The sequence below is a fragment of the Pinus tabuliformis genome, chromosome 8, assembly GCF_031772625.1.
Source record: "Pinus tabuliformis cultivar Carrire ecotype Pingquan chromosome 8, CPIR1, whole genome shotgun sequence".
Lineage (NCBI taxonomy): Eukaryota > Viridiplantae > Streptophyta > Pinopsida > Pinales > Pinaceae > Pinus > Pinus tabuliformis.
In genome coordinates, this window is record NC_142294.1 from 1,306,670,061 (window position 1) to 1,306,731,008 (window position 60,948).

General features: G+C 36.2%; 4 long non-coding RNA genes across 4 annotated transcripts; all 4 read right to left on the minus strand.

Annotated features, from left to right (window-relative positions):
- Positions 1-27,828: 27,828 nt before the first annotated feature.
- On the minus strand, positions 27,829-33,379 carry LOC149240277 (uncharacterized). Its single transcript, XR_016245518.1, has 6 exons — positions 33,247-33,379; positions 30,337-30,782; positions 29,942-30,234; positions 29,550-29,829; positions 28,571-28,883; positions 27,829-28,368 (listed from the first exon to the last, which is right to left on the minus strand). It is a non-coding gene; the product is annotated as an uncharacterized LOC149240277 (long non-coding RNA).
- A 217-nt stretch (positions 33,380-33,596) lies between these two features.
- On the minus strand, positions 33,597-37,757 carry LOC149240278 (uncharacterized). The gene is made up of 9 exons (XR_016245519.1): positions 37,582-37,757; positions 37,362-37,447; positions 36,862-37,238; positions 35,098-35,197; positions 34,843-34,964; positions 34,532-34,646; positions 34,211-34,382; positions 33,984-34,069; positions 33,597-33,857 (listed from the first exon to the last, which is right to left on the minus strand). It is a non-coding gene; the product is annotated as an uncharacterized LOC149240278 (long non-coding RNA).
- An 872-nt stretch (positions 37,758-38,629) lies between these two features.
- On the minus strand, positions 38,630-40,500 carry LOC149240279 (uncharacterized). The gene is made up of 2 exons (XR_016245520.1): positions 40,381-40,500; positions 38,630-38,936 (listed from the first exon to the last, which is right to left on the minus strand). It is a non-coding gene; the product is annotated as an uncharacterized LOC149240279 (long non-coding RNA).
- Positions 40,501-54,514: 14,014 nt separating this feature from the next.
- LOC149240280 (uncharacterized) lies at positions 54,515-56,247 on the minus strand. Its single transcript, XR_016245521.1, has 5 exons — positions 56,130-56,247; positions 55,885-55,956; positions 55,372-55,454; positions 55,177-55,283; positions 54,515-54,941 (listed from the first exon to the last, which is right to left on the minus strand). It is a non-coding gene; the product is annotated as an uncharacterized LOC149240280 (long non-coding RNA).
- Positions 56,248-60,948: the final 4,701 nt, after the last annotated feature.

Genomic DNA, 60,948 nt, shown 5'->3' on the forward strand with positions numbered 1-60,948 from the left:
TAAAATCATTGTTACAGTCATACACAGTACTTAGGTTCATGGTTTGATTTGATAGATGCATCTCATAACAAGCACTGTAATCAAGCATATCAGTAGGGTAATCTAGGTGTGTGAATGATAGGCTACATATTCCGGTCTTCCGTAAAGAAGCCTTGTAACCTACATCATAATCACTTGGCTAGAGATTCTTTATGTCTATATATTTTAGACCACGCCTCTAAGCTTACGCACCTCGATCGATATTAAATATAGAGTCTAGTCTAGTACCCTAGCTGGAACCACTACATTTTGGCGCTGTTGCCGGGGAGGCGTACATAAAGGATTCAAAAAAAAAAAAAAATCAATACACAAAAACAAACAAAAACACAGTTAGAAATCATGTTCATTTATGCCTAGACTTAGGGACAATCAAGGGAGATTTGTAAGAACCCCCCACCATCTCAAAACTAACCTATCATCATCAGGAGCAGACTCTCCAGGGAATACAACCCCACCTGAGGAGGATATTCAAACATTGGCAGAAAGATTTTATTCAGGACAACACATTACTCTTACTGAGAGGGAAACTCTATTTGCACATAAATCACAGCAGCAACCCTTTCCTAAATCTTCTACACAAGGGAAAAGTAGTACCATTACCAAGCAATCTTCCTTTCTCTCTTTTCCACCAAGAGACACCAAGAGACCAATTAGAATGGCTGAGGAGGGATCTAGATGAGTTCCCCATCAAGAGGAGGAGGAATCAACTTTTAAATTCCCTATACAAGAACCACAGGAGGATGAGGAGATCAAAATGAAAAATATACCCCCATCCGTGCTACCCAATTTCTATGGTATGGCTTCAGAGGATCCAGACTCATTCTTATTCGAGTTTGACATTGTATGTCGAAATTATGGCTATACGGATGATGCTCATAGACTCAGATTGTTTCCAGCCACATTAAAGGCAGCAGCCTTGAAATGGTTTATGGGGCTAGGTGAGCATGCCATAGTAGATTGGGATGGCATGAGGAGAATATTTCTGAGGAAATATCAGCCTTATTGCAGATCCAAAGACTCTAAAGATGACATCTTTAGAATGAGTCAGCAGGAGGATGAAACCTTAGAAGAATATCTAGAACGGTTTGTCTATAACTTGCAAAAATCTAAACACCGAACAATGCCTCCTGATCTAGTCCGCACAATATTCTTGAAAGGTATCCGGGAAGAATACATGGATGATCTCAACTTAATGGGAAAAGGTGACATCTCTGCCTTACCCTTTGAAGAAATAGCTGAACTGTGTGAAAAATATTCAAGAAGTAAAGCCAAAATGGGAAAGAGAACCTTGTCATCTAGGGTCACAAAAACTGCCTCTGCTAGTGTCACCCGAGCTGAAATTGGTAATATTTTAGAAGAGTTCAAAACAGATTTGTTGAGCACTCTAGGAAACCAAATTGATACCTTAAAAGCCAAAAAGAAACAGGAGGAAGAAGGCAATATCATGGCTATTTTTGCCCCAAGTGTCGCAAGAAACATGCATTAAAAGACTGCCCTCTAGAGAATATCCAAGTATGTGCTTTCTGTACTGAGCATCATGATATGTTTAACTGTCCTAAAGTTAAAATTTTGCAGAACTGTAACATGGCAACCAGCACAGAGATGGAGAACGTGTACTACATGGGTGCAAAGCGACCATGGCAGCCAAGGCAAGCACCCCAAGGTATGTTTCCTAATCAAAATATGCAATTTCCTATGAATGATCAGATGTATGCACAAAACTCATGGAATATACCTATGCCATGGCAGCATGGAAACCAACAACAAAATCAATGGAGACCGTCTCAACAGTATTCCCAATCCTACCATCCATATCCTCAATCATACCCACCTTACTCACAGTCATATCAGCAGTACCAACAGCCATATCCATCACATTCATAGCCATATCAGCAGCACCCTCAGCAAGTTGTTTATCAGCCCCAACCTGCTCAACAAACACTGCCTGCTCCTCCACAAATAAATGTACCACAACTTCAATTTCCAACTAAACCACAACCTCCCAGACCCACACAAATACCTGCTCAAACTGTCCCAAATCCGAACAATAGAGCAGAGAGGCCAGCCTATAATGTAGAGGAAGGAACCTCCTACTCCACACTGCCTTTGCAAAACATTAATCTGAGGTCTGGTAGGGTGCTTCAAAAGGATTCTCCAATAACAGATCAGCAAGAAGAAAACTTAGAAAAAGAAAATGAAATGACAACTCAAACAAAACCAAGCAGTGAAACCAAGGACAAACAGATGCAATCACTGCACCCACCTTTTCCAGACCGTTTGGTCCAAGTAAAACCACCACTGCCTCCACCAAAATTTGATGTCTTGGATGAACTTAAAAATGTCTACATAAAAATCCCTTTGCTGCAAGCTATAAAGGACATTCCTATCTACACCAAAGCCATCAAAGACATGTGTCTCAATAAACCTGCTAGAAAGAGGATTGATCCTCAGACCATTCATGTTTTAGGAAATTTAGCAGGCCTTATGACCAATACCATCTCCATGGAGAAGTATGTTGATCCGGGCATTCCAAAAGTGACCACCATCATTAACAACATACTGATTCCAAACACTTTGATAGATCTAGGATCCGCAATCAATGTCATGACCCTTTAAACCATGAGAACACTCCAGCTTATGAATTTGCAACATACCACGATTGTTCTTGAACTAGATGATAGGTCCAAAGTCATTCCTGAGGGGATTTTGGAAGATATAATTGTCTCACTAGACTCTTGGGAGTATCCAGTGGATTTCCTAGTCCTTCAACCCAAATCCAATCTAGGAGGACATCCTATCATTCTAGGTAGACCATGGTTAGCGACTGCTGATACATTTATTGGATGCCGATCATGTAACATGATTATCTCTAGAGGGACCGAAAGGAAACAACTCACCCTCTATCCATCGGCACAATCACCTGCAGTAACACATAACTTGTGGCTTGATGATAAATTTAATGACAAAGAGGAAGTACAATCTGTTTTTAGCATTGACCAGATCTATGATTTCCACGAAGACAATAATGATTTGGTAGAACTATTTCTTTCTCAACCTGATGTATCTGAAAATTTGAGAAATGAACAATATAATGCTGCAGATGTACTTCTGGCTCAAAACTTTCAAGAAACATGCACTATCCACTCCTTGCAATCTACATTTCATGACATCTTTCCAGTTCAATCCATCACCAATACACAGAGTCAAGTCATAGAGATCAGTCCAGGGAAAACTTTGAACATAGGCAACCACCTAGACTCATCTCAACAAGAGAAATTGATTAGACTCTTGATGAAGTACCAAAAAGCCTTCGCTTGGGATTACACTGACATGCATGGGATTCACCCCGACACATGCACTCACCACATCTACACATATAGCACCATTAAACCGGTGAGGCAACCACAAAGAAGAATGAACCCCATGCTCCAAGACATTGTCAGAGAGGAGTTGCAAAAACTTTTGAGAGTCAACTTTATATATCCTATTTTTGACAGTCAGTGGGTATCCCCATTGGTTATTGTGCCCAAGAAAAATGGCAAGTGGCACATCTGTGTTGATTACAGACAGCTGAACAAAGCAACGCTCAAAGACTACTTCCCACTGCCATTCATTAATCAAGTGTTAGACACCCTAGCCGGCAAATCATCATTTTCCTTTCTTGACGGTTTCAGTGGCTACAACCAGATCCGGATTGCCTCTGAAGACTAGGACAAAACCACCTTCACCTGTCCTTGGGGCACCTATGCCTACAATGTTTTACCATTTGGACTTTGTAACGCTCCAGCTACATTTCAGCGAGCTGTGTTAGCTATTTTTGCTGATTTGATTCATGATTGTGTTGAAGTGTATATGGATGATTTTTCAGTATATGGCAATTCTTTTGAACATGCATTATAAAATCTAGAGAGAGTTTTGAAAAGGTGTATTGAAGCTAACCTGTCCCTCAGCAACGGAAAGTGATTCATGATGTTAAATGAAGGGATAGTGTTGGGCCATTATATCTCTTTTCAAGGCATCCAGGTTGACCCAGCCAAGATCCAGATTATTGCCGATTTGCCTATTCCACAGAATCAGAGAGAGGTAAGAAGTTTTCTTGGGTGTGCTAGTTATTACCGCAGATTCATTGAACATTTTAGCAAGATAGCCTTACCTTTGTTTAAACTTCTAGCCAAAGACGTACTTTTCAATTGGACTGAGAACTGCCAACATGCATTTGAACAACTCAAAAAGAAACTATCTACCGCACCAGTCCTGAGAGGGCCTAATTGAAGTTTACCATTTCATATTTTTACCGATGCATCTGACACTGCAATAGGTGCATCCTTAGGCCAAAAAGAAGAATCTTGTACATATGTAATTTATTTCATTAGTAAAAATCTCACACCTGCCGAGCTAAACTATACAGTTACAGAAAAGGAAACACTTGCCATCATTTATGCTGTGAATAAATTCCGCCATTACATAACTGGTTATGAAGTCTTTGTACATACTGATCATTCTGCCATTCGACATCTCATGAATAAACCAATAACTAGTGGCAGAGTTACCAGATGGTTACTATTGTTACAGGAATTTAACATCACAGTGTTAGATAGACCAGGCAAAGAAAACCAGGTGGCAGATTTTCTGTCTAGACTGCAAAATCCAGGTGAGATTGTTCCTGTTGAGGATTCTTTTCCGGATGAGCACTTATTTGCAATTTCCATAGTAACTCCTTGGTTTGCTGATTTAGCTAATTACTTGTCTACAGGTAGAACACCTCCACATTTCACTGCAAAGGAAAGGAAAAGACCGATCAAACAAAGTGCTAGATATTCATGGCTTAATGGCGATCTCTTTTACACTGGTTTTGATATGATCATTAGGAGACGTGAACGAAATGATGAGGTAATTGACATTTTAAAATCTTGCCATGATGAACCATGTGGTGGGCATTTTGCAGCGAAGCGGACAGCCTTCAAAGTTCTTACTCTTGGATACTACTGGCCATCCATTTTCAAGGATGCCAAGAAGTATGTAAAGAGTTGTGACAGCTGCCAAAGAATGGGCAGACCAACAGCTACCGATCAGATGCCCCTTCAGCCCCAAGTTCACTTAGAACCATTTGATAAGTGGGCTCTGGACTTCATAGGACCTATCAACCCAGCCTCTAATGGTAAGAAGTACATCCTAGTATGTACTGATTATGTCACAAAGTGGGCAGAAGCAAAAGCACTGGTAAGAGCAACCGAACACACAGTAGTCAATTTCCTTTTTGAGGAGATCTTTGTGAGGTATGGCGTGCCAAGAGAAATTGTCATTGATCAAGGTACTCAATTCACCTCAAAGCTCATGAAGGACATCACAGACAAGTACCAAATAAAGCATAGGAAAAGTACCCCCTACCATCCACAGGCCAATGGGCAGGTGGAATCAACCAACAAGACTTTGGAGGGGATCATTACCAAAACTGTTGCAATGAACCGGAAAAACTGGGAAGAAAAGCTCAAAGAGGCACTCTGGGCTTACCGGATTACTTGGAAAGATACCACTGGATTTACACCATACCAATTGGTGTACGGTAAGGATGTCATGCTTCCTATTGAATTCCAAATTCACACTTTTAAATTAGTTGCAGATTTACTAATTGATTTGGATCAAGCACAAAAAGAGAGAATCCAGCAGTTGAACCAACTGGATGAGATGAGGCAGCAAGCAAAACAAATCACCATCCTCATGCAAAAGCACAGGAAGCAATGGCATGATTCACACATTAAGAAGAAGCACTTCAAGGAAGGTGACTGGGCTCTGCTTTTTGATTCAAAATTCAAGGATCATAAAGCTAAGTTCACCACCCATAAGATGGGCCCCTATGAAATTGTTCAGGCTTATGACAATGGTTCAGTAAAGCTCCAAACTATTGATGGCGAAGGTCATTCCTTCACAGTCAACGGTCATCGCCTGAAGCTGTACAACAAGCCCATCAACAAGCAAGATTTTCTCCATACACTATCTCAGCAAGAAGAGGTTGAGATACTGCAGCCCTCAGCTGCAGTATCACTGCCTTAGTTTCATTTCCTTTCAATTTCAAAATCAAAAAGAAAAATAAAAAGAAAAAAAAGAAAAAAAAAAAAAAAAAAAAAAAAAATAAAACTAAAACTAAAAAATAATAATAATGGGTTAGATGTGAAAACCAGTATCTGGCACAATCTAACCCCGAATTCCTACCTGAAAACCAATTTATTGGCGGGTATGAATTCTCTTTCTTTTGTTCATTGTTTCATTTCTCAGTTGAATCATGACTTGAGGACAAGTCAAACTTTAAGTCGGGGAGAGAGGCATCTGTTCTGTTACTTTTATCTCTCCCTTGTAAATTCTTCAGATTTCTTATTCTATATTTCACTGTAAATTTCCAACAGCAGCTTGTTACCAGCAGTAATTCCAGACTTTAACAAATAAGTTGTTCTGTCATGATTTTATTTCAGAGGGACCTGGTTATAAATATTTTGCAGGGGGACCTGTTATGTTCAGACATCTATGTTACCAACACCAGTAGTCCAACACCAGCAGTCATGGGACCTGTTTAAGATTTTCAGAAGGGACCTGTTAAAGCAATTGACACCTGTTAAGACATTCCAACCAGCAGTAATGGGACCTGTTTAAAACATTCAGTTGGGACCTGTTAAAAAAAAAGTTTTTGACACCAAAGGCTACTTCAACAGACTTCCACCAAGCTTTTACAAGGATTTGGGCACCAACACTTCAGCAAATGGCAAGCTCAGTGAACCTGTAACAATACAAAGAGCTGCATGAACATCTTCAGTTTTCTCATAGGACCTGTTACATTCAGTTTTCTCAAGGGACCTGTACATTCAAATTTTCTTAAGGGACCTATTACATCTTCAGTTCTCTAAGGGACCTGTACATTCAAATTTTTCAAAGGGACCTGTTACATCTTCAAAATTTTTTCTCAAAAGACCTGTGCATTCAATCTCCCTCAGAGGACCTGTCAAAAAGAACAGTCAAAAAGGATTAGCAACTCAGCATGTCAAATGATCAACAAAGGAGTAATGTATTTCTGTTCTTAAACATTTAATTTCCTAGATTGGTTTTTAATGTAACTTTGGTGACTATAAGCTGTTGTAATTGATTTCAAGGACACCTATATACATCAATCTATCACCCTTATCCCACCAATTCTCATCATTCCCCTACATTAACCTATTCATATCCCTAAAACCCATTACCAACACATCCACCTTGTCATATACCCTACAGGCATACCAACATTCTCTATACGACCGAATACTAATTGAAAAGGGCACGTGGTGAGCTGTGTATTTTTAAATACAAAGGATGAGATAGATGTGGAAGCAGCCTATATATATATTTCACTCCATACAGTCAAATCATAATAAGCGGCCTATATATATTTTACTCCACACACAGCCGAATCATAACTTCGCCACCCAGCATTATAGCCCAGCACTATGGGTACGTTCTCAGCGTTCTTGTGGTAACATGCATGCAAGCGTACAACACTCTGTTTTTTTAAATGAATGATTACATTGTGAAGTGAGTACAGGGTTATTTCACCATCCTTTCCACCCTCGATTCCCATAACTTCCAAGGTGAGAATTAGAAGCAAGGAGCGTGAGGAGATTATTATCATTTGGGTGGAGTTATAAAGTGAAAATCTGAAGCAAGGAGCGCCGAGGAGAGTATCACCGTTTGGGGTCGGTTTACACAGTGAAACCAGTGAACGCCGAAAAGGGAAAGCATCACCATTCTATTTCTAACTCCCATCACAGTCATATCGACCGGCCAAGCACCATATTGAAGACTAAAGGAAGCGATATATACCAAGTAACCAACTCGACATTTCTGTGTTTAAATTTTAAAGAGTATAGACAGAGAAGGGTTAGAGGCACAACCCTCTGCCATCACCATGACTAATAGGGTCGAACCCAGTATATTCGACAGCTCACAATACCATGAGGATTGCATTGAGATTCTTAGAGAAACACAGTGGTTACCTTTTCTGGAAAAATTCCATGGGAGTAATGAGGAAATCACCAAGCAATTTGCCTTCACCTTTAATGGAGAAAAGGCCCTAATAGGCAACTTCTCCTTCAGAATCTAAGAGGATACTATAGCTCAGGCAATTGGAATTAGTCCTGAAGGAGAGAAGTACTTTAAAACCAAACAATTTAAGGAGAAATCATGGACACAGTTCATGTCCAGATCTAGAGTTTCCTCAGTAAACTGGAAGAAGGGTGTTCCAAGAAGCTGGTTAGTTCATCCTTGGGATGAAATGGTTTACATTCTTCAAAAGTTCATAACCTGTGAAGGTAGGTATAGTATTGTTTATCTATACCACATCAAGCTACTCCTCCATTTAAAGAAACAATGTGTAATCAGTGTGCCATATTTTCTGCTGCAAAGTTTAACAAAGATGGCCAAAACTGTCCAGAAGCAAAAAGGGAATGAAGACAAAAGCCTGTACCATTTTGGCCTAATTAAAATCCTCATTGAACATGAGTTGCAGAAGCGAGGGAAGCCATGGAAAGAATTCTTAGCTGTCAATCAAATCAGAGATGAGGAGGAAAAAGAGGAAGTGCAAGAAGATTCAGGGTTTATGAAGGACATTGATGAGGAAATTCCAGTGTCCAAAGCCAGCAGAGCACCTCTACCTGTGGTCAACATAAGGACTAGGAACATGCAAAAAGAGGATGCCAAGAGGGCTGAGAAAGACTACCACCTACTCACGAAGAACAAGGAGGACACCAAAAACTCAGTTGCAAGAAGACCAGTTTGAATCTCATGCACCTGCACAAATGGATGTTGAGAGTGGTGACCATTCACTACCAGCACCAGAAGTTGACATGGAGGTAGAGAGCCGTAACAAACAGGAAAAATGTTCACCACCTCCCACCAAAAGACAGAAGAAATTAGAAAAACAAATTGAAGAATTGAAGGAATAGCTCATGGAAGCTAACATGTTGGAAAAAGTTATTAAAAGGGAAAATGAAATGCTCAGGGCGCAAAGCAAAGAAACACAGAAAACAAATGAAAAGCTAAAGGAAAGAATCAGTGAGTTGGATACTGAGCAAACTGAGATTTCCAACTGGGCCACTAAGTGGTACAATCAGAAGAAGGCTCTTAAAGAAAAATATAAAAAGTTAAAGCAGGAGCTCAAGGGACAAAAAGATCACCAGGTGAAGAAGAATGTAGATACCTTGCTCAAGGCAACAGAGATCCATGCAGGGACAGAGTTCAAGGGGAGTACTTCTGGGGTAGCATGAGGACATGCTAAGTCCTTAAGTCGGGGAGAGATGTTGGTATCATCCCAAGACCCTTTTTCCTTCCCAAAAACATATCATTTATCCATACATTTTCATCATATATCCCTCAAAATCCTTGAATATTGATTATTAATCGTTTTATAGTTATTAAATTGCATAGAAATTAATTTAGGGGTTTTATGTTCAAGAATTGGAAGTTTTTGATGACATGGTTACAGGAAGTACCCACATCCTGTAATGAGCTTATCGTTTGACATGTGGCGCAGCAGATGAGCTAGAACGAAAGGCATGGGCGAAAAGCAGAATGTCCAAGCATGGACAAACACCTATCTCCCAGCCAAATCGAACCTCCTATGTATGCGGTCAACTCAAGTCAAAGCAGGGCACTCTGGCAGATAAAAGCAGCAACAACATCGTTCCATTTTCATTTTAGTTTTTGTTCTTTTTGAAACACTTAGCATGGAAACATTTTGAAAATGCTTATGTAATAAAAGCGGCAACAACCGAATGTACATTCATTGTATCGATGACATGGCTGTGCGTACGCATATGTAAATACAGTCAGGTTAATGTTTGAAGGGTTAATCGTTGAATCGTTTTCTCATAACAGAGTTTTAAGTTAATACAAAGACCTATTCACAGTCACGACGTGTGTATACCTCTTGCATTGTTTTGATAGCTGATTGGTTATAGCCAGTGTACCCTTAGGACACGGACGAGCCCTGCGTTTTTCGATTGGTATACTGTTCATTTGTTTTGTTACATTTTGGTTATCACATGTTCGCACAGTATTTATATTGGATTCGATTTATATAGCATATGGTTTGCATCACAGTTACGATTACATAGCTTTCGATTTACACAGCCTATGGTTTACATAGCAGTTACATAGCTTTCGATTTCCATAGCCTTTGATTTTCATTGCATGTATATGGTGTGCGCTTATGAATGGTTTATGGTTATGTTGAATGGTCAGCACTAGGATCTGGAAGGGAGTCTTGTAAGGGATTCGATCCCTGTGTGACTTATAGAGACATTATCATAAACTCTGTTTTGTTTCACAGTTCATTTATGTTCTCTTTATATAGTTTGATAGTGTAAATATCTTTGCATGCTGTGTGTGTTTACCAAACAAGGGTTTTCATGGTTATGTTGAATGGTCAGCACTAGGATCTGGAAGGGAGTCTTGTAAGGGATTCGATCCCTGTGTGACTTATAGAGACATTATCATAAACTCTGTTTTGTTTCACAGTTCATTTATGTTCTCTTTATATAGTTTGATAGTGTAAATATCTTTGCACGCTGTGTGTGTTTACCAAACAAGGATTTTCTGGGTGATATCTCTGTAAGGAGGTTAAAATCATTGTTACAGTCATACACAGTACTTAGGTTCATGGTTTGATTTGATAGATGCATCTCATAACAAGCACTGTAATCAAGCATATCAGTAGGGTAATCTAGGTGTGTGAATGATAGGCTACATATTCCGGTCTTCCGTAAAGAAGCCTTGTAACCTACATCATAATCACTTGGCCAGAGATTCTTTATGTCTATATATTTTAGACCACGCCTCTAAGCTTACGCACCTCGGTCGATATTAAATATAGAGTCTAGTCTAGTACCCTAGCTGGAACCACTACAATGTTAAATCTATAAAAAGAAAGAATCACAATTTACAACTAACATCTTTAATTTATCTACCAACCAAATTAGAAATCATTAATTTACCAACCCATCAATCAATGTCAACATTTCAAAATTGAAAAATCATTTTAATTACACAAATCTAAACTCATCTACTAGCCCTCTAATTACACATTGCTCCAATTATGAAATTATGAGAACATATTATTCATTTCCACATCCCAATTTCTTGCATCATATTGCATGAATACAATATATATGAACATAGTGTCATATAACCAAAAAAAACCACCTTTGTTAGCTTTTGTGTTTTGCTGGAGACCTTTGTTAGCTTAGCTTTTGTGTTTTGCTGGAGGCTTTGTTCTTTCTTTAACTTGAACCACCATCCATACTTTCATCATTTTCACTCCTGAAAGGGGAACCACCTTCCATACTTTTCACTCCATATTATCCATTTCTTATCCATTTCTTACGGGGATTCCAGTACAGATCAAATTTGACTGGCCAAACCCAAAATTTATTGGTCAATGGCTTCCCTATGTGCCACTAGTTGATCTTGCAATAATTTGACTCGCCAAACCCAAAATTTATTGGTCAATAGCTGCCCTGTGTGCCGCCCTTCGATCTTGCAATAATTGGATTCTTTGTGCTGCTAGTTGATATTTCAATAGCCAGATTGTCCCTGCATTTGTTTTACCTTTGTTCCTGCACTGCCACTATTCGGTTTTCATATATCATTGCCTTCTTGCTGGTCACATAGGAAATAACATGTGACCTTGAATTTACGCAGCAATTATGACAAATATCATGTTGGATTCTTTCTGCCGCTAGTTGATCTTTCAACAAGGAAATGGCATGTGACCTTGAATTTACATAGCAATTATGAAAAATATCGTGTTGGATTCTTTGTGCCGCTAGTTGATCTTTCAACAGTCAGATTGTCCTGCATTTATTTTACCTCTGTTCCTTCACTGCCACTATTCGGTTTTCATATAACATTGCCTTCTTGCTGGTCACATAGGAAATGACATGTGACCTTGAATTTACACAGCAATTATGAGAAATATCATGCCCCAACAAGGATGGTTTCTCACTATTCTATATATTAATCTAGTTCTTCACAAGTAGGCTTTATCCTGAAAACCAATATAATAATTAAATTACACTAAGAAAAGTGTTGGTGCATATTGCAAGTAATTGCAAGCATTGGTCCTTGGTTTACAAGGAATTTCAAGTAGACTTTCTTTAACACCGATTTACGCTTTTCCAATTTATATTTTTCTTTTAACCTTGATTTCCTCTAGAAAGGAAGCCTAAACCTACCTGATGGCTCATGAGAAAAGCTGGCACTATTATACAACATCAATTAACACTAGCTTGCCGAGATAGCATTAAAATGTCCACAAGGGCAAAATGCAGGTTATTACAAACTTCGTTCGTTTTCCCACCTTCATCGACGACTACTCATCAGGTGGTGTCCTGCAAGTTCGCTCAGCATATCCATCTGGAGCTGGACAACCATAAAAAAACAAAGAATAAGTGATTTAAGATAACTCGAAGAGGTCATTAAGAGCTCTATAGTTGACTCCCATTTCCTTTTCAGAAGCACCTGTTGGACCGCTGTGAATTTTAAGAAGTCGAAGTCCAAATGTTAGGCCAGGTTACCTGACTCCCTTTCCTTTTCAGAAGCACCTGTTGGACCTCTGAATTTTAAGAAGTCGATGTCCAAAATGTCAGGCCAGGTTACCTGACTCCCATTTCCTTTTCAGAAGCACATGTTGGACCGCTCCGAATTTTAAGAAGTCGAAGTCCAAAATGTCAGGCTAGGTTACCTGACTCCCATTTCCTTTTCAGAAGCACATGTTGGACCGCTCTGAATTTTAAGTCGAAGTCCAAAATGTCAGGCTAGGTTACCTGACTCCCATTTCCTTTCTAGAAGCACCTGTTGGACCGCTCCGAATTTTAAGAAATCGAAGTCCAAAATGAATTTTAAGAAGTCGAAGTCCAAAATGTCAGGCCAGGTTACCTGACTCCCATTTCCTTTCTAGAATCACCTGTTGGACCGCTCTAAATTTTAAAAAGTCAAAGTCCAAAATGTCAGGCCAGGTTACCTTGAGAAAGATCTAAAAATTAATCTATTAGTTAAGAGCCAAAAGGTGGCTTCTCATCTGAGCCATTTTAGATATATATTATTTAGAAATATCTAAAAATTATTAATTAAGAACCAAAAGTTGATTTCTCATCTAAGAAATTTTAGATATATATTTTTGGTAACCGCCTAATTTTTAGAACAAAATCCTTAGAAGAAATATATTGACCATGGTGTGGGTCTTTCCAGATCCTGTTTGACCATGTGCAAAAATGCAGACATTGTAACCAGTCATTACAGATCGGATCAATGGCTGTGTATCCATGTAAATCTCCTCTGCCATTTCATGGAAAAAAACAAGTTAGTAATATTATACAAACTATGTTAGAAAACTAGGTCAAAATACTCTTTAATCAGTATCTTGTGTAGAAGATGGCCCAATAACCTTACTAAAATTGGATATTCTCTTCACATATTTGCCTATTTTGGATTGCAGGTCGGATGAATGGCTGTATCCATGTAAATTTCGTCTGCCATTTCATGGACAAAAAATATTTAGTAATTGTATGCAAATTATGTCAGAAGACGAGGTCGAAAAACTCTTTAATCAATACCTTGTGTTGCAGATGGCCCAAAAACATTATTAAAATTGAGTATCCTCTGTTCATCTTTGCCCATTTTGGATGTATTGAGAAGGAGGGATCCATCTTCCCCAATAAATTCCACTGCACTGTGGACATCAGATTGACCTCCAAAATGGGATTTGATTCTTCAGTACACCCTTACGCTTCTTGAGACCCAAGAAAACAGTAAATATAAAACCTATAGTGGGACTATTATAAAGGATCTTGTTTTCTTCCAGAACTCTGTGATACCCATTAACAGCATTAGAAATTCTTGTGACCAGGTTATCTGTAAAAATAATGTTTTAGAGAGAAAGAAGTCAGTGTCATTCCTTATAATAGGTTACTCAGTTAGCAATACACAACAACAAAACAAATGTAAAGCTTACAAACTTCGAACATTAAAGAAAAATAATAATCCCCCATTAAATGTCAAGGTGTAGAAGTGTTTGGCTTTAACTTACCAAGCAATTCAAAATCCCTTCGCCACTCTGGTTGTACCACGTGTACATCTTCCCGTGCTCTAAGTATGTCTCTTATGTCCTGAAAATCATATCCATTGTTTAATAAAATGAGTATTGTGAAGTTTCTAAGAGATGGTAATCAATAATGAGACAGTCGTGGATCACAAAACGATTAACGAGTTTTCTTTAGTACAACAAAAGCAATATTCATTTGATTTAGTTTCATTATTTCAAACAGAATCAGAAAAAATTGTGATCTGACTGCATATTTAGGAAAACCGGTGCTCCCTGATTGCATACTCTGACTGCACATGTAAGTTATAAGTCTTTAACATGTTTCCTACTAGCCTACTCTAGGGCAGCAGGGACATTTTGGGATGAAGCTCACATGGGATACTAGTAATCAGCTTGAAACTATGCTGGTTATCTCATCATCATGGAAACAGAGGCAATGCAATCATGGTAGGATAATCTTCCTACATTGGCAAATAAATGTTCTACAAATCACATATGCAATTCTTCATCAAACAATATTCCTCATTATACTGAATCAAATGGCGACAGAATTTATTTCGTGCTGCAGTACATTTTGTTTACATTTCTGATTTGCCTCCACAACATGTTTAGTGAAAAGTTAAAATATTACTCACCTTGACTTCTTTTCTTTGTGCTTCCAAACACATTTGATGTTCCTGACTGATATGCAAAGGTTTTGGATCCTGACTTTGACAGTCACCATTTTTCTTGTCTGGAGAATCCGAAAGGAAATAATTGTATTGATCCTGGCTTTTTTGAATCTTCAAAGCAAATTAGAGTTAACATAAGATGAAAATTGCCGATGGAATCTCTATAGCATGTATTTATTGTTGATACTTTTTTACTTTAGGCAATGTGTTAAGTCATTTCCCTATGAGGGATCTAGATAATAGATATTACTCATGAAACCTATGGATATTGTGCAATTAGATAATTTGTATTTCATTTTGCATCAAGGGAAATTGATGCTCACCGGGGAAAATTTATCTTGTCTATTCTCTGCAGAAATTGCAATGGTAAGATTCATGAATGCTTGCATCCAGCCCTGCTGCACAACAACAAAGAGTTAAAAGCATGAACTCTTGAGGACCTAGTGTTCAATATGTTTAGAGAAATTCTTCATATCTAATATGTATGACTGAACAAAACTAGGGTTCTGAAGCAAATTTTGCATTTAGAATGTTTTGTTCTTAATCGAGAAGGATTACTACAAAAGAATAGGCATACCGGTGCAGCAGTTTGTATGGCTTCAACAAGGTTCCGATCAATATTTTCCTTTTCATTTTCCATTTCTTCAGCAAACCGCTTTAATAAAGCTCCCATTACGTCTGTCAACCATAGCATGTGGTTAAGGATGTGTAAAGCAAAGAATTTTTAATTTTCAAGCATGAATAGTTTCTAGAGCTTTGGAGCAGGATATCAACTCAATAAACACACATTAATTGAACCTTTAGATTGAAATATGTCGACGAGTCATTTTTCTCCCTCATCCATGTTTCTAACTGATAAAGATATTTATCTCAATATATCTTTTCGAATGCCTTTATATTTTAGATCTGAGAAATTCGTGATATTACCAATGCAAAAGCAACGACTCATGATAGAATACTTAACTGAAAAAGCCAGGATATTACAAATGCAAAAAAAAAATGCAAGCAAGAAATTGAGTAGTCAATGGCTAGGGCTTGAATTCCTCTCTTCCGGGATCGTTGTGGTAGCATGGGCCCTGAATTCCTCTCTTCCAGGATTGGTGTGGTAGTAGGATTTCAATCACTCGGCTCGTTCATTATCTCTCCATTCTCTATGCGCACAACATTATAAGAAGTTTACAAGAAGTTGAGGGTGAGGGTGGGGGTGGGAAGAAAGAATAGAGAAAGAATTGTGAGCCAAGGATGTTGATGGCTGATGGGTGTGGGGGTGAAATATTAGAGAAAACATAATATTGTGAGCCAAGGATGTTGATGGGCTTTGATGTTTTTAGATCAGTATGTTAAATGGATCAATGCGCTTGTCACTAAGGTTTTCCTCTCTATGCATGGTTTCCCCATATCGGGAATCATATTATCATTATATGTGAAGGGATATCAAGTTCAAACATAGTTCAGGTGCTAGCTAGGAAAATAGAAGAATATGCATGTAGGGAGTGCCTTGCGGTACAACTTGATAACATCATACATGGGAAATGGTAAATCAAGTTCACAAGAACTAGAAGAAAACTTTTCCATAGCTATTTCTCCAAGGGATTAAAACATGTGTTGCAAATTTGTATATCATCTAAAGGATATGAATGTGGCAAAATAAGCATAGGAAGCAAGGCTCGTAAATTAAGTTCACAAGAACTAGAAGAAAAATTTCCCATAGTTATTTCTCCAAGGGATTAAGACATGAGTTGCAAATTTTTATATCATCCAAAGGATATGAAGGTGGAAAAATAAGCACATGAAGCAAATCTAGCAAGCCCAGAAGGCATTCTACAATTGTGGGATCAGAGGAGAATTATAGTATCTCGTAAGAATCAAAAGCCAATTGGCGTTGGGGTGCTACCAATAATTTTGTTGAAATGGCTGGTCCAATACCACATCTCAAGTTATTATTATTATTATTATTATCCAATTTTTAAGGTTGCGGCCAAGCCAGACACCAAATTGGTGTATGAGAACCCCTTGTTTGTGGGACAAGGGACCCACCTCCACGCAGTGATTTGACTGCTAAGTCTATGAAGGCACACATACTCTACCCCGCTCTGGTTTTGAACCTGTGACCTCTTAGGAGGGGAAACGCATGCTCTTAACCATTAGGCCCACTCAAGTTGTATAAGGACATTCATATAAAAAAAAAAGGAAGATCATCTGAGAATTTATAGTAGTGAATTAAGGAGAACAAAACCTCTAAACTTATCTATTTCTCAGAGAGTGAAATATCCTGTTGAAGATGGAAGTAGAGTTATGAAAGGCTATTATTTGCAATTAGATAAGACAACAAAACAAATTCAAATACCCAATTGACCATGAGAGTTCTTATGATGAATCCCAATTCATAACAACAACTATAGAGATATACGAACGATAAAATACTTTTTTGAGATTGTTTTCCAGATTAATCACATAGTCACTTTTTTGGTCGATGTTTTGAACCAACTACTGTGGTTCATCCTCAATACAAAGAAGAAAAATCTGACCTATACAAATTTAAATAGTTGAGATGCATCATGTTCCACATGTGAACATGATGAACCATAGTAGTTGGTTCGAACTGTTGACCAAAAAAGTGACTATGTGATTAATCCAGAAAACAATCTCAAAAAAATCAGAATGAATCACAAAAGCCTAAAATCTGAGAATAAAATACTTATGTTTAACAATATGACCAAATCATAGGGTGATGATCTATCACATACTAGACAAGTAAGAAGTTGAGAAACCCAATCTAACCAATGAACATTTGGAAAAGCAAGCATTGAGTTAAATTTCTTGCCCTTCTACTGAAGATTCAAAAAATGACAAAAAGACAAAAAATGCATTGGCCTAACAAAACTCGAAACTAAAGAAGGCTATAGTTTGAAATTGATGGTTGCACACAATCAAGAGCAATTACAAATATCCCTCAAATGCAACATGACTATGTACAACATAAACTAACCTCGGAACTAGCCTAAGAGGATCGGCACAAATTCTCAACAGCTACCTAGCTTTCCCAATACCAACAACTTTTATAGCTATTTTTTTTGTTTTTCTATTAAGAAAGGTCCAAGGTCTCTTCATAAATAACTTGACCCTTGTCTCTCCTCGACAAGTTAAATAAGTAATCAATTTTGAGTCTTTCTATAAAGAAAGGTCCAATGCCTCTTCATAGATAGAAAGGTCCAATGCCTGCAACTACCTTAGGTGTTGGTAGTTATGTAGCTAATGATCCTTATATCACCATTGTTGCTAGTGTTGTTCCTTATGGGTAAACTAGAACTACTCCTAGGTTTGCAACTACTCAGTATGGTACTGTTCATGCTATAACTACCTCTACTTTCCATACTGGCGGATTAGAAAACCTATGAGGAGAAGCTATAATAGAATTCACTATCATCACCATCCTCATTGAAAGCATTGTTTTGGGCCTCCCTTTGCACCCTCCAAGGCTCATATTGCATAGCGATTATGGCTTGACCATGAGCAAGTTGGAGTTGGTGCTCGATACACAAAGATGAAAGCATTCCCGATATGTAAATCATTATAGTATTAAAATAAGGTCAGGAAATGACTAAATCAATCAAGAAAGGAAGTACTTTGTTAAAGACCCAAAGAGGAAAGCATACCCAGTATGTAAATCATTACAACATTATACATTATAGTAAGGCTAGGAAATGACTTGACCAATGACGCAAGGTTGTACTTCATTAAAGACAGAAAGTCTTAGCAAGGACTCAAGCCCCCCATACCCAGCCATGTTCCAATCCATACCAACCAACTAGGCAAACCTATCTGAAGAAGCAGGGCTCTCAGTAAGGGGGTATTGGAACCACCCCTATACTAATTTCGGGCTTCGAAAGGGAATTCTTTATTAAAGGGGCCTTATTACCTAATCTTTGCATGAAGGCACTCTCTTCTGGGAAATATTTATCGAGGTTGATCAAGCTAACTGAGGAATATACAATGTCAGAAGAATTCTATTAGGAGAACTGCACTATACTGGTTCTTCAAAAACTTGCAAGTATGCAACTACTCATTATGGCATGTTCACGCCATAACTAACTCTACTTTCCCTACTAGTGGATTAAAAACCCTATGAGGAGAAGTTATAATAGAATTCACTATCATCACCATCCTCATTGAAAGCATTATTTCGGGCCTCCCTTTGCACCCTCCAAGGCTCATATTTCATAGCTATTATGGCTCGACCATAAGCAAGTTGGAGTTGGTGCCCAATATCCAAAGAGGAAAGCATTCCCGATATGTAAAAATCATTATAGCATTATAACAAGGTCGGGAAATGACTCAATCAATCAAGCAAGGCGGTACTTTGTTAAAGACCTAAAGAGGAAAACATACTCGGTATGTAAATCGTTACAACATTATAGTAAGGCTAGGAAATGACTCAATCAATGACGCAACGTGGTACTTCATTAAAGACAGAAAGTCTTGGCAAGGCCTCATGCCCCCCATACCCAACCATGCTCCAATCCAGACCAACCAACTAGGCAAACCTATCTAAAGAAGCAGGGCTCTCGGTAAGGGGGTATTGGAACCATCCTTATACTAATCTAGGGCTTCACAAGGGCATTAGTTGTTAAAGGGGGCCTATTACCTAATCTTTGCATGAAGACACTCTCTTTCGGGCAATATTTATCGAGGTTGATAAAACTAATTGAGGAATAGACAGTTTCAGAAGAATTGTATTAGGAGAACTGCATTGAAGTGGTTCTTCAAAAACTTGCAAGTATGCAACTACTCATTATGGCATTGTTCGTGCTATAACTACCTCTACTTTCCCTACTAGTGGATTAGAAACCCTATGAGAGGAAGCTATAATAGAATTGACTGTCATCACCATCCTCATTGAAAGCATTGTTTTGGGCCTCCCTTTGCACCCTCTAAGGCTCATATTGCATAGCTATTATGGCCCAGCCATGAGTAAGTTGGAGTTGATGCCCGATACCCAATGAGGAAAGCATTCCCAATGTGTAAATCATTATAGCATTACAATATGGTCTGGAAATTACTCAATTAGTCAAGCAAGGAAATACTTTGTTAAAGACCCAAAGAGGAAAGCATACCCAATATGTAAATCGTTACAACATTATAGTAAGGCTAGGAAATGACTCAATCAATGACGCAAGGTGGTACTTCATTAAAGACTGAAAGTCTTGACAAGGCCTCATGCTCCCCACAACCAACCATGCTCCAATCCAGACCAACCAACTAGGCAAACCTATCTAAAGAACTAGGGCTCTCAATAAGGGGGTATTTGAACCACCCTTATACTAATCTGGGGCTTGGCAAGGGCATTCGTTATTAAAGGGGCCCTATTACCTAATATTTGCAAGAAGAAACTCTTTTGGGCAATATTTATCGAGTTTGATCATGGTAAATAAGGATTATACAGTGTCAGAAGAATTGTATGAGGAGAACCACACCATAGTGGTTCTTCAAAAACTTGCAACTTGCATGCCAAAAAATGTTCATTATTGAAATGAAAACTAAATAAAGACAAGGTCCATGAAGCAATTAATTTGAAGCATGTGGAAATAAATGAAGGGAAGTTGGACCAAGCTGGGATGTTTGCCTAGGTTATCACAGTTATTAAGGATTTTCAACACCATCCACTCATGTAGGATACCGAACACCTGGTATGGATTTCAAAATGGAAGCTTTTAGTTCTTTGAATGAAAACATGTTATGTGCCCCCATTCTTGTCCCTTTGTCTTGTTTTACCTATGTCTTTGTTCCATCGTTGCACCCATAAGGATTCTCTCCTAAGGTGTCTCCCCTCTATAAATGCTCGATATTTTCAATAGAATCCTCTCAATAGTGGAACCTCCCACTGTTAAGAATTGGAACCAACTACGATCTACTATCCATCAAGTTGGATACCTTCCCACATGAAAGAGATTTTCCAAAGCACTAATGTTGGTGAAACTTCAAAGGTAGAATACTTCAATCAAACCCAGATATCCAAGAATTGGTGCTACTGAAAAATAATACATGCAAAGTCTAACATAAAAGGTCACCATAAAAATTATGGTCCAAACTCACATTAATTTATGATTTAACTGCTCACATACAAACTTCTAACATAAAAGGTCATAATTATAGTCCAAACTCACACTAATTTATGATTTATCTGCTCACATACAAACTTCTAACGTAAAAGGTCACCATAAAAATTATGATCCAAACTCACACTAATTTATGATTTATCTACTCACATACAAATTTCCATACTTCAGAGGCACATACAAACTTCAAATGATATCATGACCATCATAAAAAACTTCAAATGATATCATGACCATCATAACAATAGTAGTTATGCCAACAAGATTATTAGTGCCTCTTTTTGGACCGGAGAAGATAAATACATGGTTAAAATTAAACAAATCCGCATAATGACTTCTAAAAAAATGCAAATAAAGGTAAAATTAAACAAACCACATAATGACTTCTAAAAATGTAAATAAAGAGGACCTTTTGGAAGGTCTGTCGTTTCGAAGTAATCTTTCGAGAAACGATTTCTTCCAGTGAAAAACTATCCAATAAGTTGGATAGTGTTTTATTCAAAAGATTGTTTCTAAGGAATCTTTCAAGAAACGATTTCTTCCGGTTAAAAACTGTCTAATCAGTTGGACCATGTGTTTTATTCAAAAGATTGTTGTGGTTGAGGTTCTCCATCCTCAACAGGCAGTTGATGCAAGTGCTTGGGGATTGACGAATTTCCAGATGACGTTAATGATGAAGGTGATGAATCAGTCAAAATACGCTTCTGGTTCTGAAGGCTTGGTGACCCTTAGTAAAACAAACCCTGAAGGCATTAATTAGATGGGCACATATGCGCTCTCTTCAAAAAAACTTAATATACTTTTCCTACGCTGGAACAACTCGAACTGGATTTGAGACAATTGTGACTTTGAGAGAATTTCACAAGATGGCTCGACTTCAAAAAAAATTAATATACTTGTCCTGCGCTGGAACAACTCGAACTGGATTTGAGAGAATTTCACAAGATGGCTCGGCTTCAACTTTTTTTTCAAATACATTATCCACCTAAAAAAATGAAATTAACCTGAATAAGAATAAAGGCAACGTAGCTTATGTAGATGGACAAATCTAGAAGAAGTTTCATTTAAACTGAATAAGAATAAAGGCGGTGTAGCTTATGTAGATGGACAAATCTAGAAGAAGTTTCATTTAAACTGAATAAGAATAAAGGCAGCGTAGCTTATGCAGATGGACAAATCTAGAAGAAGCCCAAGATCTTAAAGTTAATACAACAAAAGGATTTAAACAACAGTGTTAAATTGACCCTGATTTGCTCATTACAACTACGACGATAAACAACAGTCATGTGATACACTCCATTCTTGGACAATATTCACTACAGAACCTTTGAACCTTTGTGCCCATTTTCACTGAAGAAAAAATCATTACATATAATAAGGTTGCAATAAGAAAGAGATGTCATAGCTATGAAATGGGAAATAACAAATAAGTGGTGACCAAACCAAAATAGCTATGATATGAAATTTGACAAATAACCTTCTAACTATAATAACTTATTATACGTCACTAAATGATAAAAGGAGCTCTACAAAAGAGAGAAAGAGATATTCACTTATGTATTGTCATTTAATAAAAATACCCAATTTATGTTAAGAACTTGTAAAAATATGGAATATCGATTTATCTGCAACAGCTGAAGCATGTAGAGCTACCCTGTTATCCTATCTCTATAAACATGAAAGTTACGTAGAGCTACCATGAATTTCCTTACAAAGAATAGTTAGAAAGAATAAACGTAAAATTTGCTTCATTCAAACCCAAATACTTCTACCTGTCACCCCAATAATCACACGAAATAAATGCAAAACAGAGCTCAGCAGGCCATTTATTCAATCTGCACACACGTACATTTATATGCTACAATTTACCGACGAAAGCCGATTTTTCGGACAATGTTAAGTTTCTATTGCCATCTGTGTAATTTGAGTTTTTCAGACAGTTACAATTTGCAGTTGGTATATAGCGTCAGATTTTTTTTTCCCTGGTTTTATGGACAGAGCTTCTGCCTATAGTAAATCTACATCCAAAAGGTACTGAAAGTGGGAGTCACAAGGGGCTTTTCTAAGGCGCTGCGGCGGGTGAAAGCAACAAAAGTATGTGATTATGGGATTTGACCTCGTGATTTCTTCATAACCAAAGTGCAAACTAAGAAAATCATCTATTATTCGTTACTGTAATGTTTTTCGTGATGGCATCGAGGTTGATATTTTGGGCAATGTCATGTTGAAGAATTTATGGTGTTGGTTCCTTCCTATCTTTCTACTAGAGGATGAAGCGCTAAACTTGAAAAGCTTGTTGTTTCATGTTAGGGTGTTTTTATTAGCTTTGTTGATTTGTTATTTTGTCTCAGGGCATCTAAATTGGCTTTGGCTTGCAATCAACTTTTCTACCTCGAAAGAAGTTCCAATAGACCAAAGACAAAGGAGGTATCAACCCTCTTAATAAGAACTTGGATCACCATAATGAAATACATTATTTTTATAATCTACTATTATATATCGCATTAGATTGGGGATATAGTAAAATTATATTTCTTTGAAGGGAGGTTGAGCTAGGTGAAGGTTGGATCACCATAATGAAGTATATTATTTTTTGCAATAAAACTACTATTATATTTTTTCAAGGGAGGTTGAGCTAGGTGAAGGTTGGATCACCATAATGAAGTATATTATTTTTTGCAGTAAATCTACTATTATACATCGCATTAGATTGGGGATTTGGTATTAGGGATTTGGTATAATTATATTTTTTTAGGAAGGTTTAGCTAGGTGAAGATTTATGAAGAGGTGGATCACTCCTATGGACTCTCATCCTCAACTCAAGAGGGTTCAACGGATTTGGTATTAGGGATTTGGTATAATTATATTTTTTTAGTAATGTTGAGCTAGGTGAAGATTTATGAAGAGGTGGATCACTCCTATGGACTCTCATCCTCAACTCAAGAGGGTTCAACGGATTTGGTATTAAGGATTTGGTATAATTATATTTTTTTAGGAAGGTTGAGCTAGGTGAAGATTTATGAAGAGGTGGATCACTCCTATGGACTCTCATCCTCAACTCAAGAGGGTTCAATGACTACAACGACATCTTTCTATGTGAGTTGCTTCTAACACCTACAACACCATCCTACTATGTGAGTTGCTACAACACCTATTTCTATGTGAGTTTCTTATAACACCTATGTGAGTTGCTAGAACACCTATTTCTATGTGAGTTGCTTCTAACACCTACAACACCGTCCTACTATGTGAGTTGCTTCTAACACTTACAACACCGTCCTACTATGTGAGTTGCTACAACACCTACAACAATGTACTATGTGATTCGCTACACTGTGCTATGGATTAGCTTTGCCGATCTATCCTTTGCATTGCTTTGTTCTATGGACATCTAAAGATCTCTTTAACTTACCAATGATTCCATTCTCGTCTACGGCCATTGCCACAGGGTTTCTATATGTGAAGTTTATTCCGAGGTAAAGTGAAACAGGTGTGAAAGTGTGGTGGTTTCATATGGACATCTAAAGATCTCTTTAACTTACCAATGATTTCATTCTCGTCTCCGGTTTCCATTGCCAGAGGATTTCTATAGGTGAAGTTTATTCTATAGGTGAAGTGTATTATGAGGTAAAGTGAAACAGGTGTAAAAGGGTGGTGGTTCAAAATATGAAAGTTTTCTAGTCTTGCTCAGTTCAATTTTCTTTATTTCAATCTAAGAGGAATCAAACATTTTCAGAGGTAAAAAGTGGTGACTTCGATCGAGATTGTCTTAGAGAATTTATCTTAGTAGTAGAATGAGCTAGTTAGCCATGAATTAGTGTCGCTTTATCAAAGCTATTCGTTAGTGTTTGTCTAATAGAATAACGAGTAAGTTAGGACTAGATCAAAACCTAACTTATTTTTACTTACTTCTACTAACAAATACCATTAAATGATCCAACAATTCAACAAGAGGAATATATCAATAAATACAATGATACTTAATGTGGAATTTGTAAGAGGAATACAACAACAAATACAGTGATACTTCAAGACCCATGAAAGAGCGCAAAGACTGGATAATGTGGAATTTGTAATTAATCAGACTACACTACTTTCAAGAGTGAGATTGGCATTTCGTTTTACTTTGACTACAACAAATGCTTCCATTGGCAGATTAGGACTTCCAGACTTTGCAATTACTATCTCATTGATACAAATGACATTTGTACCATTCAAGAGTGAAATTGGCATTTCATTTTACTTTGACTACAACAAATGCTTCCATTGGAAGGTTAGGACTTCCAAACTCTGAAATTCCTATCATTGATACAAATGACATTTGTACCATTGACGGGGCGGTTTGAAATCAGAGGAAAGTATTCGTCATCATGATTTCATAGTCCAGGAACAATGGAAAAAATCAATGAAAATCTACCTATAAATACAAGCACACATTAAAAAGAGCACAAAGACCAGGATACTGTGGAATTTGTAGTTAGTCAGATTGAGACACTTTCAATTTCATTTTACTTTGACTACAACAAATGTCTCGATTGGCAGATTAGGACTTCCAAACTTTGCAATACAAATGACCTATGTGCCATTGAAGGGGGCAAGTTTGAAATCAGAAGAATGTATTCATCATCTTGGATTCATAGTTCACGAACAACGAAAGAAATCAATGGAAATCTAGCTATAAATACAAATGCACATTGAAAGAGGCAATACTTCTCAGGGTCTACTTACAACTGGCTGCCTCACAAGGCTGCGGGTGCAATCAGGAAAATTAAAGGGTTATTGTTTACATTGTGATGCCAATTTGCCCTGGAGGTGTCCCTACCATTGCAGTTGTGCAGAAAAATTATTGGGTTATTGTTTACATTGTGATGCCAATTTGCCGTGGAGGTGTCCCTACCATTGCAGTTGTGCAGAAAAATTATTGCAGTTATGGAGAAAAATTAAAGGGTTGTTGTTTATATTGTGATCCCAATTTGCCCTGGAGGTGTCCCTACCATTGCAGTTGTGCAGAAAAATTAAAGGGTTGTTGTTTACATTGTGATGCCAATTTGGCCTGCAGGTGTTCCTACACGTGTCCCTACCCATGCAATTGTGCATGAAATACTTTTCTGTAATGTACAATGACTAGTCTAATCCCCACTTCCTATCTAGGCTTGCTACAAACCTAAACTTTCTACCTTTAAGGGTTCTCCCGCCTTCCGGAAGCTCAAACCACCTTCTCCATTCAAAAGCCAGGAACATTAATAACATCTGAGAACACAACACCAAATAAATAGGATATAGGATATCTTAGAATAAACACAAAGTGATCCCCTTTACGGATACTTAAAGAAAATACTATTAGCAATCAAATGCATTGAAGACACTCAGGAATAAAATGCATTCAAGTCGTTTGCAGCTCAACCTCGAAATATATATAATTTTGCACTAGCTTGATTTTTAAGTTAAGTGGAACAAATCATGACACTCTTTTAACCGAAACTTCAAATTCCATAAAATATAGACATATAGAACTGTTGAAGAAGTCCACTGTAGGGAGAAAACACTGTTAGCAATAAAATGCATTGAAGACACAGTCAGGTTTGCAGCTCAACCTTGAAATATATATAATTTTGCACTAAATTGATTTTTAAGTTAAGTGGGAAAAATCATGACACTCTTTGAACCAAAACTTCAAATTCCATAAAATATAGACATGTAGGACTGTTAAAGAAGTCCACTGTAGGGCTATTATTGAGAGCCAGTTATGAAGATACTCGGTTCATTTATGGCACAATGTATTAATTTTAAAGTACAGAAACATTATTTGCTCAATGTATTAATTTTGAAGTACAAAAACATTATTTGCTATATTTGTGTTAGCACGAAGGGCACACAGTGCTGGGCCCAACATAAATATATGGTTTATGGTGCAATTAACAATATCCAAATTGCTGACCATCATAGAAACTGATTTTGAAGTACAGGAACATTACTTGTATTAGCACAAAGGGCAAACAGTGCTGGGCCCAACATTTGTATTAGCACGAAGGGTAGCACGAAGGGCACAGTGCTGGGCCCAACATAAATATGTGGTTTATGGTGCAATTTATAATATCCAAATTGCTGACCAGTATAGAAACTAATTTCAAAGTACAAGAACATTACTTGTATTATCACAAAGGGTACACAGTGCTGGGCCCAAAATAAATATGTGGTTTATGGTGCAATTTACAATATCCAAATTGCTGTCCAACATAAAAACTAATTGGGAAAGAAAACCAGTCTATTGGGGGGCAATATTGTATTTACAGGCTAAACATTGGATCCAAGAACTATTAGACTTGAATAAGAATTGTTACACTTGAATATGTTGATGCCACTAGAACCGAATGAGAGATGGGAAGACGATGAGGATCCTCAGAGTTTGTTTGTGATTGATGATAAACTTCTGCTATGTCCTTCAATTTCTGAAGTGGGCTTGCAATGACGTGGGCTTGCAAATCTAATTTGATAGGAACAGCCCAAAAAACATTGCTATGATGTCCCTCGATTTCTGACTTAAGTTGAATCATTAGACCTGATGTCCTTCTATTTCTGACTTAAGTTGAATCATTAGACCTGAATATGACGATGCCACTAGAACTAAATGAGGGATGTGAAGACTGAGAATCCCCAGAGTTTGTGATTGATGATAACCCTGTACTATGATGTCCTTCGATTTCTAAGAACAACCCAAAAAGACATCTATGCCATATTTTTAAAGCTCCTTTGCTTAATTCACGCCTATATTAGTGTTTTGGACTATTGTGGCAGACAACATTTACCAAGTATTACTTTTGAATGGAGATAATAAGATAACGGAGACTTTTCCTCCCAACACTTTTAGTCAGTCTATCGGTGTATTTCATGCTTCAGAGCAAATTTTCTTTCTTGAGGATCAACCTTAATCATGGCTTTTTCTTTCTTGAGGCTCGACCTTGATCATGGCCTTGCAGTGACAGTTTACTGCACCGTCCCAACTCCTCTTCCTACCACTTATCTTAATTTGCATCATTGATAGTTGTTTTACTACAAGTCTTGAGTCTGTCAAAGTTCCCATCCATTCCCATGCTGCTTTGGAACAATTCTTTGTGTTCCCTTGCCCTCCATTCCCATCATTGATTGTTGTTTTTCTACTAGTCTTGAGTTTGTCGAAGTTCCAATCCATTCCATGCTGCTCTGGAACAATTCTCTGTGTTTCCTTGCCCTCCATTCCCATTAAGCAACATGCTGCTTTGGAACAATTCTGTGTTCCCTTGCCCTCCACTCCCATCATTGATTGTTGTTTTTCTACAAGTCTTGAGTTTGTCAAAGTTCCAATCCATTTCCATGCTGCTCTGGAACAATTCTCTGTGTTTCCTTGCCCTCCATTCCCATCAAGTTGCTTAATAGCGACAGCCTGTGCATAATGAATAAGCACAAACTTGGAAAAATAAATATATGAAAAGAACTAAACTAACCATAAACAATAGCTCAGATCAATTGCCTATCGCCATAGAAGTATTATGTAAACAATGTTCAAATCCTCGAGGGTCAGCCAACCAAAAAATCCTAAACAAATAAAAAATGTCACCATAGAAAAATAGGTTTGTAATTACTACCTTTGAATGGAGATATGCTAGCAAAAGCTTTATTTGTATTTAGCATCCAATCCATTTTTTCCTCTCAGCCCTTTTACCATGTGTATTTCAAGTTCACTGCAAATTTTCTTTCTTCTTTCTTGAGGATCAACCTTGATCATGTCCAGTGATGGTTTTACTGCACCATCCTAACTCCTTTTCCCACCACTTATCTTAGTTTGCATCATTGTTGGTTTTTTTTTCTACAGGTATCGAGTTTGTCAAAGTTTCCAAAGTTTCCACGCTGCCCTGGTACAACTCTCTGCAACTCCATTCCCGTCAAGTTCTTGACAGCCTGTACACAATGAATACGCACAAATTTACAAACATAAATATATAAAAGCAATTAAACTAACAAGGGTAAAAATATAAAACACTGGGATAGCTTACCACAAACCTTAGTATCATGGATAAATATAACTTCTGAGAAGTACAAAGCTTAGCAACCACACACAAAATTGAGGCAAACTTGGGGGCTTAGAATCCCCGATATAGTTAGATCAGCCCGAAATTGAAGAGGTCATACGTTCAACATGGTTCAATTTGCTTGTCAGGTTGCCCTTTAGTATCGATTCAATGAATCCAGAAATACAAAGCTAGAGTGAGTATGACCAATAGACGGGGCTAAAGATAACAATGGTATATGGGGAGGGTGACCAATGATGGGGAGAGGTGAAGTAGGTAGTATCCCTGTCTTTGATCTCCTGCCTAACATGCAGGCAGTGGAACATTTATTGTCAAAGGAACAAGATATAAGGAACTAAGGCCCAAAGCCTCCAAAGCAATTAAAGTTTGGACAAAGCATTGGTTAGGACAAGAACAAAGCCTGGTCCTACACATGGCAAGATATAACAATAATTCATTTCTCTTTTCAAAAATAATTGCAACAAATGACAATATATTTCTATATCTTAACAGGAACATAAAGCACATATATTGTTCCAAAAGCTTAATTGTTGACCTTTGCTTGTGCTTCTGTTAGTTTTAGAGAAGCTTCAGCCTTCAGAGCTTTAGTCTCATGTTTCCATGGCCCTCTTAAAAAGTCTAATTTGCGAGGACTTGCAGTGACGGTTTACTGCACAGTCCCAACTCTTCTTCCTACCACTCATCTTAATTTGCATCATTGATTGTCATTTTCAAGTCTTGAGTTTGTCAAAGTTCCCATGCATTTCCATGATGTTCTGGCACAATTCTCTGTTTCCTTGCCCTCTATTCCAATCAAATTGCCTAATAGCAACAACCTGTGCGCAATGAACAAGCACAAACTTGGAAAAATAAATATATGAAAAGAATTAAACTAACCATAAACAAATAAAAAATGTCACCATACAAAAATAGGTCTGTAATTACTACCTTTGAATGTAGATATGCTAACAGAAACTTGTGTATTTAGCATCCAATCTATGTATTTCATGTTCACTGCAAATTTATTTCTTCCTTCTTGAGGCACAACCTCGCTCATGGCCTTGCAGTGGTCGTTTTACTGCACCATCCCGACTCTTGTTCCTACCACTTATCTTACTTTGCCTCGTTGATTGTAGAAAATCATTGACTGTTGTTTTTCTACAGGTCTCCATTTTGTCAAAGTTTCCATGCTGCCCTGGCACAACTCTCTGCAACTCTATTCCCATCAAATTTTTGACAGCCTGTGCACCATGAATAAGTGAAAAATCAGAAACATAAATCTATGAAAGCAAACAAACTAACAATGGTAAAAAAATAAACAAGTGGGCTAGCTTAGCACAAACCTTGGTATCATGGATAAAAATAACTTCTGAAATGTACAAAGCTTAGCAACCAAAATAAGAGTCACAAATGCTTGCTGCCATACAAAATTGAGGCAAAACCTGGGGCTTAGATTTCCCAGTATAGTTAGATCAGCACCGAAATGGAAGAGGTCATACATTTAACATGTTTCAATTCGCTTGCCAGGTTGCCCTTTATTGCTGCTTCAATGAATCCAGAGATACAAAGGCACAATGAGTATGATAAATGGACAGGGCTAAAGATAGCAGTGGTATATGGGGAGGGTGACCAATGATGGCAAGAGGTGAGGTACGTAGCATCCTTGTCTTTGATCTCCTGCCCGAACTGCATGCAGTGGAACATTTACGGTCCAAGGAACCAAGGCCCCAAGCCTCCAAGCAATAAAAGTTTGGACAAAGCATTGGTTGCTACAGAACAAATCCTCATCCTACACATGGCAAGATATAACAATAATTCATTTCTATTTTCAAAAATAATTGCATCAAATGACAATATTCATTTATATTTTTAAGTCTTTACAGGAAGAGAAAGCACATATATTGTTCCAAAAGCTTAAATGTGGACCTGTGTTTCTGTTAGTTTTAGAGAAGCTTCAGTTCTATAGTCTCGTGTCTATGTAGCCCCAAAATCTTCAAAAGTCTAATTTGCGAGCCCTTTGCGAGCCCTTGAAACCTAATGTAAAAATATAGAACATAGTGAATAAAGTCTTCACAGTTCCATAGTTTACCACCAGTGTGTGCTTTCTTTTCATCTTGTTTCTCTTCACATGATTTCTTTTCTATGGTCAATGCTTTCCATTGCTTTCCATTTAGTTCTTATAAAAGCTCCCATATCCTTGAAAATCATATTTGGATTCTCATATTTCACCAATTGGTGATATAACATAGTGAATTGGAGCATATAATTAAAATGAACATTCTTAAAAAAAAACATGGGAAGCATTCATATAATAGAAATCAATGTCTTTCTTATAGAAGTAAATTAGAAGGGCATCAAATATTTTGTTCGGTTTACAATAGACTAGAGCATTATATGACATTGGGGAAATGCATTTTTTCTATGTGCATGTGATGATATGATGGAATACTGAAGTTTTTAAGGAATCTAAATTCCCTTCAAGCCTAATATCGTAAGAAAGACAACGAGCAAGCATAAGGGCACCACTCTCAAAATTTTTTTTGGTTAATAACTTAATTCCCTTTAGAATAAAAACAATTAGCATTTGGTTTCCATTTGGTTTCCTTCAAGATCGGACATTGTTTGCTAATAAGACCCACTTGAGTCCATTGTCCTTGGGGGAACAAAATATATGCTGAAGAAGGTTTCTTTGGCCTGTTTGGACCACTTCTTCATAGGAGTCTATCAAAACCCTATTTAGTTTTAGCTGGTCTATGTTCCTAGGTTTTATGAGGCTAGGTTTTCTATGTTAGTGTGTGGAGTTAAGGCCCAACGAAAGTTGATTGAAAAATTCAAAAACATGTATTTAGAATGAGGCATGAGGCTTCGTCTCAAAATAGGTTAGTGTGTGAATTACACACCAACAAGTTGATTGAAGAATGGCAGAAAACTAAGTGTGTGGAGTTAAGGCCCAACTAGAGTTGATTGAAGAATGGCAAAAACATGTATTTAGAATGAGGAATGAGGCTTCGTCTCCAAATAGTTTAGTGTGTGAATTAAGGCCCAACTAAAGTTGATTGAAGAATAACAGAAAACTAAATGTAGGATAAGGCTAAAGGGAGCTATTGGCAAGAGGTTGAAACCAGACCCCTCCATAAACCCTACATGTACCAAAGTTGAATGCACTCTTTCCTAGCCTTTTAAGAGGCCAATTTTTTTATGTTCGTTATATTGCCTAGCCATGGTAAATTTCTGTCAAACGTGCATTTATCTATGATAGAATGATGTAAGAAGTCCATGATGCTCTTGGCTCCTTCCTAAAAACATGAAGCAACCATATAGAAAGTTGTAGATATTATGGAGCTGAGAAGAAAAACGTGTCATGTTGTAATGAAAATGTTGAGATTGGAATACACGTAAGAAACCCACACTCTCTAGTGAGACAAACTGTTTAGAAGTTAGTACCCCTCCCAATTGTGGATGAAAACTAGTATGGCCATAACATGGATTTAATCTTTTGTTTTCTTTCATCCATATCTACAAACTGCTTAGTACCCCGTCCAATTGTAGATGAAAACTAGTATGGTCATAACATGGACTCAAACTTTTGTTCTCTTTCATCCATATCTACAAACTCACAAACTGCTAGTACCCCTGTCAATTGTAGATGAAAACTAGTATGGTCAGAACATAGATTTAAACTTTGTCTCTTTCATCCATATCTACAAACTCACAAACTGCTTAGTACCCCTCCCAATTGTAGATGAAAACTAGTATGGTCATAACATGGATTTAAACTTTTGTTCTCTTTCATCTATATCTACAAACTCACAAACTGCTTCATACCCCTAACAATTGTGGAGGAAAACAGTATGGTCACAACACGGATTTAAACTTTTGTTTTCTTTCATCCATATCTACAAACTCACAAATTGCTTAGTACCCCTCCCAATTGTAGATGACTTTTGTTTCTTTCATCCATATCTACAAACTCACAAATTGCTTAGTACCCCTCCCAATTGTAGATGAAAACTAGTATGGTCATGACATGAATTTAAACTTTTGTTTTATTTCATCCATATATAAAAACTCTAATCAATTAGAAAAGCAATTTTTGCTTGTGCTTAAAGATTCCAATTACCTTCCTTTACCTATATTGCCTATAATAAATTCACATTAGCACATATGATATAAGAAGCAACAAGAGTTCAATTAAAACAAAGTAGAACAATTAAATTATGTAGCAACAAACTAGTGAATTCTCTCATACATACCTCCATCTTTGCCCATTACATCTGTTGAATCTTCATCAGCCCTAAACCCACAATATGTGTTGTTAAGGCTTGCCTTAATTTCCCCACTCATGAAACCCAAAACATAAATCATGAACAAAGGTTAATATATATATATATATATATGTATATATATATATATATATATATATATATATATATATATATGTATGTATGTATGTATGTATGTATGTATGTATGTATGTATGTATGTATGTATGTATGTATGTACATATACATACATACATACATACATACATACATACATACATACATACATACATATATATATATATATATATATATATATATATATATATATATATATATATATATATATATATATAAACCAAAAAAATGAAAAACAAAAATCCAAACTACAATTTAGCATGGCCATGCTCACAAATGTAAAAAAATAACAGCCATAGCTGTAAAATAAAAAAAACAAAGGAACAAGCAATAGCAAAAGATACAAACAAAAATAGCAAAAAAATTTGAAAATAATAAAAGAAAAACAAAGAAAGAGAAATAGTAGACACTTCTCTGTAATCCCAAAAAAAATCCATAGCCAATCAAGGGCACTCAAGGGCATCCTGCACATCAAAAATATAGAATAGTATTAAATAGAGACCATAAAATCTTATGAAAAATATAAAACAAAGACCAACATGAGGATTTCATAGCAGATAGCATGGATTTCGCACCAAAAGAGAACTTACCTCTACCACTACCTCTCCACTATAATATAGTGTTTCTCAAATAGATATTTCAATTGTTTCATCAATAATCCTCCATGTCACTTTCCCTACATTTCATTGCACTCAATTATTAAATAAACAACAAATAAATTCAGATGCCTTTAATTTAAATGAACACAACTAAGACCAGAATTTGTATTGACAAAATGCTCTTGTATATCCATATTTCTCCTTTTACCTGAACTTACCATTGATTTTAGTTCACTCTCAGTAGCTGAGTTGAGTCCTTTATTGTTTCAAATGTGCTATTTTTTTATCAGTTTGTAACAGATATTGGAATTGGTGAACCTTGATTTACATGCCCAAGCATAGTATCGCCTGCAGCCTTGACATTACATGGACTTATATTTGGTGTCTAACCTGCAATATCATCAAACTCGAGGTGAAGAAAATATCTCTATTAAATAAATGGTGGATGTTTACTGCAATAATCACTTTTGATATGGTCTTTTCACACAACTAAACTTGTATAATATTCTTATATGAAGAGTTTAATTTATTATCCACACCTTGAGGAGAGTTGATGTCATTTGAAGTGGATGTTGAATTGGTTTGTTCATATAGATCCAGCATTCGGTTGCACAAAAATTAGCACAGAAATTAACAATTGTAGTGGGTAGATGCCTACATGTCACAAATTGACAATTCACTTAAATTTCCAAGCCCCTATTTCCAAATATATCTCGCCTAATAACAATTACTGTGTATGCGCAATCAAAGAACACTTTTATATATGATGACATTATGCAAAGTTTGAGCATATTATAAATCTGAACAATCTACAAAAACAACAAATTATATCAAAAGAAAATAAGCTAACCCTCACGCTGGTGAGGAGTCACATCAAAATCCCCCCACAAAGCCCTCTCTCCATCTAATGGTTGTCTAACCTTCAAAAACTTATCAGCAAGAGAGATAGCTCCAACAGCGATATGTGAAGGCCTGCACTGGAGGTAGATTGCTGTAATCCCTCTAACACATAAATCGGTTTTCTAGTCTTGTTGAGAATGCAGAGCTACATGCAATCCAAAAAGCATAAAATATTGAAGAACAAGAATAAGAGACTAGAACACACAAGATATTTGTATGTATGTTGAGCGATAAAAGCAAAGGCCAGTGTGGAAGAAGAACCTACTATGCCACTAGTACCACCAATTGCTGTTATCCATAGCACTCTAGAAAACCAAATTTAAATGTCATAAAGCAAGTTGCATAAACACAACGAAGAATCCATAAAATGCATCCAAAATGTTAGCTCCTTAAAGTTCATTAGCAAAAAAAGACAAAATGTGTTGCAACATTAAGTTCTACACTGTTCTAAACAGAAACTTTTCTCCACTACATTCAGCAGCAGTTGGGTTCCTCTTTTGCTGAATGTCCTACGCCAGCGTTTTGACATCTCAACGAACTACTTTGCCAGAAAGGAACATACATGCAGTCGCAATAGTTTACACAAGGGAGTACATATAACTAATCATCAAAAGGTTGTAACTTTTATTAGATACAACATTTGGACTGATCACAATATGCATCCCCAACAATATACCAAATTGAACAAAAAAGCAACGACTTACAAATGTGAAAGTTTAGCCCACAAACCAAAAATGAATTATATAGATATTAGCTAATATCTTCTTGAATGCTTTATACTGTTTTATAAATTCAGTCTACTCCGATCTCCATCCACTTCTAAAAAAATGTGTTAATATCAATGTGGTGAAAATAATACCACTCCATCCCCTCCTAAAAATGTTGACATCAATGTGCTGAAAATACTAAGAATGGTGACTTGTGAATTGAAAATAAATAGGAATTTTGAAAAATTAAACATGTGTCAATTTTTCATGTTTGCTTCAAACTGGGATGACAAACTTGAATACTTAAACCATAAAAAGAGGTTTGAAATTCCAAAACGTGTCTTGCCTTAAGGTCGATGAATTTGATAGAATGCCTAAAATGAATGTATTCACGAGAAAAAAAATTGCTTTCCCATCAAAAATATAGTTCAGCCATGTCCTAGTTAACAAATCAATGCAAAACACAGTTTACAAAGTTGCAAAAAACCCAAAAAATTTGAAAAACAAATTGCGATACAAGAACAGGAAAAATGTACTAAATAGTTTGTCCTAGCTGAAAACTAGCATGGTCATAACACGGATTTAAACTTTTGTTTTCTCTCATCCATATCTACAAACTGCTTAGTACCCCTTCCAATTGTAGATGAAAACTACTATGGTCATAACATGGATTTAAACTTTTGCTCTTTCATACATATCTACAAACTCACAAACTACTTAGTACCCCTAACAATTGTAGATGAAAACTAGTATGGTCATAACATGGATTTAAACTTTTGTTTTCTTTCATCCATATCTACAAACTCACACACTGCGTAGTACCCCTCCCAATTGTAGATGAAAACTAGTATCGTAATAACAAGGATTTAAACTTTTGTTCTCTTTCATCCATATCTACAAACTCGCAAACTGCTTAGTACCCCTAACAATTGTAGGTGAAAACTAGTATTGTCATAACATGGATTTAAACTTTTGTTTTCTTTCATGCATATCTACAAACTCACAAACTGCTTAGTAACCCCCCTCCCTCCCAATTGTAGATGAAAACTAGTATGGTCATGACGTGGATTTAAACTTTTGTTTTATTTCATCCATATATACAAACTCTACTTTTGTTTTGCTTATGCTGAAAGATTCCATTTACCTTCCTTTACCCATATTTCACATTAACACATGATATAAGAAGCAACAAGAGTTCAATTAAAACAAAGTGGAACCATTAAATAATCTAGCAACAAACTAGTGAATTCTCTTATACATACCTCCATCTTTGGCCATTACATCTGTTGAATCTTCATCAGCCCTAAACCCACAATATGTCTTCTTAAGGCTTGCCTTAATTTCCCCACTCATGGAACCCAAAACAAAAATCATGAACAAAGTTAACAAAAAAAAAATATATATATATATATATATATATATCTAAACCAAAAAAAAAATGCAAAAAAAGAAATTCCAAACTACAATTTAGCATGGCCATGCTCACAAATGTAAAAGAATAACAGCCATAGCTGTAAAAAAAACAAAGGAACAACAAGGAATAGTAAAAAAAATGAAAATAACAAAGAACACAAAGAAAGAGAAATAGTAGACACTTTTCTGTAACCCCCGAAAAAGTCCATAGCCAATCAAGGGCATCCTGCACATCAAAAAAATAGATTATTAAATAGAGACTGTAAAATCTTATGAAAAATATAAAACAAAGACCAACATGAGGATTTCATAGCGGATAGCATGGATTTTGCACCAAAAGAGAACTTACCTCTACCACTACCTCTCCATTATAATATAGTGTTTCTCAAATAGATATTTCAATTGTTTCATCAATAATCCTCCATGTCACTTTCCCTATATTTCATTGCACTCAATATTTAAATAAATTCAGATGCCTCTAATTTAAATGAACAGTCACAAATAAGACCAGAATTTGTATTGACAAAATGCTCTTGTATATCCATATTTATCCTTTTACCTGAACTTACCATTGATGTTAGTTCACTCTCAGTAGCTGAGTTGATTCCTTTATTGTTTCAAATGTGCTATTCTTTTATCAGTTTGTAACAGATATTGGAATTGGTGAACCTTGATTTACATGCCCAAGCATAGTATCACCTGCAGCCTTGACATTACATGGACTTATATTTGGTGTCTAACCTGCAATATCATCAAACTCGAGGTGGAGAAAATATCTCTATTAAATAAATGATGGATATTTACTGCAATAATCGCTTTTGATATGGTCTTTTCACACAACTAAACTTGTATAATATTCTTATATGAAGAATTTAATTTATTATCCACACCTTGAGGAGAGTTGATGTCATTTTAAGTGGATGTTGAATTGGTTTGTTCATATAGATCCAGCATTCGGTTGCACAAAAATTAGCACAGAAATTAACAATTGTAGTGGGTAGATGCCTACATGTCACTTACAATTTCCAATCCCATGTTTCCAAATATATCTCGCCTAACAAAAATTACTGTGTATGCGCAATCAAAGAACATTTTTAAATATGATGACATTATGCAAAGTTTGAGCATATTATAAATCTGAACAATCTGCAAAAAGACCAAATTATATCAAAGAAAATATGCTAACCCTCACGCTGGTGAGGAGTCACATCAAAATCCTCCCACAAAGGCCTCTCTCCATCTAATGGTTGTTTAACCTTCAAAAAGTTAACAGCAAGAGAGATAGCTCCAACAGCGATATGTAAAGGCCTGCATTGGAGGTAGAGAGTTGTAATCCCTATAACACATAAAGCAATTTTCTAGTCTTGTTGAAAATCGAGAGCTACATGCAATCCAAAAAGCATAAAATATTGAAGAACAAGGATAAGGGAGTAGAACACTCACCCATTATTCACAAAATTTCATGTTACTTGTGCTAAAGAATTTTCTGCAACATTAAAACTCTTGATTGCATAAACAAGATATTTGTATGTATGTTGTGCAATAAAAGCAAAGGCCAGTGTGGAAAGAACCACCTACTATGCCATTAGTACCACCAATTGCTGTTATCCATAGCACTCTAGAAAACCAAATTTAAATATCATAAAGCAAGTTGCATAAACACAACTAAGAATGATACACAAACAATGAATCCATAAAATACATCCAAAATGTTAGCTCCTTAAATTTCATTAACAAAAGAAGACAAAACATGCTGAAACATTAAGTTCTACACTGTTATAAACCATACCTTTTCTCTACTACATTCAGCAGCAGTTGGGTTCCTCTTTTACTGAATGTCCTACGCCAGCATTGTGACATCTCAAGGAAGCACATAAGTTTCTTCTACCTTGCCAAAAAGGAACATACATGCAGTCGCAATAGTCTACACAAGGAAGTACATATAACTAATCATCAAAAGGTTGTAACTTGTATTAGATACAACATTTGGACTGATCACAATATGCATCCCCAACAATATACCAAATTGAACAAAAAAAACAAAGACTTACAAATGTGAAAGTTTAGCCCACAAACCAAAAATGAATTATATAGATATTAGCTAATATCTTCTTGAATGCTTTATAATGTTTTATAAATTCAGTCTACTCCAATATCCATCCACTTCTAAAAAAATATGTTAATATCAATGTGGTGAAAATAATACCACTCCATCCCCTCCTAAAAATGTTGACATCAACGTGCTGAAAATAATAAGAATGGTGACTTGTGAATTGAAAATAAATAGGAATTTAGAAAATTAAACATGTGTCAATTTTTCATGTTTGCTTCAACTTGGGATGACAAACTTGAATATGTAAAATAATTGAAGAAAGCTTTAAAAGAGGTTTGACCTTCCAAAATGCGTCTTGCCTTAAGGTCGATGAGTTTGATAGAATGCCTAAAGTTAATGTATTCACAAGAAAAAAAATTGCTTTCCCATCAAAAATATAGTTCATCCATGTCCTAGTTAACAAATCATGATGCAAAACACATTTTACAGAGTTGCAAAAAACCCAAAAAAAATTGAAAAACAAATTGCGAGACAAGAACAAGAAAAAAGTACTAAATAGTTTGTCCTAGATGAAAACTAGTATGGTCATAACATGGATTTAAACTTTTGTTTTCTTTCATCCATATCTACAAACTGCTTAGTACCCCCTTCCAATTGTAGATGAAAACTAGTATGGTCATAATATGGATTTAAAATTTTGTTCTCTTAGATCCATATCTACAAACTCAAAAACTACTTAGTACCCCTAACAATTGGAGATGAAAACTAGTATGGTCATAACATGGATTTAAACTTTTGTTTTCTTTCATCCATATCTACAAAATCACAAACTGCTTAGTACCCCTTCCAATTGTAGATGAAAACTAGTATGGTCATAACATGGATTTAAACTTTTGTTCTCTTTCATCCATATCTACAAACTCACAAACTGCTTAGTAACCCCTAACAATTGTAGGTGAAAACTAGTATGGACCATGGTCATAACATGGATTTAAACTTTTGTTTTCTTTCATGCATATCTACAAACTCACAAACTGCTTGGTACCCCCCGCCACCCCAATTGTAGATGAAAACTAGTATGGTCATAACATGGATTTAAACTTTTGTTTTATTTCATCCATATATACAAACTCTACTCAATTAGAAAAGCAAATTTTGCTTATGCTTAAAGATTCCAATTACCTTCCTTAAACAATATTGCCTATAATAAATTCACATTAACACATATGATATAAGAAGCAGCAAGAGTTCAATTAAAACGAAGTGGAACCATTAAATTATGTAGCAACAAACTAGTGAATTCTCTCATACATACCTCCATTTTTGCCCATTACATTTGTTGAATCTTCATCAGCCCTAAACCCACAATATGTGTTGTTAAAGGCTTGCCTTAATTTCCCCACTCACGGAACCCAAAATAAAAATAATGAACAAAGGTAAAATATATATATATATAAACCAAAAAAACAAAAAAACAAAAAAAAAATCCAAACTACAATTAGCATGGCCATGCTCACAAATGTCAAAAAAAAAACAAAGGAACAACAAGCAATAGCAAAAGATACAAACAAAAATAGCAAAAAAATGGAAAATAATAAAAAAAACAAAGAAAAAGAAATAGTAGACACTTCTCTGTAATCCCAAAAAAATTCCATACCCAATCAAGAGCATCCTGCACATCAAAAAAATAGAAGAGTATTAAATAGAAACCATAAAATCTTATGAAAAAGATAAAACAAAGACCAACATGAGGATTTCATAGCAGATAGCATGGATTTTGCACCAAAAGAGGATTTTTACCTCTCCACTATAATATAGTGTTTCTCAAATAGATATTCAATTGTTTCATCAATAATCCTCCATGTCACTTTCCCTACATTTCACTGCAATCAATATTTAAATAAACAACAAATAAATTAAGATGCGTCTAATTTAAATGAACACAAATAAGACCAGAATTTGTATTGACAAAATGCTCTTGTATATCCATATTTCTCCTTTTACCTGAACTTACCATTGATGTTAGTTCACTCTCAATAGCTGAGGTGAGTCCTTTATTGTTTCAAATGTGCTATTTTTTTATCAGTTTGTAACAGATATTGGAATTGGTGAACCTTGATTTACATGCCCAAGCATAGTATCACCTGCAGCCTTGACATTACATGGACTTATATTTGGTGTTTAACCTGCAATATCATCAAACTCGGGGTGGAGAAAATATTTCTATTAAATAAATGGTGGGTGTTTACTGCAATAATCGCTTTTGATATGGTCTTTTCACACACCTAAACTTGTATAATATTCTTATATGAAGAGTTTAATTTATTATCCACACCATGAGGAGACTTGAAGTCATTTGAAGTGGATGTTAAATTGGTTTCTTCATATATGGTCTTTTCACACAACTAAACTTGTATAATATTCTTATATCAAGAGTTTAATTTATTATCTACACGTTGAGGAGAGTTGATGTCATTTGAAGTGGATGTTGAATTGTTTTCTTCATATAGATTCAGCATTCGGTTGCACAAAAATTAGCACAGAAATTAACAATTGTAGTGGGTAGATGCCTACATGTCACAAATTGACAAATCACTTACAGTAGCCAATCCCCTATTTCTAGATATATCTCACCTAACAACAATTACTGTGTATGCGCAATCAAAGAACATTTTTAGATATGATGACATTATGCAAAGTTTGAGCATATTATAAATCTAAACAATCTGCAAAAACACCAAATTATATCACAGACCCTCACACTGGTGAGGAGTCGCATCAAAATCCCCCCACCAAGGCCTCTCTCCATCTATTGGTTGTTTAACCTTCAAAAACTTAACTGCAAGAGAGATAGCTCCAACAGTGATATGTCAAGGCCTGCACTAGAGGTAGAGAGTTGTAATCCCTATAACACAAAGCAATTTTCTAATCTTGTTGAAAATCTAGAGCTACATGCAATCCAAAAAGCATAAAATATTGAAGAACAAGGATAAGAGACTAGAACACTTACCCATTATTTACAAAATTCCATGTTACTTGTGCTAAAGAATTTTCTGCAACATTAAAACTCTTGAATGCAGAAACAAGATATTTTTATGGATGTTGCGCGATAAAAGCGAAGGCCAGTGTGTAAAGAAGAACCTACTATGCCATTAGTACCTCCAATTTCTGTTATCCATAGCACTCTAGAAAACCAGATTTAAATATCATAAAGCATATTGCATAAATACAACTGAAAATGCTACACAAACATTGAATCCATAAAATACATCCAAAATGTTAGCTCCTTGAAGTTCATTTGCAAAAAGAGGCAAAACATGCTGCAACTTTAAGTTCTAACTGTTCTAAACCATACCTTTTCTCTACTACATACAGCAGCAGTTGGGTTCCTCTTTTGCCGAAAGCCAGCATTGTGACATCTCAAGCAAGCACATAAGTTTCTTCTACCTTACCAGAAAGGAACATACATGCAGTCGCAATAGTCTACACAAGGAAGTCCATATAACTAATCATCAAAAAGTTGTATTAAATACAACATCTGGACTGATCACAATATGCATCCCCAACAATATACTAAATTGAACCAAAAAAAAGACTTAAAAATGTGAAAGTTGAGCCCACAAACCAAAAAAAATTATATAGATATTAGTTAATATCTTCTTGAATGCTTTATAATGTTTTATAAATTCAGTCTACTCTGATCTCCATCCGACTTCTAAAAAAATATGTTAATATCAATGTGGTGAAAATAATACCACTCCATCCCCTGCTAAAAATGTTGACATCAATGTGCTAAAAATAATAAGAATGGTGACTTGTTAATTGAAAATAAATAGGAATTTAGAAAATTAAACATGTATCAATTTTTCATGTTTGCTTCAAACTGGGATGACAAACTTTAATATTTAAAATAATTGAGAAACCTTAAAAAGAGGTTTGACATTCCAAAATGTGTCTTGCCTTAAGGTCGATGAATTTGATAGAATGCCTAATATTAATGCAGTGTTCCACGGGGTCACGTCCCCCTACCTAAGGGTCGAGTATCGGAGTTCCCCCGCGCTCTGGGGACTTGGGGATGACATGGGGTTGTTTCCCCATGCTCCCAAAAAACAAGGTACGCGAGGAGTCTCTAGAGAGGTCATTTCCTGAAAAAAAGGGGACGAATCCACAAATAGGGGACAGCTGAGGTCGTTTCCACTCCAAAAAATCGATTTAAACAAAAAAAAATGATAAATGATAAAATTAAAATATTAGTTATATAATATGATTCAGGTTCCGCCGGTTTAGTTTTATATTTATGTTTCATTGTTGTTGGATGTCAAACGAGCCCTTCAATTTAGTGACCAGTCACACCGTGTCGTTGTTCCATTGTGCCTGCACCGTGCCTCCATCTCCACTAAAATTTGAAGCCCGCACTGTGCCCACTTCCACCATTCGTGCTGGAGTCCGAAGCCTGCACTGTGCCCACTTCCGCCATCTTTGCTGGAGTTCGAAGCCCGCACCATGCCCACTGCCGCCATCTTTGCTGGAGTTGAAGCCTACATCGTGCCGCTATTCATAACTTCATAGTCATTGTTCCAGAATCACCACAGTGAGTGCGGCTAACAAGTTACAACCTCACTGTATTTTTTTTAGTCTTTTATTTTATTTGTAAATTAAAAAAATAAAAAAATTATTATTACCTGTTAGGTTAGGCTGTAGGTTGTCTGTCACTGTATTTTTTTTTTTTTTCTTAATTTTTTTTGTAAAACACTGAAACAGTGAATAAATGTTAAAATTTTATTATTTTCATTTTATATTTTAATTTTCGAATTTCAGAGTGTTGTTGACTGTGTAAAATGCTAAAACCATTTTAGTGTTTTACACAGTCAACAACACTGAAAGTTTGAAATTCGAATAGTTAGAAAAATAAAATAAAATTTACTGTTTTACAAAAAAAAAATAGAAATTGTAAGTAGTCATGGGAGGGCAGGAACTAGAAATCAGAATAGGCCTTTGCATGGTGTAAATTCTGGAGGCCCACCAAGAAAACTGGAAAATTTTGCAAAGGGAGGCATTTAATCCTCTAAAACCACTTCTAATCTATGCAACCAGACTGCCGAAAAAAATCCAAAAGTTGGTGGTGGCTCACGTGATTGGGTCTACAATATTTGTGGGCATCACTTTCCTGGCAGCTATGCCAAGGTGAAGCAACACATTTTGGCTATTACAGGTAAAGGAGTCAATATGTGTCCCTCAAAGAACCTGAATTCAGCTCAAAGAGAGCAACTTTGGAGGGCAGAAAGGGCAACCACTGGAAAAGGATTGTTTTCTAGCAGACATGTTGATCCATCCACAAATATTCCTCCATCCAGTGCTTCATCCAAAAAGACAAAGGTTTCTACTGGTGCATCTCATTCTTGTGCAATGGGTGCTACAGTGTCTGGGATGTACAACATTCTAGATCGAGATGACACAGATGATGCAATTGGCAAATTTCCTTTTGCCAATGGAATTCCCTTCCATGTTGTTCGTTCTCCTTATTACAAGGAAATGGTCCAAGCAATTGCAAGAATAGGGCCTTCATATGTACCACCCAAAGAACATAAGCTACGAACAACAATTTTAAATAAACAAGTGTCCAAAATTAATATGCAAAAAGAGAGAATGAGACAAACATGGTTGAGCTTTGGTTGCTCTATTGTTATGGATGAATAGATTGACATCCGAAAACGCCCACTAATCAACATCATAGTGACATCTTAAGAAGGTCCATTCTTTCTTATAGTTGTTGACTGTTCTAGAAAGCACAACGATACATCTTTCCAATTTGAGCTTCTTCGAGAAGCTATAGAGGATGTTGGGCCTGATAGTGTGGTGCAGGTTGTGACAGATGCATTATTGATTCAAAGCAGGTATCAACATATTTTTTGGACTCCTTGTTGTGTGCATGCACTCAATAATGCACTGAAGGACATTAGCAAGATTCAGTGGATATCAGACTTGGTGACAGCTGCAAGAGATGTGCAGATGTTTATCTGCACAGGCCGCTCCCGCGTATCCTCGCTTCCTCGTCCCGGAACCTTGGTGGAACATTGTATTAATGTATTCACGAGAAAGAAAATTGCTTTCTCGTTACTCTACCAATTTGTCATAGATATCTTTTGAAGTTTCGAATTTAGATACATATGGGATGAGGGGATCTTTGATGGATTCTATGAGAATCCTTTGAGCCCTAACTTCCCCTTTCATACATTTGGCAAGAGCTTGAGCACCTTCCTTTATTGGTTTAGTGATAGAACCTTTGACATGTTCCATAACCTCGTTTTCAATGAGATTCAAATTTGTCCTTTTCTTCCATGCAAGATAGTTTGAAGCCCCAACCAATTTGTTGCTTTCCTTGGCAAAAGACATTTTGACAGAGTCGGATGTGGACATAAATATACTTACTTGATAGGATGTTCCTTCTTCTTGCTACTTCCTTGTTGTTGTTGATGATGATATAGAGGATAGAAAACTTCTCCTTGATGAAGGTAGTTTTCTTCAAGAATAATCATTGATCCCACAAACAGTGATATGACATTGCCTTCTGATCCAGCTTCCTTTGGATGAATAGTCTTCAAACACTTTAGCTTGAGTAGATGTAGGGTTTTGTCCTTCTCCCTCTTGATGATGATCCCAATACTACTTTGTAGACTTCTTTGATCTAGGGTTATCATGCTTCCTTTGACTTCAAGATGATCTTTGCTTTGATGCCTTCCTTGAGATTTGATCCTTGAGTTTCCCTTGATGAGATGCCCTTCCTTGACTTAGTCACCTTAGCTCTTATACCATGTTGAAAAATCTAGGGCATAACAATTAAGTGATTTCTCTTCTTTTAGTAACTGATTGTGAGTGATTTTTACTTCTTTAGATTAGGATCTTCTTTTACTTAGGTTATTAGTGTTCTTCTTCATTAAACAGCGACCAATGCATAAACCATAAAGAGACAAGAGACATAAAATATAGGCTATCAGCCAGGGCCAAAACCTCTCCCTCTTTGAGAGGAAAACCCGAAAAAATTCCTCTTCTTATAGAGATTCCAATTGACAAATACCAAGACCAAGACCCTTGACCTATTTGCCTCTCCAAGACCAAGACACAAAGCTTCTAAGCTTGACCCTTTCCTTCCTTGAGTCAATGATTGTCAAACTGTTGGTTTCTTTCCTTCTTGGTTGCTCCTTAGACTTCAACTTCCTACAATTCTCGACTTCCTTCAGAACTCAGATTCCTTTCTCGCATTCCCTTCAGATCTCAAATTCCTTTCTGGACTTCTTGAAACAGAACTGTAATATTTCAGAGTTAGCTTCACCTCTTAACTCGGTTATATGTTCTGAATTCCTTCGCTCTAGATGGAGACTTCTATTATGGTAATATAGCTTGAGTATCACCCTAACTTTCTCTGTGGCTGACCTGTAATAACTCATCTTCTTCTGCAATCCATATACCTTGCACGTGTGAAGAGTATCCACCCAAAACAGATCAGAAATAACCTCGGTTATGTTCTCCCTTCCTTCGCTTGGTGATAGGTTGCCTTCTTGATGAACCTCACACTTTCTTTTTGGCTTCAGACCTTGACCGAATTGTCTTTGAAATTCTATCTATGAAATAGGGTCGAGCTACCCTATTTATAATTGTCGCCCATGTTAATTGGCCAACATGACATGTGGTGAACCGATGTGTCCTTTTATGAAGATATTATTATCCTTCAAAGCCGACTTGTAGGAGACTTTGCTTGGTCTTGGAGGACTATTTATATTTATCTAATGACTCATACAAAATGCAACATGCCCAAGAAGGGTCCTTCATACATGACATTGACTCTCTTTGACTTTATGACCAATCCTAAAGGCTCACAATGGGAGCCATCACTAAAAATAAAATTCCTTTCATGAGACTCGCATTACAAAAATAATTTTATTTTTCTTTGCATCAATTACATAAAATCACATTTATATATGTCATTATGAAGACCGAACCTAACTACACTTTTGAACAATTCTCAATCTAAAGAATTCTCATAAGAAGAGTTTGATTGGTAACCCATTTGTATAGCATCATATCATCCAACATTGTCACATAACAAGGCCTTGACTAATATCTCTATCTCTCCACAAGATCAGAGCACAATATTGGCGAGACCAATGATTTATACACACTTTCATCATTGTCCCTCTTGGAACATACCCCACCCGGGTTCTCAAGGTGTGTTCCACCAAGACTATTCTTATCTTGGATTCCCAGTCCTCAAAGAATATCATTCTTCTACGACTACTCTTATCTTGGATGCCCTACCACATCCTCAAAGAGTATCAAATGCCAGATTCTTACCCAATCCTCCATTCTTTCTTCCCAAGCGAAGATAAGAATGATGTGTCTATCTCTCCCTTCTCAACTAGGGAAGTTATACCCATTCCTATAAAAGGAATGTGCCCAAGCTCCCTCTTAGCTTAGGGCCTGGCTTCCAAGTTTCTACCAATTTAGAAACTGGCTTCCAAGCTCCCTCTTAACTCAGGACCTGTTTCTAGCAGTAACTCTTTATTCATTGGTGGAGATCATGGGACCTTCAGCTGCTTGTAGCGCTCCTCCATTCAATGTCATGAATTTCATCTTTGATATTATGGAGCCTTCATCTTTGTAAGGAATCAGCCATCCATCACTTTCCTTCACAAGCCACATTGGTCATGTCATCCCTCTTTCTATTGGAAACTAATCTTTTAGTCCCCATCTGGCTTTTTCTTTATACAACTACCTTTTCCACGTCATGTTCCCTCTAGGATCTTTCATCCGACCACATGAGTGCTTAGTTGTAGGTAACATCTACAACTCTCTTTCAGTAGCCCTTTATCAACCCAACCAGATGTTTTTCAAAAATAAAAATGGACATTAAATCAAAGTTACCTTTTATGATGGTCTTTCATCATGACATCTATTTGCTTGCAATATTAACATCCCGGACTTATATTTGACACATCTCCAAGATATATAATGTCAAGGGTCTCCTTCTTTTCTAGACTTCATCAGGGTCTTCATATCTTTCCCATGGAGATATCATAGTCAAATATTTTAGTCATTAGATGTTGATTGCCTTCTCCATATTACAACTTTCATGATCTCTTCCTTTCTTTATTCACACATTGCTTCTCAAGAGCTTCCAATCATAGTCCCTTCATCTTTTTCAACCACCTCATATTCCATACGAGGACATATTATGTTGATTTCATCTAGTTAATATGTGAACCATTCCTTCATACATCCTTTTAACGAAAGATATCCTTTTCCCTTGATCATGCTCATGTGATGGAGCATGCATCCTTATTATCTGCAACTATATAATGACATGACTTAACTCATTAAACATATGCATACATACCTCTTTTCTTCTTTGGTCATCTAGACTTCCTTCAGCAGCTTCATATCCTTGCTTCAATCATCTCTACATGTTGCATTCCTTTGTCATCATACCATCATTTTTCAAACAATGAATCCCATCCAAAGTGGAATTCTTAGGGAGACATCTTTCAAGAGATGAACCTTCCAATGAATATTCTAGTAGAGGATCCTGATTATCATCATCTTGTAGATGCTCCTTCCTAATGATGTATGATGAGCTTCCTATTAGATGACTCTCTTTCACCCATAAATACTATTTATGCTTCAAATGAGGTTACCAAGAGCTAATTCCTTATATTTATGACTGCCATAGACTTTTACTTCAGCTATCTTTCAAGCTTATTATGATGATGTCATGAGCTCTTGTTTCTATCGTATGCATTTATGATGTCGTCCCTTAAACGATGCATCTTGTAATAATGTTTTTCTTCTTCATTGCGCTGGTGGAGGCATTCTTTGCCCTATTCTTCACCTTGCTGAGATCCAAACATCCATAGTTATACAAATTCCTTCTTCCATCATGTTTCTTAGAACAAAGGTTCAGCCCATCCATCTTTACTTCTTGTAACGGCAATATTTATTGACAAGCACCCCAAGCAAAGTATGCAATACCAAAACAGGACGCTAAGATTTTTAGGGTTTAGATGCAATCAAGAGGTCATTCTAGGGCTTCTAAAGTTCAAACGCTAGATCAGATTCTATCCCCTCTTTATGTTATACTAGGGTTCATCTTTTTCCCTAAAATACTAACAAACCCTAAAATCTTATCTTCAACCCAAAAATATCTTTAAAATATATCATACATACCTTATGGTCACTTACCTTTGTCGAGATGACTTACATTTCCAGATGCCATCTTCATCAATCTGTTTTCGGGAGTGAGATACTCTTTACTGTACTCATCTGTTGATTCTTCCAAGTATATGATTGCCACCGGCCTTGGATTGATGTCCTTATAGCTTCACGAGTCCTTATGTAAAATTGATAGATATAAGCATGTTAATTGTTTCTTTATAGCTTCGACATTTGTTTGATGACTAGATTACTTTAGGTTTGTTCCCTTGGATCTTTCAAACTTCAGTACAGTGATCAGATATATATGAGATTGGTGACCGCCACATGTACTCGGTCACCACAGAATCTGAACTTTGTAAGAAGACTAGAGTAGCAGTGTCACAAGGACACATCTTTGAAGAAGAGATCTATGATATCACGGAGATAGAAAGATCTATGCTTCAAACTTTTGGAAAGTTTATAATTCTTGACAAAGATAAACTGTAAGCCAAAAAGAGGACCTTAATGAATTTGGATTGATGTTGCCTTTTGGAGTTTCTTTTTATCAATCTTTTGCACAATCTCAGTTCTTGAATGGAAACTTTAAGATAATCATATTTACCTCAGAATCTCAGATTTTTGGTTGTTTGTAGATTAGTCTTCATACAACGGTGCAAATAATCTAGACTTCTTTTCTTTCAAAATCTTGGCTCGCAACTTAACTTATTTTTATTCCATATTTTGACTCTACATCTTGACTGAAATTCGGTGCTACTTTTGTGGTAGATACCCTAGATTCTCCACGAATGAGAAGAATTACAACGCAGAAAAATTAATTCTGATCTCTTCTTCTTGAGATGATGAAGGAACGAGGTACCCAAGAATGCTTCAAGTGTACGAACTAGGGTTTTTGAGATATGCTTTTATTGACTTCCTCCAAGATGATGATGTAATCTTTGTTCGCAAAATGCCTTCGACATGAGAGGATCTTCTTGATGATTTGATGCCTTTTATAATCTTCTAGAACTTCGGTCCTTGAATGTCCTTTGTTAAGTTGCCCTTACTTGACTTGTCACCTTAGCTCTGATACCATGTTGAGAAATCTAGGGGCAATAATCTAGGTGATTTCTCTTGCTTATGATAACCACTTGTGGAGATTTTTTTTTTCTTGATTAGATTCTTCTTTCGCTTGATTATTATTGTGTTTTCTTCATCAAACAACTACCAAAACATAATGAACAATGAGACAAAGGACACAAAAAATAGGCAATCAACCAGGTCCAAAACCTCTCCAATCTTGAGAGGAAAACCCTCTTCTTCTTATAGAATCTTCAATTGACGAATTCCAAGACCTAAACCCTTGACCAAGAAACTCTACAAAACCAAGTCACAATTCTTCCTTGAATAGCTCTTCTTCCTTTAAGTCAACACTAGTCAAACTGACTGCCATACCACAGATTCATCTTCTTTTCAAGTTTTGGTCTCTCACTACAGGCCTACAATTTTCGGCCTACTTGTAATCACTGAAATTCTGCATGTGTGAGCTGATTGGGGCAGATTGGTGAGGCTCTTTTCCTTTGCTTGACCTGAACATTTCTTCTCGAGACCTCGGCTAGCAAGAATGCTCTTTTCATGACCTTTATTTTGGCTTCTTCAAGGACTGTTGAAACCCTACTGCAAAAACCCTAGTTGCAGTCACACATGTGAGTGGGGGGGCTGAAAAACAAGGCTAAAAGACTTCGATCTTCTTCTCTTTTTCTTCGTTCCTTCAAGAGACTTTCTCCCTTCCCTACTCACACTTTTTTCTTCTTCGAGGATGCTTGATTGATGTGTCTTCAAGTGTAGCCGAGTACTCCTTTATATAGTCATTTCACCTATGTAATTAGGTCGACTTGTCATCATGTCTAGGCCGACGTCTCCTTCTAGATAGGTCTATAGCTCCTTTATGAAAGCAGAATTGTTGAGCACTAGTGACGAGGTCTTGGAGGGTCTTTTGACTCTTACACTAACTCAAATAAATTTCTTTTTACAATATGTAACATGCCCAAAAACAAGGCTAAAAGACTCTGATCTTCTTCTCTTTTTCTTCATTCCTTCAAGAGACTTTCTCCCTTCCCTACTCGCACTTCTTTCTTCTTCGAGGATGCTTGATTGATGTCTCTTCAAGTGTAGCCGAGTACTCCTTTATATAGTCTTTTCACCCATGTAATTAGGTCGACTTGTCATCATGTCTAGGCCAACATCTCCTTCTAGATAGGTCTATAGCTCCTTTATGAAATCCGACTTGTTGAGCACTAGTGACGATGTCTTGAAGGGTCTTTTGACTCTCACAATGACTCATAAATTTCTTTTTACAATATGTAACATGCCCAAATGGGTCATTCATACATGACAACGACATAATGACTTTAGGACAAACCTAGAAGCACTCAATGGGCGCTTTGACCTATAAAAATAAATTCTTTTGAGCATGAAACCCATGTCTGAAGACTCATAATAATAAATTTATTTTTCTATTTCATTAAATACATAAAATCATGATTACATATGTCATTATGAAGATCAAACCTAGTTACATTTTTTCAACAAATGGAGCATATCGTGGTACATGAGTTATGTCAACCCTTGTTTTTCCACCCTTCTTCATATGACTTTTTCATTTTATTGATTTTTCTTCATAACTGCTCGAGGCTCCAAGGGATGAGAGTATGATGTATAGAATGTACCAATAGGTACCCCCTTTTAACATGGGGCAATTCATTGCCCACCAGGGGTTGGGACAATCATGGGTTCCTTAATGTGAAGGGGGTTCATCTAGGGCCCATAGGAAATAGGGTGATGGCCATAAATAAGGGGTAGAGCTCATGTTTGGATTTTCCCCACGTGCTAAATTTGTATGTCTCGACCATCTTTTGCATTTTGTGGTACATTTCTTGTTGAGAGTGACCAAATTATGCTTTTTCTTTTCATTTTAGCTACATCAACTTCTGGGCATCATAACAAGACTAACCCAAAGTGTGGACAAGGGGAAGGGGAGGCAAACTCTGTGTGGACCCAGTGGACACATGTAGACCCAGATGGGAAAGTGATGAATGGGGTTAAAATGAGTGGAAGGGAGTGATGTATACGGTGTCAGAAAGCGGGACCATGCAACCAAAATTGGGGTTTCCCATGTAGGGCTAGCCCTAGAGCTAGTGGTCAATAAAGGAGATCCCACAAGACAAGGATACAAGGCTAACCACTGAATCAAGCATAGGAGACAAGAGTAAAAACCTAGCCCACTCTTTTTGTCGAATCCCCCCACCAATCCATGCCCAAAAGTGTCCATGATAAGTAAGGAAAATAACTCAACTATACCAACAAAAAGCCATACCTTTGGGGTCGGGAGGCGCACCTTCAAACATACGATCATAACAGATAAGCGAGGGAACACACGCCTAGCTCAGGTAGCGAAGACAATGGCACATCGAGCTATTTGGTGGTTGCAAGGGAATGCTCGCTGCAAGCTAAGGACCATCTAGGAGAAAACTTTTCTCATATGCATACTACCCACAGGTGGTGGGTAACAGGACCTCCACCTCAAACAAACATGACAAAGTAGGGTGAAGAACCATGCAACTTCATGGTATGACAATGATGGATGTTAACCCCAAGAGAAGGCTTAGAAATTGTTTCACCCTCTACAAAAGTCACAATATCGTGTGGATTGGAAAGATGGAAGAATCCTAGGAAGTGCCAAGTAAATAAGGTGTTGAGAATGAAGAGAAAGACATGCCGTCGATCTTCTGATGCATTTGTTTCTTTTAGGGCTTGATCTCATCACCTTTTTGTCTAGTTAGAAATCCTATTTGGTTCTAGCTAGTCTATGTTCCTACATTTTCTGAGGCTTGGTCTCAAGACAACTTAGTGTGTGGACTTGAGGCCCAATGAAAGTTGATCTAGGAATGGAAAAATATATGTAGGATGAAGCCTGAGCCTTCGTCTCAAGATAGGTTAGTATGTGAATTAAGGCCCAACTAAAGTTCATTGAAGAATGGAAGAAGAATGTATGTAGGATAAGGGCTAAAGGTAGTTGTCAGAGTGAGGTAAAAGTTGGATGCACTCTTTCCTAGCCTTCTAGGAAGCTAAAATTGTTATGTTCTTTATATTTCCTAACTGTGATAAGTTCTTGTCAAAGATGCATTCCTCTATGATAGAATGATGGAAGAATTCCATGATGCTTTTGGCTCCTTCATAAAAACATGAAGCAACCATATACAAAGTTGTAGATATTATGGGGCTAAAAGGACAAATGCATCATGTTTCAATGATAATGTTGAAATTGAAATCCACACGTAAGAAGTCCACACTCTCCAATGGCACAAAGTGCTTAGCACCCCTCCTAACATATTTGGATTGGAAATTTTGCTTTGTTTCATCCATATCTACAAACACTCTACTTAATTAGAAGCAAGTTTTCTTGAAGCAACAACATAGAAAATTGTAGATATTATTATGGGGCTAAAAGGACAAACGTCTCATGTTTTAATGAAAATGTTGAGATTAAAAACCTACACTCTCCAATAAGTGCTTAGTACCCCTCCCAAATGTAGATGAAAACTAGTGTGCTTAGTACCCCTCCCAAATGTAGATGAAAACTAGTATGCTTAGTACCCCTCCCAAGTATAGATGAAAACTAGTATGTCATAACTTGGATTGCACAAAATGCTTAGTACACCTCCCAAATGTAGATGAAAACTAGTATGTCATAACTCGGGTTAAAATTTTTGTTTTGTTTCATACATATCTACAAACTCTACTCAGTGAGAACAAACTTATGCTTATGCTTGAATATTCCAATTACCTTGGTTTACCAATATTTCCTATGTCTCATGTTTGAATGAAAATGTTGAGATTGAAACACACATGTAAAAAGCCTACACTCTCTAGTGGCACAAAGTGCTTAGTACCCCCTTCCCAAAGTGTAGATGTAGATGAAAACTAGTATGTCATAACTTAGATTGCACAAAGTGCTTAGTACCCCTCCCAAATGTAGATGAAAACTAGTATGTCATAACTTGGGTTGAAAATTCTATTTTGTTTCATCCATATCTACAAACTCTACTCAATAAGAAGAAAGTGTTGCTTATGCTTGAAGATTCCAATTACCTTCTTGTACCCATATTTCCTATAATAAATTTACCCATATTGCCTATAATAAATTTACATGAGCACACATGATATAAGTAGCAACAAAAGAGTTCAATTAAAACAAAAACCCATTAAATTACGTAGCAAATAACTAGTGAATTCCCTCATACATACATCTTTCATCTTCGCCCATTACATTTGTTGAATTTTCATCAGCCCTAATTCCACAATATGTATTGTTAAGGGTTGCCTTAATTTCTACACTCATAGAACCCAAAACAAAAACCATGAACAAAGGTATATTAAAAAAAACACACACAAAAAAAGACAAAAAAAAACACAAACATGAAAATAAAAAATACTAAAGCACAATTTAGCATGGCCATGCTCACAAATGTAAAAAAATAACAGTAGTTGTACAAAAACAAAGGAATAGAAAAACATAGCAGAAACAATAGCAAAAACAAAATGAAAATAACAAAAACAAAACAAACAAAGAGAAATAGTAGACAAACTCTTCTTTACAATCCCAAAAAGTGTTTACAACCAATCAAGAACATCCTGCATATTAAAAAATAGAAGAGTATTAAATAGAGACCATAAAATATTATGACAAATATTAAAAATATACCAAATATTTTTGGAGAAATATAAAACAAAGACCAACATGAGGATTTCATAGCATAGCACGGATTTTGCACCAAAAGAGAACTCACCTTTACTACTTCCTCTTCACTATAATATAGTGTTGCTACATAAATAATTCAATAGTTTCATGAATCCAAAAATAACTCACCATCCACCTTCGCCTCTACACTCTCCTTCATTGCCACCATCTTCCTCGCATGAAAATATTTCGCTCATTTCTTAGTGCACTTCCAATTTTGCTGCTCTTTTCTTTATCTGCATTCCATTGCATTCGTAAATAAATAAATCACAAATGATATGTGATACCTCTATATTAAACAAACACACATCGAATCATACATACCTCCTCATCTTAAGTTGTGTTCTTCATTGAAAGCACAAATAGAATCTACAACAACCTTGTGACTTGTCTTTATTTCTCCATTGCTTAAAACCAACAAAAACCAAACTAGAAGATATCAAATAGAAAGCAAAAAATATTCCGAGAGATATTAACTAGAAACTGAAACAAAGTAACAAAGTATGAGATATCTTAAACAAACAACAAAACCCTTATGAATAATCATATGCAAAAGCAAATCTTATGTAGAGGCCAAAAATCGTAAACCCTAAATAGATAGGTATGGAGGAGAACCATATATGCAAAACATACATGGGTCTTGCACCATAACATAACTACTCTACCTCTACTTTTGCCTCATCTATAATGCATCCCATGTCTCTCACAAAAAGATATTCAATAGTTTCATTAGCGTAACCTTACTTTACAAGCATTTCATCATATTCATAGATAAATAAATCGCAAATGATATGCGATGCCTTTAAATTAATCAAATACATGTGGAACCATGCATACCTCCTCATCTTGAGTCATGTTCTTTATTGAAAGCACCTTGAGCCTTGAAACTTGTCTTTATTTTTCCATCGGCTAAAACCAACAAAAATCAAACTAAAAAATATCAAATAGAGTAAAAAATCTTATGAGAGATATTCAAAAGAAACTAAAATAAAGTATGAGAAATGTTAAACAAACAACAAAACTCTAATGAATAATCATATGCGAAACTAAGAACATCTTATGTAAGGCCAAAAATTGTAAACCTTAAATTAATAAGTGATGAGAACCATCTACGCAAAACGTACATGGGTCTTAGACCATAACACCTCTACCTCTACTTTTGCCTCATCTATAGTGCATCCCACGTCTCTTTCAGAAAAGGATATTCAAAAGTTTCATTAGCATTCAGCCTTACTTTACATGCATTGCCTCTAATTTTAAATAAACACACATGATATAATTTTGAAGCAACAACTGAGTTAATTTAAAATACCTTTCTTACTCAGCATTGCATTTAAATTTCAACAAACACATGATATAAGGATGAAGCAACAAATCAGTTAAATTAAAATGGGCATGAAACGACATAATTATGTAGTAGCAAACAAGTGAATTCCCATTATACATACCTTTTTTGCCTTTTCCCATAAACAAGTAAACTCCCCAATTACATACCTCTTCACCTTTGCCCTCTACACTTGTGGACTCCACATCAACCCTACACCCACATTGTGGGTTGTTAAGGTATTTTTTGATTTCTCCACACATTGAATTAATAAAAGAGAAAAGTAAATCAAAAGAAATAAGAAAAACAAAATACTAAACCACAAATTAACATGGCCATGCTCAGAAAGTCAAAGATATAACAGCCACAACAACAACAAAAACTAAAAAAAGAAAACAACAACAGCAAAAAATATCACCAACAATTAAAATCAAAAACAAAAATAACAAGAAAATCATAAAAAGACAAATAAGAGTATGTTTTACAACCCCAAAAAGTGTCCATGGCCAACCAAGGAAACCCTGCACATCAAAAAATAGAGCAGTATTAAATAGAGACAAGAAAATATCAATCTGAAACAAAGACCAAATATCTTATGAATAACCTTATGCACTAAAAGATATATCTTATTCAAAAACCAAAAATCATAAACCCTAAAATTTAAATAAGTAAAGAGTGAAAAGAACTAGTGTTTGCTTCAAGAAGATTTTGTAGCAGATTATGAATGGATTTTGCACCAAAAGAAAACTTACCTCCACGCTTGTATCTGCACTCCACTATAATGTCTCTCTCAATGAAGATATTTCAGTAGTCTCGTTAGTGATCCACTGCATTCTTTTACCTACATTGCATTGCACTCATAATTAAACAAATTACCAATAATGTAAAATGCTTCTAATTTAAACAAACAAAAATCAAAATCAAACCATAAAATATTAAATAAAGATCAAAATATCTTATGACAAATCTTGAAAAGACACAAAATAGAACAAAAATATTATGCAAAATTAATTACATTTTATTCAAAGACCAAAATCACAAACCCTAAATAGCCAAGGGAGGAAAACTTTTTATTTGAAATATGAACAGTTTCATAGCATAACATACATGGGCTTTCCACCAAATAAGAACTCACCATCTACATTACCTTTGTTGCACTTGCCCACATCTCTCTCACAAAGATATTTCAAGAGTCTCATCAAAATCCTCCATCTTTCTATACCTACACTAAAAAAAAGAAAAATCAACAATAGCAAAAAATATCACCAACAATTAAAACAAAAAACAAAAATAACAAGAAAAACCATAAAAACACAAACAAGAGTATGTTTTACAACCCCAAAAAGTGTCCATGGCCAACCAAGGAAACCCTGCACATAAAAAATAGAGCAGTATTAAATAGAGACAAGAGAATATTAATCTGAAACAAACACCAAATATCTTATGAATAATCTTATGCACCAAAAGATATATCTTATTCAAAAACCAAGTCATAAACCCTAAATAAGTAAAGAGCGAAAAGAACTAGTGTTTGCTTCAAGACAATTTTGTAGCAGATTATGAATGGATTTTGCAACAAAAGAAAACTTACCTCCACATTTGTATCTGCACTCCACTATAATGTCTCTCTCAATGAATATATTTTAGTAGTTTCGTTAGTGATCCACTTTTTCAGTAGTTGCACTCATAATTAAACAAATTACCAATAATGTAAAATGCTTCTAATTTAAACAAACAAAAATAAAAATCAAACCATAAAATATTAAATAAAGATCAAATATCTTATGACAAATCTTGAAAAGACACAAAATAGAACAAAAAAATTATTCAAAATTAATTACATTTTATTCAAAGACCAAAATCACAAACCCTAAATAGCCAAGGGAGGAGAACCTTTTATTTGAAATAAGAACAATTTCATAGCATAACATACATGGGCTTTCCACCAAATAAGAACTCACCATCTACCTTACCTTTGTTGCACTAGCCCACATCTCTCTCACAAAGATATTTCAAGAGTCGTCAAAATCCTCCATCTTCCTATACCTACACTACATAACATCTAAATTTAAACAAATTAGTCATGCTCAGAAATGTTTAAATTTAAACAACAACAAAAACAACAACAACAATAGTGAAAGATACAAACAACAATAGCAAAAAACAAGAGAAAAAACAAAAAGGAACAAATAGAGAGAAACGGTAAAGACAAACTCTACTTTGCAACCCCAAAATGCATCCACATGCGAACAAAGAACACCTTGCATAGCACAAATTAAAGTAAAAGAGACCAAACAATCTTATGAGAAATATGTTGAAAATAGTAGCGAGAAAGGTCTTCTTGACTTGTGTCTTAGTAAAGGAAGACCTTGATCGGTCCTTCTTTAGAATGCACCAGTTCAAGGACGAGTCATGGAACAATTAACTCATGCGCAAAATTTGGAGGCTCAATTTTGTTTGTCTCCAAGTGCGAGTTTATATTTAGCAAAGGACAAGTGAGAGTCTCAGAGTCTAATTGAGGCTAGGACGAGTTAGAAACTTAGAAGAGTCAATTCGACTGAGTTAACAAATCAATCACAAGTCCAGGTTCTAAAAATTAACTTGCCAGATTTAGCATGAGTCAAAAAGCCTAAAAGGAGGTCTAAGGCACATCCATAAACCATTAGCATTGAGCACAAGTTTGTTTGAGAAAGAGTTCTTGCTAGCAAAGCGTGTAAGGAGTAGCTTATACACAGTTTGAGAGAGAATTTTCCTTGTGATGCGCGCTAGGATTTAGGGAGAAATTCCTTAGAAATAGGGGCTTGGATTTGCACTAAGAAATAGGCTTTCTAGCGCTAGCAAATGGGAGCCAAAAAGCACAAGGAAATATGAGTTGCATCGAGTCCTTGCAGGGAAGTTTTGGGTTAAGTATTAGAAGTGAGAGTAGATTTGTTTTATGTTGAAACAATTTGCCTTGTAAATAATTATGTTTGCTCAATTTTTCTGAATAAAATCTATTTGCAAGGAGACGGTTTTCCCAGTTGGGATCCCTAGAAAAATATTGTGTTATTGTGTGATTGTGTTCTTTATCTTTGTGTTTCTTTTATTTCGTTGCTTACCTATCATAGAGAAATATTGTGTCTTGGTGCAACAAAATTAGTTTCAGATTTGTCATCATAGTAGTTGCAGGATTTCGTGGAAATTCCACAAGGTATCAGAGCAGAAATCAATATAAAGATCGGCACTGAGATGAGTTTGTGACCAACACAGATCAATCATGAAGGTTAGCGCTAGATTGTGAAGGAGCGCTCTCTGGGTAAGTAGGATGGCGTTCCCGGGATTGAAATCAAAACATTGTCTAGAGGGAGCCTCTAACTTCGTCTCTTGGAAAGGGAGGATAATGATAGTGTTGGAGGCTGATGGGGTGGGAGACTTCACCAAGAACGTTATACCACCACCACAAAATCCCCAAAGTTGACCCAACATACTAAGAATGATATCAAGACCAGGAGGATTATTTTAGAAAGGGTCAAAAATCATATAGTTCCTCATATCCATGAGAAGAAGACAGCCTTTGAGATGTTCAAAACAATTTTATATCTATATTAGAATACCAGTGATGCCAGGAAGATTGCTCTTAAGGAGTATTCGAATGAGACAAGGAGAGCCCATCGTCACGTACCTTTTGAAGTTCACTCAGGTTTGAGATGAGCTAGGTGGTATGGATGCCACTGGACCTAAGCAAGACCTTGTCAATTTTGCTTTACTAGGACTTCACAAGTTTTGGTATGGTTTCCATGATATTATCAATGGCAGAGAGAATTTTCCCAATCGAGAAAGGTTATGGACTGACTGCGTTCAAGAAGAGATCTAGAGTGGGACCCGAGATGGTAGATCAGCGAAAACAGAGGACGAGGAGAACTTTGCTCTGGCAAGCAAACCAAAAATCTTATAAAAACATCAAAAATCATAAACCATAACTACATAAAATGGGAGGGGAGCCATTGTATTTGAAACAAGGAGGTTGACACAATTGATCATAACATGGAATTGGCACCAAAAGAACTCACCTCTTCCTAAAGCTCTGCACTTTACTACGATCTCTCTCGCACAAACCTAGTAGATTCATCACTAATCCTCCACATTCCCTTACAGATGCTAGGACCCAACCTTGATTCCTCCAACTTTTAAATCTAACGAAAAAGCGAAATAAAAATCTCATGAGAAACATTTAAAACATACTAAAATTCTTATGAGAAATATTAAACAGATTATAAAATACTATAAGAAATGTTTAATGGCAAACCAAAAATCTTATGCAAAAGTAAGAAGGGAGTAGCTCCATTGCATTTGAAATGGGGAGGATTACATGGATTGTGAAACAAAAGAGAACTCACCCTTTGGCACCCTCTTACACAAAGATATTTAATAGTGTTCCTACACTTTCCATTACCTACATTGCCTCTAAATTAAAAAAAAAAAAACACCACTTTCCAATGCCCTACATTGCCTCTAAATTTTAAAAAATAACACATTATGTAATTATGTAGAATAAAATGAGATAAATTAATCATACATACCTTATCCTTAGCCTTCAC